Source organism: Oryza glaberrima, chromosome 9 (assembly GCF_000147395.1).
Source record: "Oryza glaberrima chromosome 9, OglaRS2, whole genome shotgun sequence".
NCBI classification, from domain to species: Eukaryota; Viridiplantae; Streptophyta; class Magnoliopsida; order Poales; family Poaceae; genus Oryza; species Oryza glaberrima.
The window spans coordinates 13380580-13451272 of record NC_068334.1 but is presented as its reverse complement, the minus strand read 5'-3'; the positions used below and the strand labels follow the sequence as shown (position 1 = coordinate 13451272).

The 70693-nt window shown below is 44.3% G+C and overlaps 8 protein-coding genes and 1 long non-coding RNA gene across 12 annotated transcripts in view; 7 read left to right on the top strand and 2 right to left on the bottom strand.

The window, feature by feature from the left end:
• The window catches only part of LOC127784555 (probable ubiquitin receptor RAD23), a 4107-nt gene extending 441 nt beyond the window's left edge, over window positions 1-3666 (bottom strand). The window contains exons 1-10 of the mRNA XM_052311883.1: window positions 3509-3666; window positions 3002-3163; window positions 2544-2597; window positions 1683-1747; window positions 1297-1365; window positions 992-1169; window positions 622-768; window positions 421-537; window positions 235-347; window positions 73-151 (exon numbers count right to left, since the gene is read on the bottom strand). Of these exons, the coding sequence (XP_052167843.1) occupies window positions 73-151; window positions 235-347; window positions 421-537; window positions 622-768; window positions 992-1169; window positions 1297-1365; window positions 1683-1747; window positions 2544-2597; window positions 3002-3163; window positions 3509-3574 (1050 nt within the window). The 5' untranslated portion in view covers window positions 3575-3666. The remainder of the gene's footprint in view (window positions 1-72; window positions 152-234; window positions 348-420; window positions 538-621; window positions 769-991; window positions 1170-1296; window positions 1366-1682; window positions 1748-2543; window positions 2598-3001; window positions 3164-3508) is intronic.
• A 17967-nt stretch (window positions 3667-21633) lies between these two features.
• Window positions 21634-24616, bottom strand: LOC127784154 (uncharacterized). The gene is made up of 4 exons (XR_008019450.1): window positions 24147-24616; window positions 23344-23405; window positions 23120-23160; window positions 21634-22003 (listed from the first exon to the last, which is right to left on the bottom strand). It is a non-coding gene; the product is annotated as an uncharacterized LOC127784154 (long non-coding RNA).
• Window positions 24617-46437: 21821 nt separating this feature from the next.
• On the top strand, window positions 46438-67147 carry LOC127784755 (uncharacterized protein OsI_030282). Of its 4 annotated transcripts, none has more exons than XM_052312113.1 (2): window positions 46438-46944; window positions 62510-62751. In XM_052312113.1, the coding sequence occupies exon 1, from the start codon at window positions 46516-46518 to the stop codon at window positions 46918-46920; it is 405 nt and encodes a 134-aa protein (XP_052168073.1). In that variant the 5' UTR covers window positions 46438-46515; the 3' UTR covers window positions 46921-46944; window positions 62510-62751. The 4 variants fall into 4 exon arrangements, with proteins under 4 accessions (XP_052168073.1, XP_052168072.1, XP_052168075.1 ...); XM_052312112.1 differs by lacking the exon at window positions 46438-46944 and adding an exon at window positions 48456-48962; XM_052312115.1 differs by lacking the exons at window positions 46438-46944; window positions 62510-62751 and adding exons at window positions 59989-60492; window positions 67070-67147.
• Window positions 50552-50956, top strand: LOC127783770 (uncharacterized protein OsI_030282). The gene has a single exon (XM_052310935.1). The coding sequence runs from the start codon at window positions 50552-50554 to the stop codon at window positions 50954-50956; it is 405 nt and encodes a 134-aa protein (XP_052166895.1).
• On the top strand, window positions 52570-52974 carry LOC127783769 (uncharacterized protein OsI_030282). Its single transcript, XM_052310934.1, has one exon. It carries the CDS (start codon window positions 52570-52572, stop codon window positions 52972-52974), a length of 405 nt encoding a protein of 134 aa, XP_052166894.1.
• On the top strand, window positions 54587-54991 carry LOC127783767 (uncharacterized protein OsI_030282-like). Its single transcript, XM_052310933.1, has one exon. The coding sequence runs from the start codon at window positions 54587-54589 to the stop codon at window positions 54989-54991; it is 405 nt and encodes a 134-aa protein (XP_052166893.1).
• Window positions 56079-56429, top strand: LOC127783766 (uncharacterized protein OsI_031781-like). Its single transcript, XM_052310932.1, has one exon. The coding sequence runs from the start codon at window positions 56079-56081 to the stop codon at window positions 56427-56429; it is 351 nt and encodes a 116-aa protein (XP_052166892.1).
• On the top strand, window positions 58046-58450 carry LOC127783765 (uncharacterized protein OsI_031781-like). The gene has a single exon (XM_052310931.1). It carries the CDS (start codon window positions 58046-58048, stop codon window positions 58448-58450), a length of 405 nt encoding a protein of 134 aa, XP_052166891.1.
• Window positions 62081-62485, top strand: LOC127783764 (uncharacterized protein OsI_030282-like). The gene has a single exon (XM_052310930.1). The coding sequence runs from the start codon at window positions 62081-62083 to the stop codon at window positions 62483-62485; it is 405 nt and encodes a 134-aa protein (XP_052166890.1).
• Window positions 67148-70693: the final 3546 nt, after the last annotated feature.

Here is a 70693-nt window from a genome sequence, read left to right as displayed (position 1 = left end):
GTAAAGCAAATATTCTAAAAGCAAGATGACAACTAAGCAGAGCATAGGGGAATTCGGGATTTTTCGACTCACACGAAGTATGGCTTCATTCTCCTCTGGAGTAACTGCTATGGTCTGTGGCATTGCCTCTGGAAACTGGTCTAGCAAATTCCTGGTTCAGAAAGGGAAAGATTGTTAATACAGCAAACGCATCAGAAGAAAAGAGTTATGATAAAAGCAAAGATTAAGACATACTCTTCATCATCACCCTCAGCTGGTTCATTGATTAAGTGGAGGAACTCAGCTTGGTTTTCCTGAATCAGCTGCAAAATCTGGGGATTTTGTTTCCCCAATTCTTGAAGCAATGGCTGCAAATGAATTGGCCAGTCAGTGAGGTTTTTTATTTTTTTTTATTTTTAAGGAAAACAGTATGAGAAAAACCTGTAAAATTTGAGGATTGGCTTGCACTAAAGAAAGCAAGGTTCGGAATTGTGCATTATTGCGCAAAGCATCAAGATTTCCTGGACCAGCAGCATCGGTGGAAGCATTTGGAAGGGCCTGAAAAGCTTAAAAAATAAAAAATCAGAGCAAAATTCAACTAACGTGCGAAAGAGAACAAAACACTCGTGCGGAAGAGAGTACTTGAGGAAAGAGGTCCAAGGGACTAGCGTTTGGTCCAGACGAAAGAATTGATGGAGCTGCTGGTTGAGTTGCCTGTGAAGCCTGGGTAGGATTGGCTGGCTGTATACTCGGAGGTGGAACTGGAATGTCCATCTGCTCAGGAACACCCTACATTAAAGCAGACAAGGATATTAGTGCTGCAGCCAAAAATATCTGCAATCTAAAGTTTGAGTCAACATGCATTTTCTGTAGAATACTACATACGATTCAAAAGACAGCACAAATTCAAAAGGATAAACGAACTACAGTTATACAGGCAAATTCGGGAACAGAGAAAATCATTGTCAAGCAAGACCTAGCAACTAAATAGGGAGGAAAAGAATGTTCTTACAGAGTACAGATATTCAACAGCCCTCTCCGGGTTGTTGAATGCAGCGGTTAGAGCACGCAGCACCATGTCTCTATCCCATATTCCACCACCCATTTCAAGAATTGATTGAATTGTTGCTTCTAGATTGCTGCCAGCAACAAGGTTTGAGGTGGCCTGACCGTAGTTATCAGCTTCAGAGCTGCTCAAATGGCAATAAGAAAAGATCAAGACAAAATGGGTTCAGTAAATTACAGCACACCCTCAAGCAGAAACTATCACATGAGAATAATCAAATTTATAGAATGGATGGAACATCAGGAACTCACGATACAGCAACAGCAGGAGCTGGGGAAGCTGTGGCAGTTGGGGTAGGAGCACTGACAGTGACAGGTACACTTCAATTAAACATAAGACAGATGAGTTAGCTGGCAGGTATTTAGCTGCAAAGTAGCAAAAATCAATTATAGGACACTGAGTAAAACACTAAACAAGTCCTGACTCATTTCTAGCACAAGTTAACAGACGATAAGATGAACATAATAAGCCTTCCAAACTAAGCTGTATTTGTGCACTACCATGTGAATTAAACTAACAAAGCAATAGCTACACTCCACAACTAAACTGACAAAGCAATACCTCTTCAAATAATAATTGCATCTGCTATGTTAAAGAGTTAAAAAGGAAGCAAAAATAAAAATCTGAGTTAACTCACGTAGTTGCTGGTGCAACTGGTGCTTGAGATGCAGGAGCTGCAGGCACTGTTTGAGTAGGGGGAGCCTGGCAAATAATAAATGGTTAGATATCTATAATCTCAGTAGAAAAACATACCATGAGAAAACACTATAAAATAAACACTCAAGAAAAAAAAGGATAGCATTTCACATGGTGGTAAAATGATACAGCATATAGAGCTCTTCCTCATTCAGTACTCCCTCCATTCCAAAATATAAGGCACAACCATCTTAACCCAAAGACCAAGAAATAGTTATTATCATTTTGTACTTTGGATCATCCTAATAAATGTAATGCATGCATCCAATAGAGTTAGAGAATGTGAGAGTAAAGGATTTTAAAAAGTAGTAATTTAATGGGGAATATGTCATAGTTAATGACATGCAAGCATGCATGCCTTATATTATGGAACATCTAAAAAAAGTGGTTGTGCCTTATATTATGGAATGGAGGGAGTAATACTCAAGAGGAAGTAATGATTCTACAAGACAATAACAGATGACAAAGATACATGGAGTTAAATCTAGTAGCTCTGAACTTGTAAAAGCTACCCTTCAAGCTCAGCCATAGTTGACTAAGAACAAATCTGTGTTAACTATAGATTGATAGAAGTGCTCATCATTTGCAGCTATATTAGGAGAGCCAGATGTTCAGGCTGAAATCCTAGATATTTTGCTAGTTATCACTTATGGCTATGTTTTGCCTGTTTGATAAAGTAATAACTGATAAACCAATAGTCAAGTACTGACCATAGCGTCATACAGCAGAGAAATTTAATGAACATGAAGGGCAATTGTCCTGAATAACCACTATCAATGCAATAATTCAAATTCCATCTCACCTGATTTGAGGGTGCCTTAGATGTAGCAGGAGCTGAACTTGATGAGCCCTTACCCTGTGAAAGTTCAAAAGTCGAAAAACGTGAAAACAACAAAGAACTTTCTTACAATAAGTATGATATAAACGATTGACAAAATAGCTGCAGTTTAGGTTTATGGATTGTCTTTGCAGCAGCCAGAAAGGAGTAACAGAAGTACTGACAAGTTGTTCTTTTGTTGCAGACTAGTAGTGATTAGCATAGAGTCAAGATGAAGCCCTACATCTTTTAAAGCAATTCCAATACATAACATAGCTCACTACATTCTGAGAGCTGCAGATACCCTGAACAAATGCTTAAAATGCATAGTGATCATGCAGTTGAATACCTTGACATTCCATGGATTATTGTACGATAAGTATGATATTCATGATTTTGCGCCAGGTAATAGCCATATAACATCAAACAGGTGCTGTACCTACCTGTCTAAGCATTATAACAAGGAAGCTGTTTTCAAGAACTTTGTTTTCATCCAATGGGGTGTCATCCTTGAGCACCTTCCCCTGATGAATGAGCATCTGTTGCTCAGCTGGGTAAATGTGCTGTCCTTGAGTAGTCTCGATTATCCTTTTCACATCAGCAACCTGCTTTAAGAAATTAGATCAGTTATAAATAGCACGTAGAATGAAACAACTATGACTCAATCTGGTTAACTTAATCTGTTCTACTACTACTACTACCTATAATAACCAATCCAGTTATCCAACCATCAAAGAAATCAATCACATATAGTAACACGAATCACACAATCAGATTGGATCCACAGCTATAGCCTTGCGTAGCCGTAGAAACAAACCTAATCCCAATCCGGTCACCACCTCCTAGATCGCCCCCCCCCCCCCCCCCTCCCCCCCACCACAAAAGAAAAAGAAAGAAACGAAATCGCCGCTCGCGACCGACAGATCGAGAGCGCGGAGACCAGAGCATACCTTCTGCGCGGAGTCCACCTCGATCTGGAAGGTGGATCCCTTGAGTGTCTTCACGGATATCTTCATCCCCAGCCCTTGTTGCCGCCGCCGTCGAGCTCTAGGGCGGAGAGGGGAGAGGGGAGGGAACGGGGGCGTGAGTTTTTCTCCGATTTTTATTTCGGGCACCGGTGCTGCCTTTTCCATATTTACCCCTATACAGTTAGATTTTAGATATATGAATATGAAAGCAACAAGCTTTCTCGAAAATTACTGCGCCACATCGTTAAGAAAACATCAGCCGTCCGATTCTTCGTTCAAATGATGGAAACCGTCGGATCGCTCAAAATGGCGAAATATCTTCTAGATCCTTCCTAAATATTCTTTTACACCGAGGTCCTTCCACATCCTTTAGTAAACCAAAAAAAAAAGAAAATCCGCGAGGGTCTTCTGGCAAGACGACGAGCTGCCTCTTCCTCCCCACGAGACAACGTGCAGCTCCATCTCCCGACCATCCCACGCCACTTTCGCCACCAGCGTCATCTTCCCTGGACATCGCCGCCTCACCAGTCATCACTCCGCGGTCTCTACCTTCGATTGTAAACTCATTAGGTAACATTCATTTGTTCATTGTTTATTCCCTCCATTTCAAATTAATTTATATATAGTTTTTTAGGTTATTTCTAAATGATCTACATATTTGTGTTCATTTATTAAGTATATTCGTTATTTGTGTATTGAAGTAAATGGACATTGATGCATGCATCCATGCATACAAGTATTTATAACCCACATGCAATATCTTGATTTGCTATTGGTTAGAAAATAGTGAGGATGGTGCATGCATCGATTTTGTTACTAGAGTAAATATATTTTGTTACTAGAATAAATATAGTATGAGAGAGTTCTTAGTTTTTTTTGTTTTGGTGTATCTATGAAATATGTATATCAATTTGAAATGGAGGGAGTACTATTCACCGTGTGGTGTTGAGTACTTAAACACATCCAAATAAGTTTTTTTTTATACCTGCAACTGCAAGTTTGATTTCGAGAGCACCACTCAAACGTGGGTAGCGATACTGTTATGGAGGAAAGAGTCGAAGCTAATATTTGCAAAGCAATTTTGGCTTACGTAAATTAGGCCATATAGTGAATAAAATTTTCCATTTGCTAGACTGATTTGATGATTAAAAGCCTGATTTTTTTAGGTACCGTTTGTTCATAACACGATGATCAAGGTAAATTAAGTTTATCTGTTCATAGATTTATAATGGCCATCTGATGGATAAAATAGAAAAAAAATCCTAAATGATTGCATAATATTGAATGTATAAGTGAAACAAAGTCACTGGAAACTTTTCAATTCTTAGAGACCATGTAATTTTGCTACTCAACCTCATAATTTTCAATGAAAAGCCATAGTGTTGGATGTCAACTTTGCTACGCATCTATGTAAGAGAGACCATGTAATTTTGCCTGTCCAATTTAAAAGTTGGTAATCTCTTTCAGTTAACAGCACATGGACCTTTTTAACTATATATTTCCTTCTAATTTGTTACGTACTTTCTTAATCATTTGTATAATCTTTGCTATTACTGTAATCCTGAAATTACCTATGGCTCCGCATTGCACTTCTTTACAATTCCCCTTGCTTGCCTCCCTTGACTCGCTCGCTCTCATACCGCCCAATCTCGATGGTGGTAGTCTCCTCCTACTTCGCTGACATCGCCATCTCCACCTCCAGCTCGTACCTTCGCCTCCCTCTCCCCGACTCCGCAACCACCCGTGTTGGCTCCCCGTCTTCACCTGGCCACCGCCACCGGGCATGGTGTGTGGGTGCAAGGCGCTGGTAGAGGCGCTTCACACCGGTGGCAGCCATATTGGCTCCCATATGAGAACTACGAAGGGTTTAGGGTTTAGAGTTTTCTCCACCAAGGTTGCTATCCTAATTGCATTTTGGTATTTTGTTTAGAGTTCTCTCTCCTCTCATCTATTTTTTTTGTTGGCTGTATTCCTGCTACAATGGTTGTGCGCTCATCTTGAGCCATATAAGCGATTTCCGATGTCTATTTGCTTGGGGGACTTAATGCATTACTTACCCTACCGTTGCCTGCAGAATAATGGCGCCTGAATTAAATAGTTGGTAAGCTGCTTTCAAAAAAAAAAATAGTTGGTAAGCTAGGCAGATTAAATCTACTTGGATGCTATCCCAAACTTCATGGACAACTCGGTCGCCTCGAGGCAATAATCCTCCTCGGTCCCTCTGTGCTGTACTGCTTTGCTCTGCTTCATGCTTGCAGTGATGTGGTCCATGTGGATGTGCTGCTGCTTTGCTCTGCTTCATGCTTGCTGTGATGTGGTCCATGTGGATGTGCTGCTGCTTTGCTCTGCTTCATGCTTGCTGTGATGTGGTCCATGTGGATGTGCTGCTGCTGACCAATGCTAGCTTATTACAGTTTTCTTTATTGTTGCTGCCGTTGAATTTTACCTCGGAATCTTACTATTTTATCTTTGCTTTCAGTTAATTGGAAAATTAACGATTTTTGACTAAATCTTCGTTTTGCTGGGTATGTGGATAACCCCTTGCACGTAACTCTATCCTTAGTATAATGTAATTATGATGTTCCTACTTCCTAGGGCACCGATGGTTTGAGCTGGCAGAGGTAAACAATCACCCGTTACTAAATCGTACCGTAGATCGGTACTAATTTGTATAGTGTAATATTTCCTCCTTTTTTTTTCGGACAGCATTTTTTTCACATTCCATCTGCTACTGGCAGCATGCTTAACAAATTTTTTCACATGCCTCTACATTATTCACCGAATTTTTTTTGTATAATAATTATTAACAAATGAATTAAATATCCAGTAAAATCATAGAGTAGAATTACAAGAATAGGATGGACGCTAAGTAAAAAAGAGCGTCTCAGACAAGGACGCTGTAAGGTACCACGTCCATCTGGTGCAGTTGCTCGCCTCTGATTGGTTGCTTCGATAATCAATACAGGGGAAAAAAAAGGAGAATAAAAAAAAGTAAAACGAGAAGAGGAATCAGTCGCGCGTGCCGCGTACGTGGGAGCCTCGTTCTCTAGTTGACGGGCGGCGCTGTGGCCTTCGTCCATGCCAAGAGGGCTTCGCTCGCCGCCCCTCATCGAATCGACGAGTAGGAGGAGGTGCGGACGATGACGGCGAGGAGATCCACCGTCCACGTGGTAGCAACACCAAACTGATGGCGATCACTCAGGTTGGATCGCACCAGACTGGACGTCATCTGCAAGAGCGTCCAGACCTAGACGTTTTTTTTTATCAAGACGTCCACACCCGGATGCTATCGTAGTCAGCGTCCAGACCATTTTTCTAATTCCAGACTATGTACCTAATTTATGTGTTAATAATTATTATATTAAAAAGATCGTTACTATTCACCTACTACCAATCGTTTCTGTAATATATATATATTTTTTTGCTGTGTGATACGAGAGAGATGTAGATGTATTTACAGAATTTTTATTCCAAATGAGACGCTCATTACAATACAACGCCCCACATACACACACACAAACTAATCACACACAAAAAAAAACACACGCACAAACAAACCACACACAAAAAAAAAGCACACGCGCAAACAAACCGCACACAAACAAATGTCCAAAAAAAAAAAAGCACACGCACAAACAAACCAAAAAAAAAAAGGCACACGCGCAAACAAACCACGCACAAACAAATGTAAAAAAAAAAGAAAAAAAAGCACACGCTCACTCTGAAGTCGGTACACACATGGCAGTGGTGACAATCACGTCACTTGTTCCCGAAGCACTGGTCGACGACAATGCGCTCGATGAAGCACTCGGCGAGGCCGAGGGGGTGCAGGAAGTACTCGCCGAAACACAGCTGCGCACCCTTCACAAGGCACCCTTGGCAGGTGTCGTCGCAGCCCAGCGGGTCTTGTGCCTGCAGCTCCTCGTGCAGATGCACCAGGGCTGCAGTCAGGTTGCCTGCGACTCCAGGCGGCGCCGCGGCAGTATGTGCATCGCAAGACAGGACGAGAAGTAGTACAAGGACACAGGTAGCGAGACGCGAACCCATGGATATGAGAACGAGATGCTTCCTCTACTACTTGTGTGGTCTTTCTCTTCTTTCTTTCTTTCTTTCTGTGCACTGTGCGCTTCCTCTACTACTTGTGTGGTCTTTCTCTTCTTTCTTTCTGTGCACTGTGCGCAGTAACTAGGCAGCCAGTGGGCACTATTTATATAGTGCAAGCAAAGCAAGCCGACAGCCCGACCGCTGGATGGGCAGGAACAACATATCTAACGCTGGTGAAAGTAGGCCCCACGCTAGGAATCGATATCTAGCAATTTCTTCTGCTTAATTTCATAGTTACATTCTCTCTCTATTTTTTTTTATTTTCCATTTTTCCCCAAGAGGCAGGCCGGCAGAGCTGGGCCCGATTAGGCCGGTGGGTAGATCCACAGCTAGCTAGTAGACTCCAGTAGCTTGACTCAGATCCATGGCCCTAGTACATCGGGTGTTTGACCGTAATTTGGAGTATTAAACTACTATTTACAAAACTAATTATATATATAGAGGCTAATTTGCGAGACGAATCTATTAACTCTAATTAATCCATGATTAGCACACATTTAGTGTAGCACTATAATATCAAATCATAGACTAATTAGGCTTAATAGATTCATCTTGCAAAATTAGCCTCCATCTGTGTAATTAGTTTTGTGATTATTATATGTTTAATACTACAAATTACAGTCCAAACATACATTCAAATGTGACAGGGACAAGTCAAATATTCACAAGCCGGCAGGTTTGCCAGCTTCTGATTGGGCCACTTGCACTTTTAACATTTGATGAGATAAATCAAGGATTTACCAGTGGTAAAAAAAAAAGATAAAAAACTTGCCAAGGACATGTGCGCTGCATCGGATTTTCTGAGAAATTATAAAGTACTTTTTCAAGTTTTCACCTAAGATCATCTACCTGTTAATTATAAGCCATAACAAAATTTAAATTTCAAAAGTTGATTTTGAAGTTTTTTTTTATTGTGATCATTTTCTATCATCGGTTTTAGAACCATAAACAATAGATATAAGACTTTTAAAAGATAATTTTTCACGCTTATTTTTTCATGCTTAATATGTCAAATTGACACGTTATAAAAAAAATATGGTTCAAAACTTCAAATCATGTCCATTGTTTTGTTTAAACACTAGATAAGGTTAAAAATATATGTTGTGTCCATTTCCTCATATGGACCTATAATCCCACATGTCGGTAGGGTGGTGGCAGAACCACCACCATCGCCATTACTATAGATGTGCTACATGGTATAGTTAAAAGAAACAATAATCATTTAAAAGTGCATATAAAAAACATTTTAATTTATGAATTCGCACTCTATGAAACATGTTTTAAAAAAAATGAAGCATATATTTTATCTTATTTGATTAATGTAATTACCTTTTTTTAACAAGCGTATATTATATCATATTTTATCATATATTATAAATGTACGTCTTTTATAGGATTTTTTAAGGGAATTGAACTTATTCTTTATAAGAGATATACGCAGTAATTTCTTTTGATCCAAATATACTTTATGTAGTATGCACCAGGTAAAAATAGCGAGCGCGCCTTCTAGTTTTGTTTAGTCCGTGAATAATAAATATCCCACCCTAAATATCTACTCCTATATTCCTAGAGAGGTACTCCAGCCTGAGCTGTAAGACTGCCACGCAGCTGCTAGTACTTCTAATGTTGCACTGTTCAGAGTTTTAGTACAAAGTAGTACTACTCCTACATGCTTTTACTCAACCATCGGCTTTGCCCTCTCCACAGATGCAGACTCTTCGACTCTTGCATAACTCCATACTCCATAAAAGGGGTCCACCATCGGTTGGACCAATCATTAGTGATACAAGCGGACCAATCATTAGCGATAAGAGGCAAACTGTTGGTTTGTAGCTTGGGCCATTTGTCAGTGAGATATAAAATACTGCAATGCATGTTACTGGGTGTTTGCATTTTGTAAAAGAGCCATTCTCTTCCTTTTAAGTAGTGTAATAATATGTTGGTCTTATAAACATTGAGATTTGTTTACCTGTAAATTAGGGGATCTGCCAATGAGGTATTTGGGCTTTCCAATTGATAAAGAAATACTTCTGAACAAAGATTGGAAGAAGGCTGAGGAAACAATTGAAAAAAAAAGTTGGTTGCTGGCAAGGAAATCTTCAGTCAATTGGAGGGAGGGTGAGTTTAATTAATGCTTGTCTTAGTAATACTCCTTTGTACATGTTATCCTTCTTTAGGGTGCCTATTGGGGTCAGAGAGAACGGATTTTTATAGGAGGTTCTTATGGCAGGATGATCAGGGTACTAGGAAGTATCATTTGGTTAATTGGAATACGGTTTGTTCTCCCAGGGAGACAGGGCGTTTGGGCATTTTGGACTTAGAAATCATGAACATTGCTTTGCTGGGGAAATGGCTCAGGAACCTTGAAAATTCTGAAGGTTTATGGCAGCAGATGTATCAGACAAAAGTATTTATCCAAAAACATTTTGGCTGCTGCAAAAACAAAATCTGGGGCCTCCCATTTTTGGCAAGGGGTGATGGAGGTTAGAAAAAGTTTCTTCAATTTTTGTTCCAAGAGACCAGGAAATGGAGATAACATCCTTTTTTGGGAAGATAACTGGTTAGGAGGAAAACCTTTGGCAGAACAATTTCCTTTTTTTTGTATAGAGTAACTCAGAACCAATTCATTACTTTGGCAAAAGTTAAAAAAAAAGGGTGGGGTTGCATGACTTTCAGAAGAAATGTGATTGGAGATGCACTTGCTGACTGGAACAAAATTAAGTCTTCTTGTGATGAGATAACTCTGAACAATCAAAGAGATGTGACAGTTGGACTCTGGCAAAGAAATGGAATGTTTAGTGTTAAATCCTTTTATAGAGCTCTAAAGTTGCAGGGGACTGTTTCCATGATTGGGAGTTCTCACAAAAATTTTTTTGGAAAATTAAAGTCCCCTTGAAGTGAGGATTTTTCTGTGGTTGCTGCTTAAAGAGAATGTTTTAACAAAAGATAATTTGATAAAAAGGGGTTGGAGGAAGGGTAATGATCTGTGTCAGTTTTGTGAACAGAAATCCTCTGGTGAGATTCACCTGGACTGTTGTGATTTGTGCTTTTGGTATGAACCAGATTAAAGACATGAGACATATGTTAAGTTCCTGGATTCAACCTTGTGACAAATTACAAAACAACTAATGCTAGTTGGTGTGGCAGCTGTACTTTGGGCCACTTGGAAAGCAAGAAATAAGGCTTGTTTTGATCAAAGGCCTGTGCACTGAGGTCTAGCTGGCTTTCGTTTGTCTTTGTTTCTTTTGTGAGCACCTAGGGGTTCTATCCTTCTGGTTCTAAGACTCTGTTTTTGTAAGAACTTCTGCGTTTCTTTAATGAAAACTGGAGGGTTCTGCCCTTTGCTCAAAAAAAAAATAAAACATTGAGATTTGAAACGATTGCATCTCACGCGTATAACGTGTAGAGCTTGCAATCTGTGTATTCTATTATGTTTTCAACTGTTAGAGGAACAAACGAGTCTAAAACTGAACATATTTGAACAATTTATCATATAACAAACTTGTATCCTGTTTGGAATATAATAACATCATATTTAAAATAATAACATTGGAACACAAATATTTGAGTTTGTACATGGGTCGCATGACATATTATGTCTGTTATGTGTCACAAATATTTGAGAGTTTGCACATGGGACCCATATGCCAGTTTCACACACAAAATAATAAAAAATAGTGGGACCCACGTGGGCCCCACATGTCATCCTTACATGTCTCCTCTCTATCCCCCCTCTCTCTCCCCACTGCACTGCAGTCTGCAAGGAGAAGGCTGAAGCAGCGGTGCGTGAAGCCAGCGCCGAAGCGGCAGAATCTACCGCCGGCACCGATCTCCACAGCGGAGGTGCGCATCCTCCTCAAACCCGTCACCATCAGCGGCGGCGGGGAAGGGGGGGAGCAAGTGGGGAACCAGGAGCTCGCCCTCCGCCACCCATGGCGAGGACGCCGTCGAGGTCAGAGGGTGGCGCGGAGGACAGTGGAACCGGGGGCAGGGGCCGCGGTGGTGAGGTGCGCGCCCTCCTCCTCGAACCCGTCGCCGTCGCCGTCGTCTTCGATGACGGTGACGACGGCGGGAGAGGAAGCAAAGGGAGCCGGGCGGAAAGGACACGCGAACGGCGGCCAGCCGGAGAGCAACAGGCGATTGTGGTGGCGCTTATCCCACGCTTGTCCCATAGGCCTCGCTCGTTGCACGAGTTCCTCTCGCAGATGCGGCACACGGCAAGGACAAGGAGATCGACGACGCACGTCAGAGTCTGTTAGATCGGATTCGCACAGGGCCATTGATCCATCCTTTGCTTTGCTCCCTATGCGTTGCTTAGCAGTAACACAGGGCAAGAGGAAAACGTAGTACTACTATCCCAAGGTGGCTCGCAAGGCTTCAGAGACTGAGGAAGAGCTGGGCGACGGCCGAGCGCGACCTCTCCGCCGCCGCCCCGCCGGCTTCGCACGCCATCGCTCCGGCCGCCATTGCCCTACCGGCTTCGTGCGCCACCGCTCCGGCCTTCTCCCTGCAGACTACAGTGCAGGGGGCAGAGAGAGGGATAGAGAGAAGAGAGAGGAGTAAGGATGACATGTGGAGCCCACATGGGTCCGACCATTTTTTTTTATTATTTTGTGTGTGAAACTAACATCTGGGTTCCACGGGTTTTATTTTTTTAATCAAATTTCCACGTCCATGCCCCGTGGGACAAAGACCTAGTCAAAGGAGCGCGCCACGTCAGCCAAAACCGGGCACAATACTGCCGAGGGATCTCGTTTGCACGGTTTTATAAGTTGAAGGATGTGTTATACCCGGTTTTGCACTCAGGGACAAATTTCGGACTCGGCGACAAATTGAGAGACCTAAGATGAACTTATTCCCTCTCACTTCTGTCTCTTTTTCTCTACGTGTGGCTGGACCGCCGAAGGCACGGCGAGGCGGAGGGTGCGCGACCGCTCACCGCTAGGGTTTGGGGCATGTTGGGCGATAGGGATGAGGAAGGAGGAAGGGATGAGGGAGTGATTCTCAGGTTGCTTGTTTCTTCACCGATTCTCAGGTATGGGTCGTTTGTGGGATTGGATCCCTTGCTGGTATGATGAGATAATTGAAATGTTTCAGTTTGTGGAGAGTTTGTGGTAGTTGTATGTCCTCAATTAGTCTTAGATGTAGAAAAGAAAAAAATTCTAATTTCTAGATTGTGCAAGTTTAAGCAATATCTCGTGCAACTTCACTGATTTAGTTGTAAGTTTTTTGGGACTAAAAATTTGATGTTCTTTGTCACGCTATCAGCATGAAAGGCGGTAGCCCGGCCAACTTAGATATAAGGTTTTGGTCTTATCTTTGCATTGTCGCTGTTGATTAATGTTTTATGTAAAAACTCCAATCCATGTCTTGTGGGGAGTGTGGGCTAATTGAAACCATAGGAACATGCCTTTTCTTCCTTTTTATTTTGGACTTTTAACTCTGTGGGAATTAGTCTGTTCTCTGTGAAGTTGTGCACAGTTTTGAAACCTATCAGTCTGAACTTTAAGCGCTCTGTATCTCTAACACAGTCCAGTGCTTTTGGAATCTCTGTGTGCGTGCACTTTTTTGTTATGCTATGAGATGAATACAAAGTTGTTTTGACGGGGACAAAGTTGTGTTTGGTAGACTGTACATATACTAGCAATTTTTACTGGGAATGAACACCTTTTTGTACATAAAAGTTGGACACTATTTTTGTGATTCTAGAAGAGTTGAACACTATTTATCTCGATTTTCTTCTGTAGATGCAGCTTTTATCCAATATGCAATGGTACGAACCAACTAATACTGGGAATCGAGTTGGTGATATATTGCAAGTGCTAGTAGGTTTTATTATGCTTGCCTAAAGAAGTTAGTACTGGACATATTAATAAACAAACGGATGGCCCGGATATATGAGGAGACGCCACTAAGCAGATGGACGGGAACGAACGTAATTATTTACTGTTGCCCTGTAGCAGCAAGGAAGAAGCCACGTCTTGACAGGAGAAAGAATAGGTTTACTATGATAAGTATGTGATCTCACCCATCTAAACTAATACAGCATTTGTATTTGAATTTGCATTTGTAGGATGATGGATCTGTTGGTTCTGAACTTCTCTTTGCGGATTCAGAACAATGGTAATTTTCCTTTCCAATTCTTCATATCAGGAAGTCCATAAAAAGGAAGAAGGGACAACAAACATGTGTACAAAAAGATAATAAAGGTTTTGTTGAATGTCTCCTTTTTTTTTTTACTGTTAGCCACCTGCACTTGCATCATATGGAAAGTGCAACTTATTGTTGCTTTGTTTTTTATTTAACTCAATCAATCTAGATGTATTTCTATGCTTATATAGACCATGCTTTTACGAATTTGGAAGAGTAGGACACTATTATTTTTTTTATCACTTTGCCTCTCTTGCTGTTGCTTCCATCCGATTTGCAATGGCATGAAATGGCTTGTACTGGAAAATTATGATACGTGAGTATGTAGCAAGTGCTAATAGGCCGTGTGCCTGAAAAAAAATGCTAGGACTAGACAAATTGATAAGGAAAGTCCATGTGTATCTGTGATTCTGTGTATGCGATCTAACCCTCAGTATGCGTTGAATTCTGAGCGGTTCAGAGAACATGTTTTTCTTTTTGATTAAGTGCATTTATATGTTAGTTGCAGTTAGTATTGGCTCAGTACGGGATTGCTTGTGATGTAAACATTGAAAATCTAGAGCTAGCATAATAAAAACACACATCTTTGTTTTTCTATTTGTGTAGTGGTGATCGGGTTTTTCTTAGTTTTTCACATTACCTAATCCATTCCAACAAATGGGATTCTTTCTTGTGCGTTTCAGCTATTTGCACCCTGCAGCCCAAAAGCAATCCTTATTATGTTGTGATTTTTAAAGTATGGGACTAATAGTTGCCTCATATATAGCAAAGTTGCATTCCCTAATTGTTGTAGTTGCCATTTTAAAATCATGTGCAACTTCAATTATAAATTTGTGCAATGCAACTTGAGTTATAACTTTTTTTTGTACAGTACAACTATTGATTTCCTAATATAAGTTTTTGTTGTTGTGTCTGGCAAACCAGGCTGAAACATATGTTACAGTTCCTACCTAGTACTAGGTGGTATGCCCCAACCCCCCACCCCCCAACAAAATACTAGATTGAACTTCCCAAAATTTTCCCCAATCTATTCAGCTCAGAAAAAAGGAGATTGGGATAAACAAGATTGAAATTCCAAAAATCCACACCTCAGAAACCCTAATTCGAATAAATTCCCAAATTGAAGAACCCTAATTCGGCTGGAGAACCCTAATAAGCCCCAAAACCCTAATCAAGAAATTTGAGCTTCGGGTTTCTGAAACTTACCAGACTTGAAGCTCTCCGGCGTCCTCGGGGTCGCGCCGGTTCACCACCGCTCGCGCCGTCTTGGAGCTTCCCCACCGTCGCCGCCTCACCGGAGACGGGAAGCATCGGCTTGGGCTGCCACTTTTGGCACCTCCCCCCCTCCCCCGTCAGCTCGGTGCTTTGCCGGACCGCCGATGGCTTGGCGCCGTCTTCGGGTGCGCCCCCCAGCCAGTGAAGCTGGAGCCGCTCGGCGCTTGCCGCCAGCCACTCACTCGCGTCGCCGGGAGAGGGGTCGGGGAGAGAAGGGGATTAGGGTGTTCCCCCTCAGCAGCCGCGCCGCCGTGCGAGATTCCCTTCGCCGGATCGCCACACACCGCCGCCTACGACCCCGCCGCCGCTCTCGCCCCTCTGGCTCGCCGGAGAAGAGGAGGATTAGGTTTACCCCTTCCCCGTCGGCGACTTTTACCAGCACAGGAACAATCCGAGCCGTCCATCATTCGGACGACTCGGATTCTCTCCGCGTCGGGCCGACTCCACTGACGGGCCACGCGGCTTCTGGGCCGCGGAAGCCACCTGGGCCCTGCTCAGCCAGCACGTGCACCCTCTCCACTAACAAGAAGATTAATGGAGGTAAGATTTCGCACGCTGCCTCTCCATCTATCTTCTATCTACCTATACCCTATAGTAAAATAAGTTGTTTCACTCATTCTTTCATTCCTCATGGAACGGTCTAGATCATCTCTGTGTAAATCTAACGCTCAGGATCGTCCCTCTCAACCGCGCCCTCCTCTCCACCCCCTTTCTCTCGCTCTCACGCGCCGCTGCCCCTCCCCAACTGCGCGCCCCTTCCCAACCCTAATCACTTCCTTTCACACGCTGCTGCCTCTGTTTAAGATTTCGCACGCTGCCTCTCCTTAAGAAGTTTAATAGTAAAGTCCACTACTAGCTCCAAATCATCTATAGCCAATGTAATAGCCAATTCATACAATAATTGCTTGCTATACTAATAATACTTGGTCTCACATGTCATACACACATTACGTCTTGGAGTCCGTGCTGCAGTTGGTTACAGATCTGTAGCCCGCTGCTCCTCTCTCTCTCTCTTCCTTTATCTCTTTAAAACTAGCCACCTTTGTCGCGCGTTGCGCGACTCTGTATACCTATATAAAAGCCTCTCTATACAACCTGTAATTTATGATATGAGATTCTATGTGGTAGGATCAACAGGCTTTCCATATTTCATATCATCGAAAGATATTGGTGGGTTGGATGATGAGGACATCACTTCGTCGGATACGCTCATAACTTCACACACTCCAATGATAATTCCAAGTCCAAGTCTAGTTCGGCCTCCGGAGACAGCACTGACTTCAAACGGACCTAGCGCCTTCATGCCAACTCCGATTTGGGTGATCTTGGACTTCGTGGAAAGCTTATCTCGCTACCTTTCAAACGCATCTGGTCTCATGTCCAAATTCATCTCGAGTCAACGGGAATCACCAAAAACAAGACAGTGCTGTTGCTGAAACCGAACTTGGGCCTTGGGCCTTGTAATAGACTAGGCCCATCTCGGAAGTGTCACCCTCCACCTCCACGAATTAGCACTGAACCCTAGCTTTATTTTCCTCTATAAATAGCTTTGTACATCCTCAAAAACATTTGGGTTTTGTTTAGTTGAATTTTGCCAAGTGCCATTCACCTTGTCTCTAGTCCTCGCTCGATTAGTCGGCGACTATAGATTCAGAGCCCCCAATAGTTGGTGTGTTGATTTGCCGGGTCGATTAGATCTACCACTTCAATCGCAACTATTCCTTCGTGCTTAATTCCCTATTCGCAATATTTAGATTGCATCTTATTTTGTTCTTGCAGTGTTCTCTCGTTTGCATTGCAGGGATCATCAACCGCGCGTCACGGTTGGTACGACATCGTTTGTAGTGTAGCGATTGCACGGCGTCCTGGACTTGTTCTGGTTGGTAGCCACGTCGCAAACGTCGCACTCGATCAAAGCGAGAGTTATCCCCCTCACCAGAAGATCGGGCCACGAGAGATAGTGTCATCAGTTGGTATCAGAGCTTCGGTTGCCTGGTGAGGATTTTAGTTTTAAAGATTTATTTTTCCTACCTATCAATCTACAAACTTGCCGCACCACTTTTCCCTGTACCAAACCATAGGTTTGTGCTTTGCAAATTTCTTTTAGCTTTGTGTCGTTGAATTCTAGTCCGTGGTCGGGTCTAGTGCTGGCTTCGTTTAGTTCTTAGTTCTGGTTTGAGTTTTGCTTTCGATTGATCGTGCCGTCGTCCTTGTTCCTGGTCCTGTGCGCATGAGCCGAAAAAAAAAAGGCTAGACTAATTCAGTTTTTTTTTGGCTTTGTTGTCGTCGTCATATCTTCAGGATTAGCGTGTCCTGTTATTTCCTTTTGTGCAGTCGTTTTGTTTAGGAAATCACGAGATTGTAGCATAACAGTTTCCTTGTGGCTGAGATTTTCACGTACTGTTTCTTTTACTGGACCAATCCACGCATGCAACAGATCCTTGTTTTCCTCTCCAGTTTTTGCATGCATATCCACTGCCGACATGCATGCACGAGACTTCTATGAATTGATTCCATGCGCATGCTGATCTCCACCCCTAAACACCGGCCGGCCACTTTAATTTCCGTGAAGTTTCCAAGTTTCCTGTGCATGCATGCAGCCTAGCAGGATCGGTTGAGTTAGTTGGTCTATAACAGTTTTCTTTTTTTACCCAGCTATTGTGTTTGTTAATTAGCTGCGTTTGTTAAAAGAAAGAAAAAGAAGAAAGAAAAGGCAGCAAGGTGCCAAAAAAAAAGAAAAAAAAAGCCGCACCAAAAAAAAGAAAAAAAAAGGGAAAAAAAAGAAAAAAAAAGGGAAAAAATCAGAAAAAAAAAGAAAGTGTGGAAATTTGTTTTGTTGGAATCTTGCAGAGACTTACTTGCTATGTGATAAAGTCAAGTTGTTTCTAGTCCGAGTTTTGATCATTTGCTTGCTCGAGCTAGGATTGAGTCTAGGCTAGGTCAGCAACTTTGACTAGTACTTTGGACTATTATTCAATTTCGCATATCTGTTTGAATTTTGCTATTCCACGTGATATAGTTAAGCCTACCAAGATCCACATACTACTAACCTTTACAGGTCCGGCTTTGCAATCGCTCCACTCATCAAGCGTGTCATTGTGCCACGAACCAGCCACGGTGATTGACCTGATTTGCATTCTTTGAGAACATTATAAGAATTTGGTATATGCTTGAGTGTTGAGTGCCTTCAAAAGCTCCACATATATATAGATTGTTAGGAACTGACACTTTCTTGTGAGTTTCTTTTGCTTGCTAACGATGTCAGGTACAAGTTCCGACGAACCAACACTGGAGAATCTAGCGCATAAACTGAAGGGCATGGAAAATTGGTATGAAGAGTTGATGCGTAATAGTAAATCATACAAGGAAAGCACAGATAAACATTTAAAAACTTTAAGTGAAAGCCTGGTGAAAGTAGTGGATCAAATTGAGCAAATGAATCGATCACATAAACAATTAACTGAAAACATTCAGAATATAAATATTGGACATGAAAATATTGTGCGACGCATTGGTTTACTTGAGGCTGCAGGTGAAGAAGGTGCAGATGCCACTGCTCATCGACACCAAAGATATGACGATGAAGACGAAGAGCAATCTGTTGCTGATGATGAGGAGGAAGACGAGAGTGTTGGAAATAGAAGACGACGTCGAATTAGGGACAAAGATGATCCTTTATCTAAGGTAAAATTTACTATGCCTTCTTTTGATGGTAAGTTTGAACCTTCTGTTTATCTAGACTGGGAGCTAGCTGTTGAGCAAAAATTCTCTTGCTATGATTTTCCTGATAATAAGAAAGTTAAAGCTGCCAGTAGTGAATTTACCTCCTTTGCATCTCTATGGTGGAATGATATATGTGGTAGAGGACTTAGACCTAGAACCTGGGATGATATGAAACGTACAATGAGGTCTAGATTTGTTCCTTCTTACTATGCTCGTGACATGTTAAATAAACTGCAACTTTTAAGACAAGGTTCCAATTCTGTAGAAACATACTATCAAGAGATGATGATTGCTTTGTCACGATGTAATTTGCAAGAAACTGAGGATGCTAGAATTTCTAGGTTCTATGGAGGTCTTAATAGAGAGATTCGGGATATTCTTGAATATAAAGAATACAATACCATGAATAGATTATTCCATTTTGCTTGCAAAGCTGAAAGAGAAGTGCAGGGACGCAACAAGCATAGGAGTTCTCCTGCAGGTGCTACTTCCACACGACAGTCAACACCACGTCAATCTACTACTGCTGTTCGTCCACCTACCTCCACGCCATCCCATGCTCAAGAAACAAGCAAAAACGCTTCAGTTCAGACTCCAGCCAAGAGTGCAACTTCAGTAGATTCCACTGGACGTACACGTGATATTACATGTCATAGGTGCCATGGCATTGGACACATTGCCCGCGACTGTCCAAATCGGCGAGCTCTATTTGTGAATGCTGATGGTGAGTATACTTCTGCTAGTGATTGTGATGATGAATATGCTTTAGCTGCCACTGACCACGCAGGAGGACAAGATAATGATGACATCGAGGAAGTCCATTTGCATCCAGAGTCGCTAGATCAGTATCCTAGCCTAATTGTCAAGCTAGCACTTAGTGCTAAAGAGAAGTGTGAAGAGCAAAACCAACGTCACAATTTGTTCCAAAGCAAAGTTCTTGTGAAAGGCCATACCGTCAAAATGATTATTGATAGCGGGAGTTGCAACAATTTAGCAAGTGAAGAGATGGTCAAGAAGCTTGACTTGACTACCCATCCACATCCACATCCGTATCATATTCAGTGGTTTAATACATGTGGTAAGATGAAGGTAACCCGCTTGGTTAAAATACCTTTTTCTATAGGCTCCTACCATGATCAAATTGAATGTGATGTTGTGCATATGCAAGCTTGTTCTGTTATTTTGGGGCGACCATGGCAATATGATAGAGAAGTTGTTTTTGATGGTAGGACTAATACATATAAATTTATGTTCGATGGTAAAAGAGTTGTTTTGCATTCTATGACTCCAGCCGCTGCTTTGAAAGATAATCTTGCAAGACTTCAATGTGAAAAGAAAGCGAAAAGTGAAAATCAAATTATTGCTAAACATCCTGCTTCAACTAATAAAATAGAACCAAGTACCACAAAGAATGAAATTAAGTTGAAGGGTGCTTTGTTGGCTTCTAAATATAATATTTGTGCACTAGATGAGCCAGATTCTTGTTTCTATGCTCTATTTTGCAAAGATCCTATACTCACATTGGCTACTGCTCCTAGTACTTTATATTCTTTGCCACCCGCTATTACTAACCTTTTGCAAGAATATGAGGATGTTTTTCACGATGAGATACCTCCAAGGATGGCCAATGGACGAGAGAGTGCACACAATCAAGAAGATGGGATTGAGTCGAGGATGACTCCAATTCAAGAAGGGGAGGATGATGAGGACATCACTTCGTCAGATACGCTCATAACTTCAGACACTCCAATGATAATTCCAAGTCCAAGTCCAGTTCGGCCTCCGGAGACAGCACTGACTTCAAACGGACCTAGCGCCTTCATGCCAACTCCGATTTGGGTGATCTTGGACTTCGTGGAAAGCTTATCTCGCTACCTTTCAAACGCATCTGGTCTCATGTCCAAATTCATCTCGAGTCAACGGGAATCACCAAAAACAAGACAGTGCTGTTGCTGAAACCGAACTTGGGCCTTGGGCCTTGTAATAGACTAGGCCCATCTCGGAAGTGTCATCCTCCACCTCCACGAATTAGCACTGAACCCTAGCTTTATTTTCCTCTATAAATAGCTTTGTACATCCTCAAAAACATTTGGGTTTTGTTTAGTTGAATTTTGCCAAGTGCCATTCACCTTGTCTCTAGTCCTCGCTCGATTAGTCGGCGACTATAGATTCAGAGCCCCCAATAGTTGGTGTGTTGATTTGCCGGGTTGATTAGATCTACCACTTCAATCGCAACTATTCCTTTGTGCTTAATTCCCTATTCGCAATATTTAGATTGCATCTTATCTTGTTCTTGCAGTGTTCTCTCGTTTGCATTGCAGGGATCATCAACCGCGCGTCACGGTTGGTACGACATCGTTTGTGGTGTAGCGATTGCACGGCGTCCTGGACTTGTTCTAGTTGGTAGCCACGTCGCAAACGTCGCACTCGATCAAAGCGAGAGTTATCCCCCTCACCAGAAGATCGGGCCACGAGAGAGAGTGTCATCATTGGACGTGGTAGACAATTGTCACTTTGTCAGCACTGTGTAATTGGCGGCGGCGTTGTAGTTGTCATTGGTGTCAGTGAATTGGCGCGGGACACTCATAATCGAGGAGCAGATACTGCCATTGAATGTGAAGTCTCAAATTACAGCATGAGAAGAGAATGAAGAAGTGTAAACAAAGACATGGCATCAACTTGTGCAGATCGGGCCCCTTTGAATCAAAGAAATTACATAGGATTGAAATTCCATAGAAAATTTTTCTATGTAGCCCTTTGATTCAAAGGATTGAAGTTTTCCAAATCCCACAAAATTCCTATGGAATGGCTTGTTGCATATAGGTTTTGGAGGAAACTTAGCAAGAGATCCAACCTTTTGGTAAAAATCCTTTGAGTCTATCTCTCTTATCCGATTCCTGTGTTTTTCCTGTGGTCCAATCAAACGATTATTCCTGTGTTTTGCAATCTTATGTTTTACACTTACATTCCTATCAGAATACTATGCTTTTCCTATTCCTCCGTTTTTTCATTCCTACGATTCAAAGGGGCCCTAAACATGTCTTTGCTCACAACATATAGTTCCGTTTATCAGCTGGGTATCTATTGGCAACAAAGTTTTCTTAAAAGTAGAGGACGACGATATGAATTCTCTTCTGATTACTTTGAATAGCTTGATCAAATTGTCTTGGTCCATGTAATAAGCAATAACCTTGCCGGCCATCATGTGCACTTCGCATGACTTCGCTGCATGAAACATAAGAAGCACACTATGTCACTCTGAAGAAGTGGTGAATCCAGCAGAAAAAAGGACCTAGGGATGTCAAATTAAATCTATTTGTCTAGGAGGAAAGCCCGTTTGAGTTAATATAGTTGTTTAGCCAGGTAGCAGTATTACTGTACAAATTGTACTTCAGTACTATAGTTTAGATTTTGGAGTCTAATACTGTTTTGAATGCTCGAAGTATGATCACCGATCATACTTAGTTATACAAAATTATTTTGTCAGGAGGATAAATTGCATAAGAAAAAAAAAAGAAAAACCATAGTGTTTTGAACCTTTATCTATTATCTTGTCAACGGAATCTTTGTGAGTGCAAGAGCATCCCTTTGTCAATGTCAAAGTTATTGCTTTTAATTAATGAAGAACTGATGTTCTTTCCATATAATTTTTTTACAGGACAAACTAATGGATGGTTTATGATTTGCACTCGAGCATATTAGAATATGAGCAGTCAAATGTTTTTTTCTGTTGCCAAGCTAATGTTGCATTATCTTTGTGAGTATCGACGCCACTGTAAACACTACTAATTGATAGTTAACAAATACTCGTAGTAATAATTCGAGAGACTTATAGAATCATCAGTTAGGCAAAAACCACTTAAGCCACTTAAGCCAGTGGCAAAGCTATGTTAGATTCACCTACCTATACGTATTATAACTTTGGATTCTACTTTAATTTTGATTTCTCTTGCAAAATTACATAACTTGATAAACATATAGCTAGAATTATATATCGAGACGAACCTCTGTTCCGAACTAAAGGTTTAAATATTATGGTCAAGATCAACCTCTTGCTTTCGGTTTCCAATACTTGGGACTTCGCCATATTTTCATAGTTCAAAGAATGTTCTCACATTAACATATAAATTAGTCAATGAATCAAAAGGTTTATGGCTCAATGATTAGAGAAACTAAAATTCTAAATTAAATTATGTTACAAAAAAATATGTTATCAAATTACATAACGTCAGACAAAAGATAACACCAGGATAGAAAGCTTGATCAGTGGCCACTCGTTTTTATAGAATCATCAGTCAGGCAAAAACCACTCATGGTTATTCAATAACAAGAGAAACTTACATTATGCAAAAAAGGCATCTAACTTTGAGTGCCTTCAAACACTGTAAAGGGAAATGCCAAGGCATTATTGATAAAATCAATCATAGCAAATCAGTAATGTTAACCACACACAGGTTCAGATTCATAGCAATGCTGGAGTATACACAAACAATTAGAACTTAGAGCAGGCATCACACTTGATATTTTGGATGTTAATTAATTGAGATTGGCAAGAAATTTCTAACCTTCAGAAATTTATTAGTGGTCAGCAGAACTGAGCCATTACATATGCACATCTGATTTCAACCTGTTATGTACAAAATGTTATAATCACAAATCAGGTTTTAGGAAATTCTATTTTGTAGTCTGCTAGCAAAAGCTATGGTTAGATGGGAATTATAGAAAAATATGTACAGGTCAAGTATCCCAGTGTAATTTAATCTAGAGTCTAAAAGAATCTGTCTTTGAACAATTAGGCCCATAAAAAACTTGCTGAGTTAGCGCGCATAGAAAAAACTACAAAAAATTGAGGAATCAATAGTGAATTCTACTTTCCCATAAGAACAAAACCTCCTATTCATAAGTGAATAGAGATTAAGTAATGGCATTGCTCTTAGTTTTAGAAAATTAACAGTATTCTTTAACGGGCTGATGAGCGATGGAATTCCACTATACTGAGTAATAACCAAAGCATTTGTTGGATCTGCATATATGAAAACAAAACAATATGTTTCCAGGTTACAGATTTCACCAAGGCCAAACTGAATAAGTCTTCTGTTAGGTTTTGCCCATTGAAAGCCAGAAGGTTTTACAACATAACAGTGGATGATTCTGGATATTAAACTCAAACAACTAAGTAACTAACCATTATGGTTCCATAATTCAAATCAACACTGCCAGTTGTATTTGAGCAGAACAGAGTTCAACGTATTTGGGAGAACGGACATGTGAAGCAACAACAACTCATCAATCTCATAGCAGGAGCAGAGCTATACATTCAGCCCAAATACTGGAGTAGCAAGCAGGAGGAAAGATCGGGTGAACTCACATGGAGTCGGCCTCGAGCACCTTGATGAAAGTTTTACCACGGTCGGCTCGGACGGCTGGGTGTCCTCACCTGCATCCATGCTGCCATTGCTCTGGGATGTGCCATAGAGCTTTGAAGCTGGCTTTCTGAAGGGAGACGAGGAGAGGAGTAGGAGGAGGAAGCGGCGGCAGCGTGGGGCTAGGGGTGGAGGAAAGGGACGAGGAGGTGCAGGCGGCGCGACGGTACCGGTGGGGACTAGGAGGAAGAGGCGGTGGCGGGGGGCTGGAGGTGGAGGGCAGGGGCGAGGAGGAGGAAGCGGCGCCAGTGGCGGGGTCTAGGAAGAGGTGATAGTGGAGAGCAGGCGATGGCACGGCGGGGGAAGAGGTGGCAGTGGGCAGGCGGCGGCGGGCGGCGGCGGCGGTGACAACGAGGAGATGAGGCGCGAGGGCGATTCGGCTTTGGGAGCGGATGCGGCGCGAGCGTGACAACTGACAAGGAGAAGACGAGACAAAGGGGAATCGCGATTTCATCGTAGGGACCTGGAAGGACCTATTTGCAAAAGGAAGTTTCTCGGAGTATCACGAGGAGGTTACACCAAGTGAAGGATCGAACGGCTCATGTTGTCTTGAGGGAAATCGGACGGTCCATATATTTTAGATGACGTGGCCCAACCAAATTGCAAGAAACTTTAGTTCTTTCAATACTTTAGATATGTTTATAGCTGGCTTATAGCCTGCTATTGTACCTGCTCTAACATCTTCTCCTGCTGCTCCTCTCTCTCTTCCTTTATCTCTTTAAAATATGTTTATAGCTGGCTTATAGCCTGCTATTGTACCTGCTCTAACATCTTCTCATCTTCGATCTGTTCCGGTGTGGATCGTGTCTAAACAAAACAATTTTATTTGACCTACACAGGTCCGTCCATTGACATATTAACTCCGCCGTCACTCTCCCAGCCTAGGAGGCAAGGTAGAAAATACGATGAGGTGGAAGTCACTGATATATAGGTCCCACTTGCTAGCTCTAAGGAAGAAGATGCTGGCTCCATGAGTCAAACCGAACCGAAAGAGTTGACTTGCACCGGTTTTCTAAAATTTATTTTAGACTTTTAAATTAGGAACAGCTTAGCTCTCAAATAATCAAATCTGGAATTCGCTTCTATGGAGACTTCAACCACTAGGCTACATGTCCTTTCACAACTGAATTTTTAAAATGGTGGTGTTATACCGGTTTTGCGATGAGAGAGACTATTCAATTAGCCTCAAGAGATGAGGGAGGAGAAATAGACTTATCCCCACGCGTAAATACGGGCCGACCCGGTTCTCGGCCGCCTTGGTAGGCTTGGGCCGGCCGAAATGAGAAATTCTTAACACCCGGTGATTTAATAATTCCTTTAATCATTTACATAATTTTACTTGCTAATTTCTTTTGAACCATTAAAATTGCTGGAAAAATTGCTGGAAAAATTATGATCAATTATTTGATCACTCATAAAATTATTTCTAGTTAAATGGAACTAATGAGAAGTTTAGCTAGAAAGAAATTAATGATATGATATTAGATTTTACCAACGTTAATATGATTTCATATCAAGATTAATAAGATCATTATTTCCTTGAGTTATTTAATTTATTTCTAGTTGAATTGAACCTTGTAACTATCATTAGTTGAATATCCCTTGTAACTACCATTAGTTGAATATAGTGGCTTATCCGTAGTTTTGCTCTATAGGTGTGGAGAGATCTGGTGTGGAGGGTGGTTTGCCGGGTTGCCGTCGAGTTTAAAAGGCAAGTGCATGACGAACTAATTGTGTTATTCATGGATGGTTTGCTTTATATATTTATTACCGATATATTTCTATATGATAAGTGATTGCTTATGTTCAAATTATTGTTCACGTTATTTAGGTTTCGAGTTCATCTTATGTTTACGATGTTATTCTTATTTTAATATTCCATGCTTGATATGGATGTGCAATATGATTTTCAATTTGATTCTTTGTTTTCGGTTTTAATTATTCATGTTCCATGTGAGTCATGGATGTGCTATATGATTTTCTATTTATGTCCCTGTGGGTAAGCGCCGATCACGTTTACTCGGCTTTGCCAAAATGTATTCACTATTGTCTGGAATGAAAACTAATATTTCAATTCATGCCTACCCAAGATGGGAACTACTATGTTTCTTACCATGCGCCCAGCCTCCATCCCCCACCTGTGAGTGAAAAGAAACAGAGACACAGCAAAGGAAAAAAAGGAATAAAAAGAAGTGAGACAGACAGAGCAGAGAAGGATCGAGAGTAACAGAAAGAAAATAGAAATAAAGGAAAAGGAAAAGAAAAATAGGACTATTCCTACGGTAGGTATCCTACCTGTGCGCCATCTTCCCTCTAAAAAGTCTATTCGATCTCCTCTACTTCCATGTTCAAGCCCAGACATTAATCCTTCTATAGAAGTCTAGCTGACCTCTATTTCTTTCTAGGCCAGAGAAATTAATTTCTCGGTAAAAGTCTATCGAAGTTCCCTATGTTTTCTGACCAGGCCCAAGACTTCAATCCTCTGTACAAGTCCATTTAGGATCCTTCATCTTTGGGCAGAGCCCATTATCATCCTCCATGTTTAGACAAAGTTCATATCAGGTCCCTCTATGTACCCCTTAGGGAAAAGTCTGTACTTACCCCAACAATTTTCTCAGCCCAACCCGAAGGACCATTTCCCATGAGTCCGCACACGCCAACCATTAGTAAAGGTCTACTGCTACATCGCCGACATTGGTAGACGACCGGACACGTACCGAGTATCAACGGTTATTTATGTAATAAATGTTGTCATGCCCTAAAAATCGCCTAAGTTAATAATGCATATTTAAAATCATTTTTAGAAATTATTTTAAAAGCCTACAAGTTAAACTCTAATAATTTAGGGAAAATTTCAACATAAAATTGAGCTAGATAAAATTTTATTAAATACTTTGCTTGTTCCTCTATTTTCTAGATTTTTTTAGGAATTATTTGAGCAAGGAAAGTATTTTTAATAAATGAAACATCATTTCACAAATTATTTTAATTGAAAAAGTCTTAAAAATCCTTCCCTAAGTCGTTGGGCCGATTCCGGCCCAACTCTTCTCTCCCCGCGCAAGGCCAAGCCGGCCCAAGCGGCCCAAGCAGCCGCCGGCCCCCCCTCCTCCTCACAGCCGCCGACATGTGGGGCCCACATGTCGGGGTTGTCTTCAACCTCCGGCCGACTGCCATGCCGAGTTCGAGTCGCCGCCTTCCTCCGCCGTTTCCGCCCTATCCGGTCTCCCCCGTGTCCGATTGATTGAGGGGTTTTGATCCCCTCGTTGTCCTCTATTTTTACCCCAAAAATTCGGAGCTAATCGCTTCGTATCTTACCCGAATCAAACTCGATTTCGAGTTTATCCACAAAACCAACCCTAGCTTTTCCCGGTCCGATTACTAACGGTTGGAGTACGATCTCTCCAATCTAATAAGGCTATAAATAGGACCCCCTAGTCGCCCTCTTTCGTTTGCCCCATCTCCCGAGCTCTCTAGTGCCCCGTAGCGCCGCCGCCGCGCCATCCAAGCCGCCGTCGCCGCCGGCCGACGCCTAGCCGCGCCGCACCGTCGAGTCCGCCGTCGCCGCCGTTAGGTGCGCACGGAGGTGGGGAACCTCGGCCGCACCCTCCCCGCCGTCGCCGGTCGCCGGAGACCCGTCGCCGCCATCGACCGAGCCGCCGCCGCCGCCCAAGCTCGTCGCCGGTCGCCATCCGTCGTCGTCCTTCGCATTGGTTAGTACTGATGGGTTCGCGACGTTGCCCTCTACGCGTAGGTGCCCTCTAATCGCCCGGCCAAGGTCCCTAGCGCCGGTGGTTGTGCCGCCCGAGCCATGGCCGCCGATGATGACGTCAGCATGACGTCATAAATCCCTTTTGAGTTTTTTTAATAGATGCAAATAGATTAAAACTTTGGAAAATCATAACTAATTCTTCGTAACTTCGATTCGAGTGGTTCAAGTTGCTAAATTTTTCTAAAATTGAGATCTACATGTTAAAAATATCCACATGTACTGTTTATGCTTGTTTTTGTACTGTTTTGTTGATTTTGTCTTTTTGCTTTAGTTTCCGACGTTCCCGAGGAGAGCGTTTCAGTTGAGGAAGGTTCAGAGGTTTTTGTGGAAGCTCAAGGCAAGTCACACAGATTCCAAATAATCCTTTGAGCATGTTGAACCCGTTTAAAGCTATTGTTTTATTTCAACTTATGCATTATTTTCGAATGACATCGGGTGGTGAACCTTTCCCAATTAATTAATGGCCGAAGATGACTTTATTTTCCAATGGGATATAATTTGATTAGCTTGGACCTTATATATTGGATTGGTTCAGCAAAATGCTATATGTATATTTGCTTAGCCATGCTTAGAAACACTAGCTAATTAATGGGATAAATCATAAATCATATTACGTTATTAATTATGGTTATATTTAATGATAGCTCAGGATGGTTAATCGTGTTATGTTAATTAATTGATAATTAAAACCTGGTTAAAGGTGGGTTGTGAGCATATGGTTTTGATGGTTGTGCTCATGACAATTAAGGACCGGTTCGCGAGCTACTGTTGTGAAACTTTTACCGTGCCAACCACAAGCCAGCGTGGGCAACGGCTTTATCTTTTGTATAGCATGATTCATTATAGTGTGCTAGACTGTGAAGCGGTGAGAAGTCCGTGGGGTCGCTGGGGAGTCCATTGCCTCTGGTTTTGAGGGGGAGATTATGATCCAGGAACGGTGCATTGTGGTGAGTTGTGTTGTGCAAGGGGTATTGTCATAATTCCTTTCTGAGGTACCATGGTGGTGCTGAGGCGCGTGGTGACATGTTGTGGGATTGTGTCTTGTGGGTACAGTGGTACACCTCTGATCAGAGTAAAACTATTCGAATAGCCGTGCCCACGGTTATGGGTGAGTTGAGCAATGTTTTTCGTGATTAGTCCCACACTACTTATTATTGGTAATTGTGTTACTTAATTTGATTCCTGGTTTGGAATGGTATATTCCTGGTGTGGAGGTTTGATTTGTACAACCGGGGTTGGTTGTTCAGATGAGGTTGGGCCTATGCAACACGGGAGTGTTGTATGGTGTTTATTTAATACTAATTAATTATTCAACTGTTTTACTATCCTCTTAAATATTTATTAAATGCTGTTTACGCAAATGAGCTTTATTATGCCATCCTTTGTTATCCTGTGCACTTGCATATTTGCTGTGTGGCTTGTTGAGTATGTCATATGCTCATTCTTGCAATATTCATTCATCAGAGGAGGAGTACTTCAGTGAGGGTGATGATCCTGGAGGACTAGGCTTGATCCGGGTTAAGTTGCTTGTGGAGTGGAGTCGCCATAGCTGTTCCGTAGTTTGTTTTTTTTCCGCTGCGTAGAATGTTATTCTTTGAGAGGAACTATCCACCTCTATAACAATTTATTATCTGCGAATATTAAATAGCTGTTTTTTTTACTCTATTATCAATTTGTTATTGTGTGCCTCGGCTGATTCCTGAACGAGGGTTTAACACACATGTAAGCGTTTGGAATTTTGGATAGAAATTCCGGGCGTGACAAGTTGGTATCAGAGCCACCTTGACCTTAGGACAAGCCAAATGGTAAACCTTAGGTAGCCTTCAAAATATTTTTGAAAATTAGGACTGCTCTTCTCTATTCTCTTATAAACTAAGTAAGTTGGCAGCACATGCAAGGTTATGCACAAAATTTATTTAATTCTATTTCTTTTCTTTTAAAGCAAAAAGCTGTTCTTTTCCAAATCCTTCTTTTTCTTTACTACTTAGGGTATTAAATAGTTTTCTGAACTCCATTGATTAGTCGGCATTGTACATCTATTATGGTATCGATTCAATCAGGATAGCACTAGTACTACTCATCCCTCTTAATGGTGACACTGTACCGTGCTTATAGTAGATCTTAAGTATTTTAGTTTTATTTTATTCTTTTGTCTAAAATTATTTGTCTCTGTTCAAAGTTGATTTAATCAAACAGAAAAAAATTATATCTTTGTTTAAGTTTTGTATGTTTCTTTTCTTTTATTTTTTTCCTTTTTGGGTCAAATCAATTAAGTCTAGTTTGTGCAGCTAACTTAAAAATATGCATTAATTCCTCCTTTCCATGTTTCTTTAGATGCCGCCCCATCCACCGAAAAACTTGATCAAGGTGCTAGGATTTGTCAGGGAGCTGAGGTTGATGGCATTTGAAGTAGGCTATGAGGTTGCTCCTGAGTATCGTCAGATTCCCCATGACCCCAACAAGGAGAAGTGTCGTGTTCGTGTGACGTTGGCTAGTGATCGTGAAGACCTTCCGTCAATAAAGTTCGATGCTGGAGGAAGAAAGTACAGCCATGCTTGTCAAGAAGCAGCATTGGTGGCCATTGGAGAGCTACGTCATCGCTTTGTAGAGGAGTTAGAGTCATCAGCTTTCCAGTACCATCCACACAAGCCTCATGGTCAAGACTATGGAACTTACAACTGTCCTGATGGTGAAGATAGTGCCACTCTAACGCATGCTGTGCATATGCTTAGTGCTATGGATGCAGTAGGTGTGGAGCGAGAAAAAGCAGCTCATGACAGGGAAAACTGGAATCGAGGCAAGATTTGCAAGTTGGAGAGTAAGGTATACCATCTACAGAAGGAATTAGCTGAGCTTAAAGGAGAAGCACTGCCGCCAGCACCCAAGCTTCGCCTCACTGCAAGGAAGAGAACCTGTCCACCACCTCGTCTCCAGTTAGCTTCGAAGACTCGTGTGGTGGGAGATGCTGTGCCTGATCGTGCTGAACCTGTCATCCACGTCTTAAGTGATGAGGAAGAAGAGGAAGACCCAGAAGAAAGAGAGCCAGCTACTCCAGAGGAAGAAGATCCATCGCTTCGTTTCGACGCAAGGCGGGAATAGTCGCTTAGTTAGATCGTTGCCGTAGTTCGCTGTGTTAGATTGCTTGCTTAAGTTTGCTTGTGAGTGTGTGGGTTTTAGTATGTTGCTTACATCATTGGTGGGATGTAACTGCATGAGTCTAGTCCTTTTGCTTGTCAGAGAGTAAGCTAGTTGGTGAGATAGTGTTAATGCAATTTAAAAGTAATTCTACAAAGTTAAGAGCAATATAGAATTTAAATTAATTAAAGAACTCCGTTCTAAGGGTATCTCTCTGTCGTTCTTTCCTTTTATCTGTGCTTTTCTTCAGATGGTGAACACTCGCACCGGAAGTGGAAGTGGAAGCGGAGGTGGTAACAATGAAGGAGATCCCACGCTTGCCTAAATTTTGGCCCAGCAAACTCAGTTGATTAATCTGTTAGTGCAGCAAGCGCAAAATCAGCAGGCAAACAACCAAAATCAACCCCCACCTCCACAGAACAAGTTGGCAGATTTTCTACGTGTGAGACCACCTACCTTCTCAAGCACTACTAACCCAGTAGAGGCAGGAGATTGGCTGCATGCTGTTGAGAAGAAGTTGGACTTGATTCAGTGCACTGAGCAGGAAAAGGTTTCTTTTGCTTCGCATCAATTGCATGGTCCTGCTGCTGAATGGTGGGATCATTTTCGCCAAAACAGGGCTGAGGGAGAGCCTATCACCTGGCGGGAGTTCACTGTTGCTTTCAAGAAGACACACATACCATCGGGTGTTGTGGCCTTGAAGAAGAGAGAGTTCAGAGCACTCAACCAGGGATCCCGTTCTGTCATAGAGTACCTCCATGATTTTAATCGCTTAGCTCGCTATGCCCCAGAAGATGTTCGCACTGATGAAGAACGTCAGGAAAAGTTTTTAGAAGGACTGAATGATGAGTTGTCTTATGCATTGATGTCTACGGATTACCGGGATTTCCAGCAGCTGGTGGACAAGGCGATTCGCCAGGAAGACAAGTACAACAGGATGGAACAGAAGAAGCGTAGGGCTGCCCAATTCAAGGCTCAACAGGGTAGTAACCAGAGGCCGCGTATTGTTATGGGACCTCAAGCTGCATCATACCCACAGGGAGGATCCTCGTCAGTTGTTCGCCCTCAACGCCAGTTCTACAACAACAACACTGGTAATCGCAGCAATGACAATCGTAATGTGGTCGTTCGTCCTGTAGCGGCCCCAACTCAGAATCAACCTGTCTGGAAGGAACAGGGAAGCAAGCCAGGGGTGTGCTTCAATTGTGGTGATCCAGGACATTATGCTGATAAGTGTCCAAAGCCACGACGTGTGAAGAATGCTCCAGCCCAGAACAACTCCAATGCTCCAGCACCGAAGGCTCGTGTTAATCATGTTGCAGCTGCAAAAGCCCAGAATGCACCTGATGTGGTTTTGGGTACGTTTCCTGTTAACTCTATACCCGCATCTGTGCTTTTTGATTCAGGTGCTACACATTCCTTTTTATCTAAAAGTTTCCGCCACTTGCCGCACCTTCTCCTCGTTGGAAACGAGCTCGCGCCGTCGCCCTCTCTCTCCTCCGTCGCCGACGACCTCCGGCCGGCCCTCTCCGCTCGCCGGAACCGTTTCCCGCCTCGGCGTCGCCTTCTCTGGCTTCACCGCACCGCCGCCGACCCCGTCCACCACCTCGCCGAGCTCGCCGACTGCCGGAGCGCCGTCGTCCCCGTCCACCCGAGCCGCGCCACCGCCTTCCTCCGCTCCGGCCGCCTCCTTTGTCGTCACCGTCGACCCGGGGTGAGCCGTGGACCGCCGCCTCTTTTCCCCTTCCCTCCCCCTCTCTTGGCCGCCGCTCCGCCGTGCCTATGGCCGCCGCCGGCGACCATAGGGGCGCGGGCGCCGCCTCCCGCCGGCCGCGCCGACGTGGCCGCCTCTGGGCGCGCCGTGTGGCCGCCGCGTGGGGCTCAGCCATCAGCCGCCCGCGCCTTCGGGTGCGGCTGATGCGTGGGGCCCACGACGCCGGCCGGTGTGAGCCCGGGTGCGCCCGGTCCACCGTGGACCGTGAGGTTGCCGCGTGGGCCCACTCCCGTGGACCCGGTCCGCGCGCCCCCTCCCCTCGGCTGACGCAATAAATCCTTTTTAAATTAAAATTTAAATGAAGAAATTCGCAAATATTCACTTAAAGAGCATATAAACTTCAAATTGCCATAACTTGGCCATTTGAACTCGGAATTGGACCGTTCAAGTCTCTAATTTTTCCTTAAGAAGTCAAGAACCCATTTTTGTGCTTTGTTCCTGCTTGTTATATAGAGTTTATTAGAGTAAAAGCCTTTTTCCTTTCCATTGGTCGTGTAGACGCTGCCGCTTCGGAAGATCCGCTCTACGTGGAGGTTGAAGCCAACGTTTGGGAAAGCGAGCAAGACAAGTCACATCATCTTTGAACATATTGGATCCCAGTTTGTGAAATTATTTTGATTTAAATTAATGCATTATCGCTTTATTTAAATTCCCGCGTTATCACTGTTTTATTTAGCCATGCCTATTTACCTTTGTTATGTCCTTATTATTATTGTTATTGTTATTATTACCTTGTTCACCCTAGAATAAACAAAACCCCAACTAGTGGGTACTCTATTCATGGTTCCACTAGTATGAATTTAGGTAGATGCTTCGCTGATTAATTAGGCAACATTAGGTGGTTTTATAACTCTAGACTTTGGGAATATTCATATCACTTGGACATTATGGAATGGTTGGATTATTGTGGAATTGGACACACACACCTCCCCCTCTATTCAAAACCCTCAAAATGGTTTTAGGCTGGGCTCGGGGTGCATGGTTTTGATAGTAGCACCTCGGCCACATAAGGACCGGTCTTCGGGCCTCTGTTGCAAAGCACTACCGTACTTCCACATGTCTAGTGGGTAAGGCTTAGTTTGTGGCTCAGTCTGGTTATAAACAAAAGTACACGGATGAAGATGGACGAAGTCGGGGGTCGATGGACATCTCTAGGACAAATGAAGGCTACACGAGCTGCGGCCTGGTAGTCGAGATGTCATGGCACAGGGCTGGTGTCCTGCTGCTAGGGGCTCAGTCCTGCCTACCTGTCCCGGAGGTTCCGGCCGTAGGTGGGGTTGGGTCGGTACTTTTGTCTATGGCTAGGATGGGTTGGAAACTTTGTCATGTCTTCCGTCCATATGCCGTGGTGGTATGTGGCACGTGGTTGCACGTGAGAAAGATGTGTCTTGTGGGTAAAGATGTACACCTCTGATCAGAATATAACCTATTCGAATAGCCGCGCCATCGGTTATGGGCAAGCCTAGCAATGTACCCAAGTTAGTGTTTTAAATTCTTAAAACTTGGTTAACAACTAAAATGTGGAATGGTTGGCCTGGGTTGGCTTGGGACGAGCTGGGACCCAGGGTCGGGTTGCCAGTTCGGTCCGAATCATCGTAGGCCTTGGGTTAAGGCAGGTTCGTGTGGGTTCACGGCCTTGTTTAAAAATATTGTATAGATCTAGGATCGTGTTTTCTAAAAGTAGCTTTGAGCAACTAAGTGTCTTCTAATGGTGTTTACTGCAAACCCTAACCCCCTCTATATTATTACTCCGTTGTACTCCTTTGCATTTATTCTGCACTTGTGGGTGTGTCTTGTTGAGTACGGTAGTTGTACTCAATCTTGCTCAATTTTTCCCAAACCCAGAAGAGGAGCTCCTGGATGATGAAGGCTTTGGTGTCTAGCTCGTGCCTACCGTCAAGCGCCTGTGGTCGTCACCCTAGTCTTCCGCTGTTTTTCGTTGTCTCCTTGTGTGCTGGGCCTTCGTCGCCCATGTAATAATTAACTATTTACGCTTCCGCTTGTTAAACTCTGAATTGTATCAACTTTTGGTGTACCTTGCCTCCTGGGACAAGGAATAATACACGCATGTAAGGAACGCCCGTTGGGTTATTTCCGGTCGTGACAAGTTGGTATCAGAGCCTCCTTGACCCTAGGACGAGCCTTAGATCCCAAGCCTTAGCAATATTTTCGAAATAAAAATCCTTTTTTACTCGTGAAAATCCTCTAGTCTCTCTCTGTCCTGCTGCTTCATTTATCGTCAAAAGCTGATCTTTAAAATGTTTTTCTCTTTTGCCTTCGCTTGTAGATGGCCGGCAGCATCAACCGTCGTGGCCTGGACCTGACTGGCTTTGTTTTGGAGCTGCGGGGCATGTGCGTTGTCTTCGGGTATCCGCATGGAGTGGACTACCAGGGCAGGAAGCTTCCGGAGCAGGATGGTGACGATGCAGAGCCCCGCGCCGCTTGGGAGGTCACTGCGGTGATCCTTACTGGCTCTCCCGAGAGGACTTCGTTGGCGGTCACCGCGGGTGGAGATTCTTTCCCCGCCGCTTGCCAGAACGCTGCGCTCCTCGCCATCGGCACTCTTCACCAGCGCTATCCGGACGAGTTGCAGCACCCGCCCAACCGCTACCACCCTCGTCGAGGAGGAGCCCGCGACTACGCCACCTTTAGGGATGCTAGTTCGGAGGATGACGCTACCATCATGCACCTGGCGCGCATGGTGGAGGCGTACGACGCGGCCCGTATCGACTTCCATCATATGATGCGCCGTGGGTTGGTCGAGAACAACATGAAGATCCTAGAGCTGCGTCAAGAGAAATTGCAGCTGAAGAAGGACTTAGACGCGGTGGAGGCGCAGCTGTGTCAGCTCAAGAATCCGCCGCAACACAATGCTCCACCCCCACCACCACCCCCGCAGCACTCTAAGCTTGTCGAGTTCCTCCGCATCCGCCCGCCTACCTTCTCTAGCTCCAATAACCCCGTTGATGCCTTGGATTGGTTGCATGCTGTGGGGAAAAAGTTGGACACCGTCCAGTGCAATGATGAGGAGAAAGTCATCTTCGCCACCCACCAACTGCAGGGGCCCGCATCTCTATGGTGGGACCACTTCTAGGCTACGTAGCCAGAGGGACAGCCTATCACCTGGGCCCGCTTCACCGCCGCTTTCCGGAGGACCCATGTGCCCGCCGGAGTCATGGCCCTTAAGAAGAGGGAATTTCGGGAGTTGAAGCAAGGCAACCGCTCTGTGATGGAGTATTTGCACGAGTTCAATAACTTGGCCCGGTACGCCCCAGAGGATGTTCGTGAAGATGAGGAGAAGCAGGAGAAGTTCCTGGCAGGAACGGACCCTGAGCTGTCTGTGCGTCTGGTCTCCGGGGATTATCCTGATTTCCAGCGCCTGGTGGACAAGAGCATCCGCCTAGAAGCCAAGCATAAGGAACTGGAGTCGCACAAGCGTCGCTTGGCGAATTTCCGCAATCAACAGGGGGCTAACCAAAGGGTCCGCTACACCAATCCCTATCCCGGGGGATCCTCCTCGCAGCAGCAGCAGCAGCAGCAACCTCGCTCCGCGCCCCGACCTCAATTCGTGCTGCGCGTCCCACAGCCGCAACAGCAGCAGAATCAACAAGGGACCCGTGCGCCCCGCCCTCCTGCACCAGCAGTGCAGCCTGGTCAAGGCCGCAGGGATGCTCAAGGTCAACAGCGTCTGTGCTTCAACTGCTTCGAGCCCGGACACTTTGCGGATAAATGTCCGAAGCCGAGGCGCCAGCAAGGCCAAGCGCCTCCCCGCCCCAACAACGGCGATAAGGATGTCACTCGGGGTCGTGTGAACCACGTGACTGCCTAGGATGTGTTGACAACTCCAGACGTCATCGTTGGTACGTTCCTTATTCATTCCATCCCTGCTACCATTTTGTTCGACTCTGGAGCTTCCCACTCATTTATATCTGTGCCATTCATGGGGAGAAATCAGCTGGGGGTAGAAAGGCTTAGGAACCCTCTGCTCATCACCACCCCTGGAGGGGTTATGACAACGAAGTATTATAGCCCGACCGTTCCTATAGAAATCCAGAGAATTCCTTTTCCCTCGGATCTGATTCTTCTGGACACCAAGAACTTGGATGTGATCCTCGGGATGAATTGGTTGGCTCAATTCCAAGGAGTAGTGGATTGCGCAAGGCGCACTGTCACTCTGTACCGGGGGCCGGATCAACCGGTTGTTTTCTTTGCACCCCCAACTTCCGTCGGCAGTTCAGTACTTCATCAGCTAGGACTGCCAGAAATACCCATCGTCAGTGAATTCGGTGACGTGTTTCTGGAAGAACTACCTGGTATGCCGCCCAAGCGGAAGATTGAGTTCCGGATAGATCTTGCTCCAGGAACCACTCCTCTATACAAGCGACCCTACCGTATGGCAGCAAATGAATTGGCCAAAGTCAAGAAGCAGTTGGAAGAGTTTAAAGAGAAGGGGTATATACGGCCGAGCACTTCCCCCTGGGGTGCTCCCGTGATTTTTGTGGAGAAGAAAGACAAGACAAAGAGGATGTGCGTTGACTACAGAGCCCTCAATGAAGTTACTATAAAAAACAAGTACCCTCTTCCCCGGATCGATGATCTGTTCGATCAGCTTAAAGGTGCCACTGTATTCTCCAAGATTGATCTTCGTTCCGGATATCACCAGTTGCGCATCCGTGAAGAAGATATCCCGAAGACCGCATTCACCACGCGATACAGACTGTATGAATTCACGGTGATGTCGTTCGGTCTGACCAATGCTCCTGCCTTCTTCATGAACTTAATAAACAAAGTGTTCATGGAATACCTGGATAAGTTTGTTGTGGTCTTTATTGACGACATACTGGTGTACTCACGGTCAAAAGAAGACCATCAGCAGCACCTTCGTTTAGTGTTGGGAAAGCTCCGGCAGCACCAATTGTATGCCAAGCTTAGCAAGTGTGAGTTCTGGTTGTCCGAAGTCAAGTTCTTAGGGCACGTGATATATGCTAAAGGAGTTGCTGTGGATCCCGAAATGGTGACCGCCGTCACTGATTGGAAGCAACCCAAGACAGTCACTCAGGTCCGCAGCTTTTTGGGTTTGGCCGGATACTACCGGAGATTCATCGAGAATTTCTCCAAAATTGCCAGGCCCATGACGCAGTTGTTGAAGAAAGAATAAAAATTTGTGTGGAGCCCGCAATGCGAGAAAGCATTCCAAACTCTCAAAGAAAAGCTGGTTTCCTTGCCAGTGTTAATCTTACCGGATACTCGCAAGGACTTCCTGGTGTACTATGACGCTTCGCGCCAAGGATTGGGGTGCGTATTAATGCAGGAAGGTCATGTGGTAGCCTATGCCTCACGCCAGCTACGGCCCCATGAAGGCAACTACCCTACCCATGATTTGGAGTTGGCCGCTGTGGTTCATGCTCTAAAGATCTGGCGGCATTATCTCATTGGAAATCGCTGCGAAATATATACCGATCATAAGAGTTTGAAATACATCTTCACCCAGTCGGATCTGAATCTTCGTCAGAGAAGATGGTTAGAGCTCATCAAGGATTATGATGTGGGAATCCACTATCACCCTAGTAAGGCCAACGTGGTCGCCGACGCGCTATGTCGAAAAAGCCATTGCAGCACTCTTGGCGTCCGTGGCATTCCACCGGAACTTAATCAACAGTTGGAAGCCCTGAACCTAAGCATCGTTAGCCATGGATTCTTGGCTACGCTGGAAGCCAAGCGTACCTTGCTCGATCAAATCCGCGAGGCTCAGAAGAATGATCCAGATATGCATGGGATCCACAAGAATATGAAACAGGGTAAAGCCGCTGGTTTCACAGAGGATGAACACGGAACCCTATGGAACGGAAATCGTGTATGTGTTCCGGACGACAAGGAACTTAAACAGTTGATACTTCAGGAAGCTCACGAAAGTCCTTATTCCATCCACCCTGGCAGCACAAAGATGTACTTGGGCTTGAAAGAGAAATACTGGTGGGTTAGTATGAAGCGGGAAATTGCAGAGTTCGTGGCCCTTTGTGATGTGTGCCAGCGTGTCAAAGCAGAGCACCAACGACCGGCCGGACTTCTCCAACCCCTACAAGTACCAGAATGGAAATGGGATGAAATTGGGATGGATTTTATCACCGGACTTCCAAAAACCTAAGGTGGATATGATTCTATATGGGTAGTCGTGGATCGACTAACCAAGGTAGCTCGGTTCATTCCCGTAAAGACCACCTATGGAGGGAACAAATTAGCTGAGCTCTACTTCGCTAGGATCGTGAGTCTCCATGGCGTTCCTAAGAAAATTGTATCTGATAGGGGAAGCCAATTCACCTCTCACTTCTGGAAGAAGCTCCAAGAAGAGTTGGGTACCCGATTAAATTTCAGCACCGCGTATCACCCGCAGACAGATGGACAGACCGAGCGTCTGAATCATATCCTCGAAGATATGCTCCGCGCATGTGTTCTAGATTTTGGGAAGACCTGGGATAAGAGTCTCCCCTACGCCGAGTTCTCCTACAATAACAGCTACCAAGCCAGCATACAGATGGCACCCTATGAAGCGTTGTATGGCCGCAAATGCCGGACACCACTATTGTGGGACCAAGTTGGGGAAAGCCAAGTGTTCGGGACTGATATCTTGAGAGAAGCTGAAGCTAAGGTCAGAACCATCCGGAATAATCTAAAGGTGGCACAGTCTCGGCAGAAGAGTTATGCAGACAACCGACGCCGTACCCTGGAATTCGCAGTGGATGACTTTGTGTATCTCCGGGTCACGCCGTTGCGGGGCGTACACAGGTTTCAGACGAAAGGGAAGCTCGCACCTAGGTTTGTGGGGCCTTTTCGCATCATTGCTCGACGCGGAGAAGTTGCTTACCAGTTGGAGCTGCCCGCATCCTTGGGCAATGTGCACGCTGTGTTCCATGTGTCGCAACTCAAGAAATGTCTTCGAGTGCCGTCCGAGCAAGCCGATTCAGAGCATATTGAAGTTCGCGAAGACTTGACCTACGTGGAGAGGCCAGTGAAGATTCTGGACAGCATGGAGCGCAGGACCAGGAATCGGGTAATCCGTTTTTGCAAGGTCCAATGGAGCAACCACGCCGAGGAAGAAGCTACTTGGGAACATGAAGACGAGCTGAAGTCAGCCCATCCAGATCTCTTCGCCAGTTCTTCCGAATCTCGGGGTCAAGATTCCGTTTAAGGGGGGTAGGTTTGTCACGTCCCAAAACGACCCTAAAATATATCCTTTAAATTATGCCTAGAATAATTAAAATCCTTGTGAAAGCCTCCAAAAATTAAAATGTGCAAAGTTAAAAGTCAAATAAGGCTTGGAGGATTTTTATATATTTCCTAAAAGCCTAAAATGTGTAAATAAATTTTAGTGGAATTTTCAGAGCACAAATAATAATTATTAAGAAATAAACAAAGTTGAAAAGGTTTTATAAAAAGAAAAACCCTAAAAACCCCTCTCCCCTCTAATGGGCCGGCTCGGCCCATCTCCCTTCCCCTCTCTCTCCTCTTCCCGCGGCCCATTCGGCCTTCTCCCCGCGCGCGCCGCTGACCGGCGGGCTCACCCGCCACCCTCGCTGACGGGTGGGGCCCACCCGTCATCCCCGTCCTCCCGCCGCTTCCGCCGCCCTGCCCGCGCCAAGCGCCGCCGCCGCTGCCGAATCCGCCGCATCCCGCCGTCCCCGCGTGCAATTAAGTGGAGGGAATTATTCCCCGTGATCCCCTCCCCTTTCCCCCCCATTTTCCCCTCTCTCTCTCGCATTCAAACGGCCGGATTTGCTCCCGCAAATCTCGCCGGCGCCATTGATGGCGGCCGGACCTCCCGCGCCGGTTTCCTTCCCCGCCGGCCGCCCTCTCTCCCTCCCAACCCTATTTAAACCCTCCCCGCACCTCCCTCGCCCGTTTCCGCCACTTGCCGCACCTTCTCCTCGCCGGAAACGAGCTCGCACCGTCGCCCTCTCTCTCCTCCGTCGCCGACGATATCCGGCCGGCCCTCTCCGCTCGCCGGGACCGTCTCCCGCCTCGGCGTCGCCTTCTCCGGCTTCGCCGCACCGCCGCCGACCCCGTCCACCACCTCGCCGAGCTCGCCAACCGCCGGAGCACCGTCGTCCCCGTCCACCCGAGCTGCGCCGCCGCCTTCCTCCGCTTCGGCCGCCTTCTTTGTCATCGCCGTCGACCCGGGGTGAGCTGTGGACCGCCGCCTCTTTTCCTCCTTCCCTCCCCTTCTCTCGGCCGCCGCTCCACCGTGCCTATGGTCGCCGCTGGCGACCATAGGGGCGCGGGCGCCGCCTCCCGCCGGCCACGCTGACGTGGCCGCCTCTGGGCGCGCCATGTGGCCGCCGCGTGGGGCCCAGCCGTCAGCCGCCCACGCCCTCGGGTGCGGCTGACGCGTGGGGCCCACGGCGCTGGCCGGTGTGAGCCCGGGTGCGCCCGGTCCACCGTGGACCGTGAGGCTGCCGCGTGGGCCCACTCCCGTGGACCCGGTCCGCGCGCCCCCTCCCCGCGGCTGACGCAATAAATCCTTTTTAAATTAAAATTTAAATGAAGAAATTTGCAAATATTCACTTAAAGAGCATATAAACTTCAAATGGGCATAACTTGGCCATTTGAACTCGGAATTGGACCATTCAAGTCTCTAATTTTTCCTTAAGAAGTCAAGAACCCATTTTTGTGCTTTGTTCCTGCTTGTTATATGGAGTTTATTAGAGTAAAAGCCTTTTTCCTTTCCGTTGGTCGTGTAGACGCTGCCGCTTCGGAAGATCCGCTCTACGTGAAGGTTGAAGCCAACGTTTGGGAAAGTGAGCAAGGCAAGTCACATCATCTTTGAACATATTGGATCCCAGTTTGTGAAATTATTTTGATTTAAATTAATGCATTATCGCTTTATTTAAATTCTCGAGTTATCACTGTTTTATTTAGCCATACCTATTTACCTCTGTTATGACCTTATTATTATTGTTATTGTTATTATTACCTTGTTCACCCTAGAATAAACAAAACCCCAACTAGTGGGTACTCTATTCATGGTTCCAATAGTATGAATTTAGGTAGATGCTTCGCTGATTAATTAGGCAACATTAGGTGGTTTTATAACTCTAGACTTTGGGAATATTCATATCACTTGGACATTATGGAATGGTTGGATTATTGTGGAATTGGACACACACAACTCCCCCTCTATTCAAAACCCTCAAAATGGTTTTAGGCTGGGCTCGGGGTGCATGGTTTTGATAGTAGCACCTCGGCCACATAAGGACCGGTCTTCGGGCCTCTGTTGCAAAGCACTACCGTACTTCCACATGTCTAGTGGGTAAGGCTTAGTTTGTGGCTCAGTCTGGTTATAAACAAAAGTACACGGATGGAGATGGACGAAGTCGGGGGTCGATGGACATCTCTAGGACAAATGAAGGCTACACGAGCTGCGGCCCGGTAGTCGAGATGTCATGGCACAGGGCTGGTGTCCTGCTGCTAGGGGCTCAGTCCTGCCTAGTTGTCCCGGAGGTTCCGGCCATAGGTGGGGTTGGGTCGGTACTCTTGTCTATGGCTAGGATGGGTTGGGACGGTACTCCTCGCCATCGGCACTCTTCACCAACGCTATCTGGACGAGTTGCAGCACTCGCCCTACCGCTACCACCCTCGTCGAGGAGGAGCCCGCGACTACGCCACCTTTAGGGATGCTAGCTCGGAGGATGACGCTACCATCATGCACCTGGCGCGCATGGTGGAGGCGTACGACGCGGCCCGTATCGACTTCCATCATATGGTGCGCCGTGGGTTGGTCGAGAACAACATGAAGATCCTAGAGCTGCGTCAAGAGAATTTGCAGCTGAAGAAGGACTTAGACGCAGTGGAGGCGCAGCTGTGTCAGCTCAAGATTGCTCAGGTAGAAGTCTGCCACCCCAAGCGCCGCCGCGTTTGCCGCAGCCTGAAGATCACCGCCCGCAAGAGTACCTCCAGGCCTGAGCTTGTTCGTCAGTCCTTGGCGTGGACCTGCTTCGTGGAGACCCCTTGCACCGAGCCCGCGCCCGTGGTTCCTCAGGAGGAGGGAGCCTCTGGCATTGGTAGCACGGAGGATGTGCTGTTGCTCACCTTCCGCCCTGGCCCATCGCAGAAGTAGACGAGCAGCTAGTAGGCTCGCGCGTGTGTTCTTCTCGTTTGTTTTCCTACTTGAGTCGTGTGGGGCATGGTTATACCGGTGTGTGGTATAACTGTGTTAGAGCCTGTGGTCGTCGCCCTAGTCTTCCGCTGTTTTTCGTTGTCTCCTTGTGTGCTGGGCCTTCGTCACCCATGTAATAATTAACTATTTACGCTTCCGCTTGTTAAACTCTGAATTGTGTCAACTTTTGGTGTACCTTGCCTCCTGGGACAAGGAATAATACACGCACGTAAGGAACGCCCGTTGGGTTATTTCCGGTCGTGACATGACGTCAGCATGACGTCATAAATCCCTTTTGAGTTTTTTTTATTAGATGCAAATAGATTAAAACTTCAGAAAATCATAACTAATTCTTCGTAACTCCAATTCGAGTGGTTCAAGTTTCTAAATTTTTCTAAAATTGAGATCTACATGTTAAAAATATCCACATGTACTGTTTATGCTTGTTTTTGTACTATTTTGTTGATTTTGTCTTTTTGCTTTAGTTTCCGACGTTCCCGAGGAGAGTGTTTCAGTTGAGGAAGGTTCAGAGGTTTTTGTGGAAGCTCAAGGCAAGACACACAGATTCCAAATAACCCTTTGAGCATGTTGAACCCGTTTAAAGCTATTGTTTTATTTCAACTTATGCATTATTTTCGAATGACATCGGGTGGTGAACCTTTGCCAATTAATTAATGGCCGAAGATGACTTTATTTTTCTATCGGATATAATTTGATTAGCTTGGACCTTATATATTGGATTGGTTCAGCTAAATGCTATATGTATATTTGCTTAGCCATGCTTAGAAACACTAGCTAATTAATGGGATAAATCATAAATCATATTACGTTATTAATTATGATTATATTTAATGATAGCTCACGATGGTTAATCGTGTTATGTTAATTAATTGATAATTAAAACCTGGTTAAAGGTGGGTTGTGAGCATATGGTTTTGATGGTTGTGCTCATGACAATTAAGGACTGGTTCGCGAGCTACTGTTGTGAAACTTTTACCGTGCCAACCACAAGCCAGCGTGGGCAACAGCTTTATCTTTTGTATAGCATGATTCATTATAGTGTGCCAGACTATGAAGCGGCGAGAAGTCCGTGGGGGTCGCTGGGGAGTCCATTGCCTCTGGTTTTGAGGGGGAGATTATGATCCAGGAACGGTGCATTGTGGTGAGTTGTGTTGTGCGAGGGGTATTGTCACAATTCCTTTCCGAGGTATCGTGGTGGTGCTGAGGCACGTGGTGACATGTTGTGGGGTTGTGTCTTGTGGGTACAGTGGTACACCTCTGATCAGAGTAAAACTATTCGAATAGCCGTGCCCGCGGTTATGGGTGAGTTGAGCAATGTTTTTCGTGATTAGTCCCACACTACTTATTATTGGTAATTGTGTTACTTAATTTGACTCCTGGTTTGGAATGGTATATTCCTGGTGTGGAGGTTTGATTTGTACAACCGGGGTTGGTTGTTCAGATGAGGTTGGGCCTATGCAACACGGGAGTGTTGTATGGTGTTTATTTAATACTGATTAATTATTTAACTGTTTTACTATCCTCTTAAATATTTATTAAATGCTGTTTACGCAAATGAGTTTTATTATGCCATCCTTTGTTATCCTGTGCACTTGCATATTTGCTGTGTGGCTTGTTGAGTATGTCATATGCTCATTCTTGCAATATTCATTCATCAGAGGAGCAGTACTTCAGTGAGGGTGATGATCTGGAGGACAAGGCTTGATCCAGGTTAAGTTGCTTGCGGAGTGGAGTCGCCATAGCTGTTCCGTAGTTTGTTTTATTTTCGCTGCGTAGAATGTTATTCTTTGAGAGGAACTATCCACCTCTGTAACAATTTATTATTCGTGAATATTAAATAGCTGTTTATTTGTACTCTATTATCAATTTGTTATTGTGTGCCTCGGCTGATTCCTGGACGAGGGTTTAACACACATGTAAGTGTTTGGAATTTTGGATAGAAATTCCGGGCGTGACAAGTGCAATCAATTCCACTCATTCCATTCTCTCCATTTGTAAGAGCACTAGGGGAAAAAAATAATCCGGTGCCATCTAATAAAATTTCTAGTTCAAAATATCGATCCTTGGCACCTGGCGGAACTTTTTTTCCATGAAATCATTTGAATGATTCTTTAAACAAAAGTATGGAGTAAAAATATCTTATGTAAGAAATAACATAAACCGGACCAGCTTGCGTGCATCAACGCTTCGATATATGCACACATATAAGACTGTTGTTGGGCGACTGTTATTTGCCGAGATTCCATGTAAAATAACCATAGGACTTGTGACGAGATCTTTCGGTTTGCCCAAAACCTCCATGTTAAATATCCCGCTTCCTTGGCATCTTGCGTTTAGATAGGTTGCACACCGCCTTGAATCAATAGCACAACTGCGCTAGCCTCCTCGTTTCAGCCGTTGGACCTATTCAAAGAGTTAGCCAAAGAAATATTTATGTACGTAGCTTCCTATTCGGCGTGCCCTTCAGTAAAACAGGCATGATTTTTTCATCCGAAGTCTTTTTAGGACTTACGACAACCCGCCATATCTTTTTTTCCGCCATAACTACCATATGAGCGGCTCAAACTAGAACAAGAGCATCATACCCGGCGCCGTCCAAGTGCAAAGCACTTCCTATCTCAAATACGACTGCTTCGTCGTAACCCTTAGCGAGTAACGTGGCATATTCACCATCGATGTCCTCGACATTTACTTCTCCTTTGCTCTATACGCTCTAAGGCTGCCTTTTTGGCATCCGGAGAAAAAAAATCCCTCGTTCGCCGCGCGCACGCTTCTCGAACTGCTAAACGGTGTGTTTTTCGCAAGACAATTCGATGCAAAAGTTGGTTAAAAAATATTACTAATCCATTTTTAAGGTATAAAATAATTAACACTCAACTAATCATACGCTGATGACACACCCTTTTTTGCGTATGTTCTCTTTTCCCCTCCTCACAAACACACCCTAAGTAACATTGGCGAAGTTTGATGCCTAGGAACCTGAATGATATGTTTATAGCTTCACATGCTATTGGAACTTTAGTGACCGTTGCTTAGACTCGTATAAGAATCGCTGATGACCTTGTCGAATTTGTTGCCAAAGTGGTTCTTACCTTTGTTTTGCTTTTACAACACCCCTCGACACGTCGTTCATGCTCATTCGCGTACCTATTGCCAACCGGACAATGGGTTATATGCCATTAACATCTTGCGTACATATAAATTTCATATCGGGGTTGTGGAAGTCCAGATTTGGATCCTGCAGGCTCAGTCAAGACAAGGGATAGCATGCACTACGGACCGAACACTTGGCACACATGCATGCAACCAATCAATTTTGGACCATAAAGCTCTCTTGGCCTTAGGTTATCATGGTACATGTTTCCCTATTTAAAGCCCCGATGATCCCTACAAACTCACACAGCAAATCCACGCGCAGTAGCAACATCTTCCAACATTGAAAGATCCCTCTCCAGTTCATTAGCAATGGCCAAAGCCGTCGCCCTACTCCTTGCAGCCATCGCGGCATCGGCAGTGTTAGTGCAAGTGGAATGCGACGCCCCCGTCGAGAAGAGCTTCAACAAGGCCCTCCTCGCCCCTGTCGATAAGCGCTTGGATGAGGCAGCTCAGGCCATCAACGAGGCCGCCGACTCTGTTGTGGCTGCTGCCCCACCAGCAAAAAAGGATGAAGTTGAAGCTGCCACCTGGAAGCGGAGAATGTTCGCCATAACTGCTCTCGGGATGGCCCAAGGAGATGAGAAGAAAGTTGCTGCAACTTCACTTGCCTACAAGAAAGCAGCTAAAGCTGTCCTCGATGCTGCCCCAGCTGACAAGTTTAAGTTGATGGATGAATCCTTCAAAGTGGCTGTTATGCAGGTAATCGCATCATGAGCCACATGCCAACCATCTATAAAGGTCTACTGCTACATCGCGGACATTGGTAGACGACCGGACACGTACCGAGTACCGACGGTTATTTATGTAATAAATGTTGTGCAATCAATTCTACTCATTCCATTCTCTCCATTTGTAAGAGCACCAGGGGGAAAAAAAATAATCCGGTGCCATCTAACATTTCTAGTTCAAAATGTCGATCCTTGGCACTTGGCGGAACTTTTTTTTCCATGAAATCATTTGAATGATTCTTTAAACAAAAGTATGGAGTAAAAATATCTTATGTAAGAAATAACATAAACCGGACCAGCTTGCGTGCATCAACGCTTCGATCTATGCACACATATAAGACTGTTGTTGGGCGACTGTTATTTGCCGAGATTCCATGTAAAACAACCATAAGACTTGTGACAAGACCCTTCGGTTTGCCCAAAACCTCCACGTTAAATATCCCGCTTCCTTGGCCTCTTGCATTTAGATAGGTTGCAAACCGCCTTGAATCAATAGCACAACTGCGCTAGCCTCCTTGTTTCAGCCGCTGGACCTATTCAAAGAGTTAGCCAAAGAAATATTTAATTATGTACGTAGCTCCCTATTCGGCGTGCCCTTCAGTAAAACGGGCATGATTTTTTCATCCGAATTCTTTTTAGGACTTACGACAACCCGCCATGTCTTTTTTCCCGCCATAAGTACCATATGAGCGGCTAAAACTAGAACAAGAGCATCATACCCGGCGCCGTCCAAGTGCAAAGCACTTCCTATCTCAAATACGACTGCTTCGTCGTAACCCTTAGCGAGTAACGTGGCATATTCACCATAGATGTCCTCGACATTTACTTCTCCTTTGCTCTATACGCTCTAAGGCTGCCTTTTTGGCGTCCGGAGAAAAAAATCCCTCGTTCGCCGCGCGCACGCTTCTCGAACTGCTAAACGGTGTGTTTTTCGCAAGACAAGTTGATACAAAAGTTGGTTAAAAAAATCCTACTAATCCATTTTTAAGGTATAAAATAATTAACACTCAACTAATCATACGTTGATGACACACCCTTTTTTGCGTATGTTCTCTTTTCCCCTCCTCACAAACACACCCTAAGTAACATTGGCGAAGTTTGATGCATAGGAACCTGAATGATATGTTTATAGCTTCACACGCTATTGGAACTTTAGTGACCGTTGCGTAGACTCGTATAAGAATCGCTGATGACCTTGTCGAATTTGTTGCCAAAGTGGTTCTTACCTTTGTTTTGCTTTTACAACACCCCTCGACACGTCGTTCATGCTCATTCGCGTACCTATTGCCAACCGGACAATGGGTTATATGCTATTAACATGTTGCGTACATATAAATTTCATATCGGGGTTGTGGAAGTCCAGATTTGGATCCTGCAGGCTCAGTCAAGACAAGGGATAGCATGCACTACGGACCGAACACTTGGCACACATGCATGCAACCAATCAATTTTTGACCATAAAGCTCTCTTGGCCTTAGGTTATCATCGTACATGTTTCCCTATTTAAAGCCCCGATGATCCCTACAAACTCACACAGAAAATCCACGCGCAGTAGCAACATCTTCCAACATTGAAAGATCCCTCTCCAGTTCATTAGCAATGGCCAAAGCCGTCGCCCTACTCCTTGCAGCCATCGCGGCATCGGCAGTGTTAGTGCAAGTGGAATGCGACGCCCCCGTCGAGAAGAGCTTCAACAAGGCCCTCCTCGCCCCTGTCGATAAGCGCTTGGATGAGGCAGCTCAGGCCATCAACGAGGCCGCCGACTCTGTTGTGGCTGCTGCCCCACCAGCAAAAAAGGATGAAGTTGAAGCTGCCACCTGGAAGCGGAGAATGTTCGCCATAACTGCTCTCGGGATGGCCCAAGGAGATGAGAAGAAAGTTGCTGCAACTTCACTTGCCTACAAGAAAGCAGCTAAAGCTGTCCTCGATGCTGCCCCAGCTGACAAGTTTAAGTTGATGGATGAATCCTTCAAAGTGGCTGTTATGCAGGTAATCGCATCATGAGCCACATGCCAACCATCTATAAAGGTCTACTGCTACATCGCGGACATTGGTAGACGACCGGACACGTACCGAGTACCGACGGTTATTTATGTAATAAATGTTGTGCAATCAATTCTACTCATTCCATTCTCTCCATTTGTAAGAGCACCAGGGGGAAAAAAAATAATCCGGTGCCATCTAACATTTCTAGTTCAAAATGTCGATCCTTGGCACTTGGCGGAACTTTTTTTTCCATGAAATCATTTGAATGATTCTTTAAACAAAAGTATGGAGTAAAAATATCTTATGTAAGAAATAACATAAACCGGACCAGCTTGCGTGCATCAACGCTTCGATCTATGCACACATATAAGACTGTTGTTGGGCGACTGTTATTTGCCGAGATTCCATGTAAAACAACCATAAGACTTGTGACAAGACCCTTCGGTTTGCCCAAAACCTCCACGTTAAATATCCCGCTTCCTTGGCCTCTTGCATTTAGATAGGTTGCAAACCGCCTTGAATCAATAGCACAACTGCCCTAGCCTCCTTGTTTCAGCCGCTGGACCTATTCAAAGAGTTAGCCAAAGAAATATTTAATTATGTACGTAGCTCCCTATTCGGCGTGCCCTTCAGTAAGACGGGCATGATTTTTTCATCCGAATTCTTTTTAGGACTTACGACAACCCGCCATGTCTTTTTTCCCGCCATAAGTACCATATGAGCGGCTAAAACTAGAACAAGAGCATCATACCCGGCGCCGTCCAAGTGCAAAGCACTTCCTATCTCAAATACGACTGCTTCGTCGTAACCCTTAGCGAGTAACGTGGCATATTCACCATAGATGTCCTCGACATTTACTTCTCCTTTGCTCTATACGCTCTAAGGCTGCCTTTTTGGCGTCCGGAGAAAAAAATCCCTCGTTCGCCGCGCGCACGCTTCTCGAACTGCTAAACGGTGTGTTTTTCGCAAGACAAGTTGATACAAAAGTTGGTTAAAAAAATCCTACTAATCCATTTTTAAGGTATAAAATAATTAACACTCAACTAATCATACGTTGATGACACACCCTTTTTTGCGTATGTTCTCTTTTCCCCTCCTCACAAACACACCCTAAGTAACATTGGCGAAGTTTGATGCATAGGAACCTGAATGATATGTTTATAGCTTCACACGCTATTGGAACTTTAGTGACCGTTGCGTAGACTCGTATAAGAATCGCTGATGACCTTGTCGAATTTGTTGCCAAAGTGGTTCTTACCTTTGTTTTGCTTTTACAACACCCCTCGACACGTCGTTCATGCTCATTCGCGTACCTATTGCCAACCGGACAATGGGTTATATGCTATTAACATGTTGCGTACATATAAATTTCATATCGGGGTTGTGGAAGTCCAGATTTGGATCCTGCAGGCTCAGTCAAGACAAGGGATAGCATGCACTACGGACCGAACACTTGGCACACATGCATGCAACCAATCAATTTTTGACCATAAAGCTCTCTTGGCCTTAGGTTATCATCGTACATGTTTCCCTATTTAAAGCCCCGATGATCCCTACAAACTGACACAGAAAATCCACGCGCAGTAGCAACATCTTCCAACATTGAAAGATCCCTCTCCAGTTCATTAGCAATGGCCAAAGCCGTCGCCCTACTCCTTGCAGCCATCGCGGCATCGGCAGTGTTAGTGCAAGTGGAATGCGACGCCCCCGTCGAGAAGAGCTTCAACAAGGCCCTCCTCGCCCCTGTCGATAAGCGCTTGGATGAGGCAGCTCAGGCCATCAACGAGGCTGCCGACTCTGTTGTGGCTGCTGCCCCACCAGCAAAAAAGGATGAAGTTGAAGCTGCCACGTGGAAGCGGAGAATGTTCGCCATAACTGCTCTCGGGATGGCCCAAGGAGATGAGAAGAAAGTTGCTGCAACTTCACTTGCCTACAAGAAAGCAGCTAAAGCTGTCCTCGATGCTGCCCCAGCTGACAAGTTTAAGTTGATGGATGAATCCTTCAAAGTGGCTGTTATGCAGGTAATCGCATCATGAGCCACATGCCAACCATCTATAAAGGTCTACTGCTACATCGCCGACATTGGTAGACGACCGGACACGTACCGAGTACCGACGGTTATTTATGTAATAAATGTTGTGCAATCAATTCTACTCATTCCATTCTCTCCATTTGTAAGAGCACCAGGGGGAAAAAAAATAATCCGGTGCCATCTAACATTTCTAGTTCAAAATGTCGATCCTTGGCACTTGGCGGAACTTTTTTTTCCATGAAATCATTTGAATGATTCTTTAAACAAAAGTATGGAGTAAAAATATCTTATGTAAGAAATAACATAAACCGGACCAGCTTGCGTGCATCAACGCTTCGATCTATGCACACATATAAGACTGTTGTTGGGCGACTGTTATTTGCCGAGATTCCATGTAAAACAACCATAAGACTTGTGACAAGACCCTTCGGTTTGCCCAAAACCTCCACGTTAAATATCCCGCTTCCTTGGCCTCTTGCATTTAGATAGGTTGCAAACCGCCTTGAATCAATAGCACAACTGCGCTAGCCTCCTTGTTTCAGCCGCTGGACCTATTCAAAGAGTTAGCCAAAGAAATATTTAATTATGTACGTAGCTCCCTATTCGGCGTGCCCTTCAGTAAAACGGGCATGATTTTTTCATCCGAATTCTTTTTAGGACTTACGACAACCCGCCATGTCTTTTTTCCCGCCATAAGTACCATATGAGCGGCTAAAACTAGAACAAGAGCATCATACCCGGCCCCGTCCAAGTGCAAAGGACTTCCTATCTCAAATACGACTGCTTCGTCGTAACCCTTAGCGAGTAACGTGGCATATTCACCATAGATGTCCTCGACATTTACTTCTCCTTTGCTCTATACGCTCTAAGGCTGCCTTTTTGGCGTCCGGAGAAAAAAATCCCTCGTTCGCCGCGCGCACGCTTCTCGAACTGCTAAACGGTGTGTTTTTCGCAAGACAAGTTGATACAAAAGTTGGTTAAAAAAATCCTACTAATCCATTTTTAAGGTATAAAATAATTAACACTCAACTAATCATACGTTGATGACACACCCTTTTTTGCGTATGTTCTCTTTTCCCCTCCTCACAAACACACCCTAAGTAACATTGGCGAAGTTTGATGCATAGGAACCTGAATGATATGTTTATAGCTTCACACGCTATTGGAACTTTAGTGACCGTTGCGTAGACTCGTATAAGAATCGCTGATGACCTTGTCGAATTTGTTGCCAAAGTGGTTCTTACCTTTGTTTTGCTTTTACAACACCCCTCGACACGTCGTTCATGCTCATTCGCGTACCTATTGCCAACCGGACAATGGGTTATATGCTATTAACATGTTGCGTACATATAAATTTCATATCGGGGTTGTGGAAGTCCAGATTTGGATCCTGCAGGCTCAGTCAAGACAAGGGATAGCATGCACTACGGACCGAACACTTGGCACACATGCATGCAACCAATCAATTTTTGACCATAAAGCTCTCTTGGCCTTAGGTTATCATCGTACATGTTTCCCTATTTAAAGCCCTGATGATCCCTACAAACTCACACAGAAAATCCACGCGCAGTAGCAACATCTTCCAACATTGAAAGATCCCTCTCCAGTTCATTAGCAATGGCCAAAGCCGTCGCCCTACTCCTTGCAGCCATCGCGGCATCGGCAGTGTTAGTGCAAGTGGAATGCGACGCCCCCGTCGAGAAGAGCTTCAACAAGGCCCTCCTCGCCCCTGTCGATAAGCGCTTGGATGAGGCAGCTCAGGCCATCAACGAGGCCGCCGACTCTGTTGTGGCTGCTGCCCCACCAGCAAAAAAGGATGAAGTTGAAGCTGCCACCTGGAAGCGGAGAATGTTCGCCATAACTGCTCTCGGGATGGCCCAAGGAGATGAGAAGAAAGTTGCTGCAACTTCACTTGCCTACAAGAAAGCAGCTAAAGCTGTCCTCGATGCTGCCCCAGCTGACAAGTTTAAGTTGATGGATGAATCCTTCAAAGTGGCTGTTATGCAGGTAATCGCATCATGAGCCACATGCCAACCATCTATAAAGGTCTACTGCTACATCGCCGACATTGGTAGACGACCGGACACGTACCGAGTATCGACGGTTATTTATGTAATAAATGTTGTGCAATCATTTCTATTCATTCCATTCTCTCCATTTGTAAGAGCACCAGGGGGAAAAAAAATAATCCGGTGCCATCTAACATTTCTAGTTCAAAATGTCGATCCTTGGCACTTGGCGGAACTTTTTTTTCCATGAAATCATTTGAATGATTCTTTAAACAAAAGTATGGAGTAAAAATATCTTATGTAAGAAATAACATAAACCGGACCAGCTTGCGTGCATCAACGCTTCGATCTATGCACACATATAAGACTGTTGTTGGGCGACTGTTATTTGCCGAGATTCCATGTAAAACAACCATAAGACTTGTGACAAGACCCTTCAGTTTGCCCAAAACCTCCACGTTAAATATCCCGCTTCCTTGGCCTCTTGCATTTAGATAGGTTGCAAACCGCATTGAATCAATAGCACAACTGCGCTAGCCTCCTTGTTTCAGCCCTGGACCTATTCAAAGAGTTAGCCAAAGAAATATTTAATTATGTACGTAGCTCCCTATTCGGCGTGCCCTTCAGTAAAACGGGCATGATTTTTTCATCCGAATTCTTTTTAGGACTTACGACAACCCGCCATGTCTTTTTTCCCGCCATAAGTACCATATGAGCGGCTAAAACTAGAACAAGAGCATCATACCCGGCGCCGTCCAAGTGCAAAGCACTTCCTATCTCAAATACGACTGCTTCGTCGTAACCCTTAGCAAGTAACGTGGCATATTCACCATAGATGTCCTCGACATTTACTTCTCCTTTGCTCTATACGCTCTAAGGCTGCCTTTTTGGCATCCGGAGAAAAAAATCCCTCGTTCGCCGCGCGCACGCTTCTCGAACTGCTAAACGGTGTGTTTTTCGCAAGACAAGTTGATACAAAAGTTGGTTAAAAAAATCCTACTAATCCATTTTTAAGGTATAAAATAATTAACACTCAATTAATCATACGTTGATGACACACCCTTTTTTGCGTATGTTCTCTTTTCCCCTCCTCACAAACACACCCTAAGTAACATTGGCGAAGTTTGATGCATAGGAACCTGAATGATATGTTTATAGCTTCACACGCTATTGGAACTTTAGTGACCGTTGCGTAGACTCGTATAAGAATCGCTGATGACCTTGTCGAATTTGTTGCCAAAGTGGTTCTTACCTTTGTTTTGCTTTTACAACACCCCTCGACACGTCGTTCATGCTCATTCGCGTACCTATTGCCAACCGGACAATGGGTTATATGCTATTAACATGTTGCGTACATATAAATTTCATATCGGGGTTGTGGAAGTCCAGATTTGGATCCTGCAGGCTCAGTCAAGACAAGGGATAGCATGCACTACGGACCGAACACTTGGCACACATGCATGCAACCAATCAATTTTTGACCATAAAGCTCTCTTGGCCTTAGGTTATCATCGTACATGTTTCCCTATTTAAAGCCCCGATGATCCCTACAAACTCACACAGAAAATCCACGTGCAGTAGCAACATCTTCCAACATTGAAAGATCCCTCTCCAGTTCATTAGCAATGGCCAAAGCCGTCGCCCTACTCCTTGCAGCCATCGCGGCATCGGCAGTGTTAGTGCAAGTGGAATGCGACGCCCCCGTCGAGAAGAGCTTCAACAAGGGCCTCCTCGCCCCTGTCGATAAGCGCTTGGATGAGGCAGCTCAGGCCATCAACGAGGCCGCCGACTCTGTTGTGGCTGCTGCCCCACCAGCAAAAAAGGATGAAGTTGAAGCTGCCACCTGGAAGCGGAGAATGTTCGCCATAACTGCTCTCGGGATGGCCCAAGGAGATGAGAAGAAAGTTGCTGCAACTTCACTTGCCTACAAGAAAGCAGCTAAAGCTGTCCTCGATGCTGCCCCAGCTGACAAGTTTAAGTTGATGGATGAATCCTTCAAAGTGGCTGTTATGCAGGTAATCGCATCATGAGCCACATGCCAACCATCTATAAAGGTCTACTGCTACATCGCCGACATTGGTAGACGACCGGACACGTACCGAGTACCGACGGTTATTTATGTAATAAATGTTGTGCAATCAATTCTACTCATTCCATTCTCTCCATTTGTAAGAGCACCAGGGGGAAAAAAAATAATCCGGTGCCATCTAACATTTCTAGTTCAAAATGTCGATCCTTGGCACTTGGCGGAACTTTTTTTTTCCATGAAATCATTTGAATGATTCTTTAAACAAAAGTATGGAGTAAAAATATCTTATGTAAGAAATAACATAAACCGGACCAGCTTGCGTGCATCAACGCTTCGATCTATGCACACATATAAGACTGTTGTTGGGCGACTGTTATTTGCCGAGATTCCATGTAAAACAACCATAAGACTTGTGACAAGACCCTTCGGTTTGCCCAAAACCTCCACGTTAAATATCCCGCTTCCTTGGCCTCTTGCATTTAGATAGGTTGCAAACCGCCTTGAATCAATAGCACAACTGCGCTAGCCTCCTTGTTTCAGCCGCTGGACCTATTCAAAGAGTTAGCCAAAGAAATATTTAATTATGTATGTAGCTCCCTATTCGGCGTGCCCTTCAGTAAAACGGGCATGATTTTTTCATCCGAATTCTTTTTAGGACTTACGACAACCCGCCATGTCTTTTTTCCCGCCATAAGTACCATATGAGCGGCTAAAACTAGAACAAGAGCATCATACCCGGCGCCGTCCAAGTGCAAAGCACTTCCTATCTCAAATACGACTGCTTCGTCGTAACCCTTAGCAAGTAACGTGGCATATTCACTATAGATGTCCTCGACATTTACTTCTCCTTTGCTCTATACGCTCTAAGGCTGCCTTTTTGGCATCCGGAGAAAAAAATCCCTCGTTCGCCGCGCGCATGCTTCTCGAACTACTAAACGGTGTGTTTTTCGCAAGACAAGTTGATACAAAAGTTGGTTAAAAAATCCTACTAGTCCATTTTTAAGGTATAAAATAATTAACACTCAACTAATCATACGTTGATGACACACCCTTTTTTGTGTATGTTCTCTTTTCCCCTCCTCACGTTGATGCAAGTGGAATACTACGCCCCCGTCGAGAAGAGCTTCAACAAGGCCCTCCTCGCCCCTGTTGATAAGCGCTTGGATGAGGCAACTCAGGCCATCAACGAGGCCGCCGACTCTGTTGTGGCTGCTGCCCCACCAGCAAAAAAGGATGAAGTTGAAGCTGCCACGTGGAAGCGGAGAATGTTCGCCTTTGCTGCTCTCGGGATGGCCCAAGGAGATGAGAAGAAAGTTGCTGCAACTTCACTCGCCTACAAGAAAGCAGCTAAAGCTGTCCTCGATGCCGCCCCAGCTGACATGTTTAAGTTGATGGATGAATCCTTCAAAGTGGCTGCTATGGAGGTAATCGCATCATGAGCCACACGCCAACCATCAATAAAGGTCTACTGCTACATCGCTGACATTGGTAGACGACCAGACACGTACCGAGTATCAACGGTTATTTATGTAATAAATGTTGCGCAATCAATTCTACTCATTCCATTCTCTCCATTTGTAAGAGCACCAGGGGAAAAAAAATAATCCGGTGCCATCTAATAACATTTCTTGTACAAAATATCGATCCTTGGCACTTGGCGGAACTTTTTTTCCATGAAATCACTTGAATGATTCTTTAAACAAAAGTATGGAGTAAAAATATCTTATGTAAGAAATAACATAAACCGGACCAGCTTGCGTGCATCAACGCTTCGATCTATGTACACATATAAGACTGTTGTTGGGGCGACTGTTATTTGCCGAGATTCCATGTAAAACAACCATACGACTTGTGACGAGACCTTTCGGTTTGCCCAAAACCTCTGTGTTAAATATCCTGCTTCCTTGGCCTCTTGCATTTTGATAGGTTGCAAACCGCCTTGAATCAATAGCACAACTGCGCTAGCCTCCTTGTTTCAGCCGCTGGACCTATTCAAAGAGTTAGCCAAAGAAATATTTAATTATGTACGTCGCTCCCTATTCGGCGTGCCCTTTAGTGAAACGAGCATGATTTTTTCATCCGAATTCTTTTTAGGACTTACGACAACCCGCCATGTCTTTTTTCCCGCCATAAGTACCATCTGAGCGGCTAAAACTAGAACAAGAGCATCATACCCGGCGCCGTCCAAGTGCAAAGCACTTCCTATCTCAAATACGACTGCTTCGTCGTAACCCTTAGCGAGTAACGTGGCATATTCACCATAGATGTCTTCGACGTTTACTTCTCCTTTGCTCTATACGCTCTAAGGCTGCCTTTTTGGCATCTGGAGAAAAAAAATCCCTCGTTCACCGCGCGCACGCTTCTCGAACTGCTAAACGGTGTGTTTTTCGCAGGACAATTCGAAACAAAAGTTGGTTAAAAAATCCTACTAATCCATTTTTAAGGTATAAAATAATTAACACTCAACTTATCATACGCTGATGACTCACCCTTTTTTTGCGTATATTCTCTTTTCCCCTCCTCACAAACACACGCTAAGTAACATTGGCGAAGTTTGATGCCTAGGAACCTGAATGATATGTTTATAGCTTCATATGCTATTGGAACTTTAGTGACCGTTGCATAGACTCGTATAAGAATCGCTGATGACCTTGTCGAATTTGTTGCCAAAGTGGTTCTTACCTTTGTTTTGCTTTTACAACACCCCTCGACACGTCGTTCATGCTCATTCGCGTACCTCTTGCCAACCGGACAATGGGTTATATGCTATTAACATCTTGCGTACATATAAATTTCATATCGGGGTTGTGGAAGTCCAGATTTGGATCCCGCAGGCTCAGTCAAGACAAGGGATAGCATGCACTACGGACCGAACACTTGGCACACATGCATGCAACCAATCAATTTTGGACCATAAAGCTCTCTTGGCCTTAGGTTATCATGGTACATGTTTCCCTATTTAAAGCCCCGATGATCCCTACAAACTCACACAGCAAATCCACGCACAGTAGCAACTTCTTACAACATTGAAAGATCCCTCTCCAGTTCATTAGCAATGGCCAAAGCCGTCGCCCTACTCCTTGCAGCCATCGCGGCATCGGCCGTGTTAGTGCAAGTGGAATGCTACACCCCCGTCGAGAAGAGCTTCAACAAGGCCCTCCTCGCCCCTGTTGATAAGCGCTTGGATGAGGCAACTCAGGCCATCAACGAGGCCGCCGACTCTGTTGTGGCTGCTGCCCCACCAGCAAAAAAGGATGAAGTTGAAGCTGCCACGTGGAAGCGGAGAATGTTCGCCTTTGCTGCTCTCGGGATGGCCCAAGGAGATGAGAAGAAAGTTGGTGCAACTTCACTTGCCTACAAGAAAGCAGCTAAAGCTGTCCTCGATGCCGCCCCAGCTGACAAGTTTAAGTTGATGGATGAATCCTTCAAAGTGGCTGCTATGGAGGTAATCGCATCATGAGCCACACGCCAACCATCAATAAAGGTCTACTGCTACATCGCCGTCATTGGTAGACGACCAGACACGTACCGAGTATCAACGGTTATTTATGTAATAAATGTTGCGCAATCAATTCTACTCATTCCATTCTCTCCATTTGTAAGAGCACCAGGGGAAAAAAATAATCCGGTGCTATCTAATAACATTTCTAGTACAAAATATCGATCCTTGGCACTTGGCGGAACTTTTTTTCCATGAAATCACTTGAATGATTCTTTAAACAAAAGTATGGAGTAAAAATATCTTATGTAAGAAATAACATAAACCGGACCAGCTTGCGTGCATCAACGCTTCGATCTATGCACACATGTAAGACTGTTGTTGGGGCGACTGTTATTTGCCGAGATTCCATGTAAAACAACCATACGACTTGTGACGAGACCTTTCGGTTTGCCCAAAACCTCCGTGTTAAATATCCCGCTTCCTTGGCCTCTTGCATTTTGATAGGTTGCAAACCGCCTTGAATCAATAGCACAACTGCGCTAGCCTCCTTGTTTCAGCCGCTGGACCTATTCAAAGAGTTAGCCAAAGAAATATTTAATTATGTACGTAGCTCCCTATTCGGCGTGCCCTTCAGTAAAACGGGCATGATTTTTTCATCCGAATTCTTTTTAGGACTTACGACAACCCGCCATGTCTTTTTTCCCGCCATAAGTACCATATGAGCGGCTAAAACTAGAACAAGAGCATCATACCCGGCGCCGTCCAAGTGCAAAGCACTTCCTATCTCAAATACGACTGCTTCGTCGTAACCCTTAGCGAGTAACGTGGCATATTCACCATAGATGTCCTCGACATTTACTTCTCCTTTGCTCTATACGCTCTAAGGCTGCCTTTTTGGCATCCGGAGAAAAAAATCCCTCGTTCGCCGCGCGCACGCTTCTCGAACTGCTAAACGGTGTGTTTTTCGCAAGACAATTTGATACAAAAGTTGGTTAAAAAATCCTATTAATCCATTTTTAAGGTACAAAATAATTAACACTCAACTAATCATACGTTGATGACACACCCTTTTTTGCGTATGTTCTCTTTTCCCCTCCTCACAAACACACCCTAAGTAACATTGGTGAAGTTTGATGCATAGGAACCTGAATGATATGTTTATAGCTTCACATGCTATTGGAACTTTAGTGACCGTTGCGTAGACTCGTATAAGAATCGCTGATGACCTTGTCGAATTTGTTGCCAAAGTGGTTCTTACCTTTGTTTTGCTTTTACAACACCCCTCGACACGTCGTTCATGCTCATTCGCGTACCTATTGCCAATCGGACAATGGGTTATATGCTATTAACATGTTGCGTACATATAAATTTCATATCGGGGTTGTGGAAGTCCAGATTTGGATCCCGCAGGCTCAGTCAAGACAAGGGATAGCATGCACTACGGACCGAACACTTGGCACACATGCATGCAACCAATCAATTTTGGACCATAAAGCTCTCTTGGCCTTAGGTTATCATCGTACATGTTTCCCTATTTAAAGCCCCGATGATCCCTACAAACTCACACAGCAAATCCACGCACAGTAGCAACTTCTTACAACATTGAAAGATCCCTCTCCAGTTCATTAGCAATGGCCAAAGCCGTCGCCCTACTCCTTGCAGCCATCGCGGCATCGGCCGTGTTAGTGCAAGTGGAATGCTACACCCCCGTCGAGAAGAGCTTCAACAAGGCCCTCCTCGCCCCTGTTGATAAGCGCTTGGATGAGGCAACTCAGGCCATCAACGAGGCCGTCGACTCTGTTGTGGCTGCTGCCCCACCAGCAAAAAAGGATGAAGTTGAAGCTGCCACGTGGAAGCGGAGAATGTTCGCCTTTGCTGCTCTCGGGATGGCCCAAGGAGATGAGAAGAAAGTTGGTGCAACTTCACTTGCCTACAAGAAAGCAGCTAAAGCTGTCCTCGATGCCGCCCCAGCTGACAAGTTTAAGTTGATGGATGAATCCTTCAAAGTGGCTGCTATGGAGGTAATCGCATCATGAGCCACACGCCAACCATCAATAAAGGTCTACTGCTACATCGCCGTCATTGGTAGACGACCAGACACGTACCGAGTATCAACGGTTATTTATGTAATAAATGTTGCGCAATCAATTCTACTCATTCCATTCTCTCCATTTGTAAGAGCACCAGGGGAAAAAAATAATCCGGTGCTATCTAATAACATTTCTAGTACAAAATATCGATCCTTGGCACTTGGCGGAACTTTTTTTCCATGAAATCACTTGAATGATTCTTTAAACAAAAGTATGGAGTAAAAATATCTTATGTAAGAAATAACATAAACCGGACCAGCTTGCGTGCATCAACGCTTCGATCTATGCACACATGTAAGACTGTTGTTGGGCGACTGTTATTTGCCGAGATTCCATGTAAAACAACCATACGACTTGTGACGAGACCTTTCGGTTTGCCCAAAACCTCCGTGTTAAATATCCCGCTTCCTTGGCCTCTTGCATTTTGATAGGTTGCAAACCGCCTTGAATCAATAGCACAACTGCGCTAGCCTCCTTGTTTCAGCCGCTGGACCTATTCAAAGAGTTAGCCAAAGAAATATTTAATTATGTACGTAGCTCCCTATTCGGCGTGCCCTTCAGTAAAACGGGCATGATTTTTTCATCCGAATTCTTTTTAGGACTTACGACAACCCGCCATGTCTTTTTTCCCGCCATAAGTACCATATGAGCGGCTAAAACTAGAACAAGAGCATCATACCCGGCGCCGTCCAAGTGCAAAGCACTTCCTATCTCAAATACGACTGCTTCGTCGTAACCCTTAGCGAGTAACGTGGCATATTCACCATAGATGTCCTCGACATTTACTTCTCCTTTGCTCTATACGCTCTAAGGCTGCCTTTTTGGCATCCGGAGAAAAAAATCCCTCGTTCGCCGCGCGCACGCTTCTCGAACTGCTAAACGGTGTGTTTTTCGCAAGACAATTTGATACAAAAGTTGGTTAAAAAATCCTATTAATCCATTTTTAAGGTATAAAATAATTAACACTCAACTAATCATACGTTGATGACACACCCTTTTTTGCGTATGTTCTCTTTTCCCCTCCTCACAAACACACCCTAAGTAACATTGGTGAAGTTTGATGCATAGGAACCTGAATGATATGTTTATAGCTTCACATGCTATTGGAACTTTAGTGACCGTTGCGTAGACTCGTATAAGAATCGCTGATGACCTTGTCGAATTTGTTGCCAAAGTGGTTCTTACCTTTGTTTTGCTTTTACAACACCCCTCGACACGTCGTTCATGCTCATTCGCGTACCTATTGCCAACCGGACAATGGGTTATATGCTATTAACATGTTGCGTACATATAAATTTCATATCGGGGTTGTGGAAGTCCAGATTTGGATCCTGCAGGCTCAGTCAAGACAAGGGATAGCATGCACTACGGACCGAACACTTGGCACACATGCATGCAACCAATCAATTTTGGACCATAAAGCTCTCTTGGCCTTAGGTTATCATCGTACATGTTTCCCTATTTAAAGCCCCGATGATCCCTACAAACTCACACAGAAAATCCACGCGTAGTAGCAACATCTTCCAACATTGAAAGATCCCTCTCCAGTTCATTAGCAATGGCCAAAGCCGTCGCCCTACTCCTTGCAGCCATCACGGCATCGGCCGTGTTAGTGCAAGTGGAATGCGACGCCCCCGTCGAGAAGAGCTTCAACAAGGCCCTCCTCGCCCCTGTCGATAAGCGCTTGGATGAGGCAGCTCAGGCCATCAACGAGGCCGCCGACTCTGTTGTGGCTGCTGCCCCACCAGCAAAAAAGGATGAAGTTGAAGCTGCCACATGGAAGCGGAGAATATTCGCCATAACTGCTCTCGGGATGGCCCAAGGAGATGAGAAGAAAGTTGCTGCAACTTCACTTGCCTACAAGAAAGCAGCTAAAGCTTTCCTCGATGCGGCCCCAGCTGACAAGTTTAAGTCGATGGATGAATCCTTCAAAGTGGCTGTTATGCAGGTAATCGCATCATGAGCCACATGCCAACCATCAATAAAGGTCTACTGCTACATCGCCGACATTGGTAGACGACCGGACACGTACCGAGTATCGACGGTTATTTATGTAATAAATGTTGTGCAATCAATTCTACTCATTCCATTCTCTCCATTTGTAGGAGCACCAGGGGGAAAAAAAATAATCCGGTGCCATCTAACATTTCTAGTTCAAAATGTCGATCCTTGGCACTTGGCAGAACTTTTTTTTTCCATGAAATCATTTGAATGATTCTTTAAACAAAAGTATGGAGTAAAAATATCTTATGTAAGAAATAACATAAACCGAACCAGCTTGCGTGCATCAACGCTTCGATCTATGCACACATATAAGACTGTTGTTGGGCGACTGTTATTTGCCGAGATTCCATGTAAAACAACCATAAGACTTGTGACAAGACCCTTCGGTTTGCCCAAAACCTCCACGTTAAATATCCCGCTTCCTTGGCCTCTAGATAGGTTGCAAACCGCCTTGAATCAATAGCACAACTGCGCTAGCCTCCTTGTTTCAGCCGCTGGATCTATTCAAAGAGTTAGCCAAAGAAATATTTATGTACGTAGCTCCCTATTCGGCGTGCCCTTCAGTAAAACGGGCATGATTTTTTCATCCGAATTCTTTTTAGGACTTACGACAACCCGCCATGTCTTTTTTTCCGCCATAAGTACCATATGAGTGGAAACTAGAACAAGAGCATCATACCCAGCGGTGTCCAAGTGTAAAGCACTTTCTATCTCAAATACGACTGCTTCGTCGTAACCCTCGGCGAGTGACATGGCATATTCACATGCATGCAACAAATCAATTTTGGACCGTCCTTGCCAAGGTCCTAGTAGGACACCCATTGAAAGAATCGAGCTGAGGTGTCGTTATCAAGGAGATCGAGCCCTTCTTCTTCAACTCCGGCCGCCGGCCAACATCATCGATTCCTCGCTCCCGCGTGAGCTTCGGCGCAATTCCTTGCATGTGTAGCATCCTCAGATGGTCTTTGAATCGTTTCCCTCCTCCCTTTGGCAGCCCGAAGGCGAGAAGAGGTTGTCGCCGTCGCTTTGCCGTTTTCCGTCGTCACCTAGAGCATTCCTCGGACCGCCGTCGTTGTCCATCCATCGCCGATTCTCGGACGACATTTTGTAAGTCTCCAGGAGTCCTGTAGCCACTCATGCATGCACTCACTCACATAGAATTGAGCCGGAACTCGGTATGCACTAGCATGCCGAGGGTCGCCGCCACTCAAGCCGCCATCGCCAATGACTCCGGCCATCTCATCCCGCAAGATCACCACCGATGGCTTCGCCGTCGTTCCCTCTTACTTTTCTCTTTTGGCTGCGAAGCCTAGTTCGCCGCCGTTCACCGCTGGCAACGGCGACAAGTTCACCGGCCGCCCTGCCTCTGCTCCCTCCAGTACCTCCTCACTGACATGCGGGACCTACATGATTAGGCACTAAGAACTCACATTAGTAAATGTTTAAAACTTGTGAGGTTGTATTGTTAAATACCTAGAGAATGACATGTGGACCCAAGGACATGCATGTAAATAGATTAAAGCTCAAGAACTCTTAATAAAGATACTTTTAACATGTGCTAAGGACTTCGGATTATATTTCTTAGAACTCTAGGGACTTTTCTACAAAAGATCTCTCACTGACCAGTGGGCCCTATGTGTTTAAAATCTGGAAAAATATAAGGAAAATGACTAGAGTAGATATTTTACAATTGAAAACTTGCCCAAACTAGTAAAATACATATAAAATCCATTTTAGCTCATTTTTAGATGAATCAAATTTCTGTGAACTCATCAAATTATGAACTTTAATTTAGAAACATAAAACTTGGCACTTACAGTAGAAGAAATAGCTCTAAAAATTCATATAAGAAACAATGAACATAGAGCACCCTCCAACTTATAAAATTTATAGAAAATTCACCTTAACTCTTTTTAAATGAATTAAGTTCCAGAATGTTCACAAAATCATACTCTCATTTGTCATGAACTAAAACTTAGCACTCTCTGTAATAAAAATGTCACCAAATGTTTATTTAATAAAATCCATAAGTAATTCATTTTAACTCCAAATGTGCAAAACTAAAATTTATTAGTTTTATAGAGGCATGTACATTAGTTCTGTAAACAAGTCTTAGAAGAAAACATATCTAGAAACATCACTAAAATTTGAATAATGAGTTAATATTAAAGAACGGTTTAGAAATTTCTGAAATTCGTATCAAAATGAATACAACTCCAAATGAGGTGATTCAGTTCTGTTAGATTGGCAAAATCATGTACTTAGTTTTTATAAAATAAAATATGGCACTTACGGTACCCAAAACATATCTAAAATTTGAAATAACTAATAACTACTATAGTATATCACTTAGCTTGAAAAATTTATAATAAAATCATTTAAACTCTAAAAGTTATGAAACCAATTTTGTTGTACACCTAAGAACATTACCTTCACTGCAGCAAGCCAACAATTCATAAATCATGGACCTAAAATGCACCTAAAGGATAATAGAGCTTAATTAATCTAGTGCTAGTATTAAACTTTGAAAATTAATAACTCTCAAATGCAAAATGATAAAATAAAAATTCTTTCACCTAAATTAATCTTAGACCATCACTAACCACACTAGTAAACTCATACATTTTAGAGCATTTTAGGCTTTTGCATGTTTTGGCATTTATCGTTACTGTTATTTCTTTTAGATGGCAAAATCGTTATCGGTGAGGGGTCCGCATGAACTTTATCTGAACAAGGAGGATGATAATGGACTCTGCCCAAAGATGAAGGACCCTAGATGGACTTGTACAGAGGGTTGAAGTATTGGGCCTGGTCAGAAAATAGGGGAACTTCGATAGACTTTTACTGAGAAATTAATTTCTCTGGCCTAGAAAGAAAAGGTAGGTAAGCTAGACTTCTATAGAAGGATTAATGTCTGGGCTTGAACAGGGAAGTAGAGGGGGTCGAATATACTTTTTAGAGGGAAGATGGTGCACAGGTAGGAATAGTCCTATTTTTATTTTGGAAAAAGTACACCGAAAGTCTCTCAACTTGTCATCGAGTTACAAAATGGTCTCTCAACCGCAAAACCAGATATATGACATCTCTCAACTTACAAAACCGTTTACTTTAGATCCTTAGGTGGTTTTGACCCCGATTTTATTCAACGTGACGGCTGAGTCAGCGTGGGACCCACGTAGGCCCCACATGTCAGGATGTCCACGTCACCCCCTCTTCTCTCCCTTCCTCCTCTCTCGCCTCTCTGCACAGGCTGGTCGGCGGGTGGGGAGGAGGGCGTCGGCGCCGGCGACGACATCGTTCGCGGCCGGCCGCGGCGGCGCCGCCGCCTGCTCCAGGACGGGGCGTAGGAGGTCGATGAAGACGACCCGAGGAGGCGGGTGAGCACGCAGCGACCGACCAAGGGGAGCGGAGCGGCAGCCGCGGGCGAGCGAGCGGGCGGCGGAGCGAAGCGGCGGCAAGCGAGCGGCCTGTGGAGTGTAGCGGAGAGGCGGCGGCATCCGCAGCTCGGCGAAGTACCATGGCGGCGTCAAGAACACGAGGCAGCACGGCGCGATGTGAGAGCGAGGTGATGGGGTTTAAAAGGCAAGTGCATGACGAACTAATTGTGTTATTCATGGATGGTTTGCTTTATATATTTATTACCGATATATTTCTATATGATAAGTGATTGCTTATGTTCAAATTATTGTTCACGTTATTTAGGTTTCGAGTTCATCTTATGTTTACGATGTTATTCTTATTTTAATATTCCATGCTTGATATGGATGTGCAATATGATTTTCAATTTGATTCTTTGTTTTCGGTTTTAATTATTCATGTTCCATGTGAGTCATGGATGTGCTATATGATTTTCTATTTATGTCCCTGTGGGTAAGCGCCGATCACGTTTACTCGGCTTTGCCAAAATGTATTCACTATTGTCTGGAATGAAAACTAATATTTCAATTCATGCCTACCCAAGATGGGAACTACTATGTTTCTTACCATGCGCCCAGCCTCCATCCCCCACCTGTGAGTGAAAAGAAACAGAGACACAGCAAAGGAAAAAAAGGAATAAAAAGAAGTGAGACAGACAGAGCAGAGAAGGATCGAGAGTAACAGAAAGAAAATAGAAATAAAGGAAAAGGAAAAGAAAAATAGGACTATTCCTACGGTAGGTATCCTACCTGTGCGCCATCTTCCCTCTAAAAAGTCTATTCGATCTCCTCTACTTCCATGTTCAAGCCCAGACATTAATCCTTCTATAGAAGTCTAGCTGACCTCTATTTCTTTCTAGGCCAGAGAAATTAATTTCTCGGTAAAAGTCTATCGAAGTTCCCTATGTTTTCTGACCAGGCCCAAGACTTCAATCCTCTGTACAAGTCCATTTAGGATCCTTCATCTTTGGGCAGAGCCCATTATCATCCTCCATGTTTAGACAAAGTTCATATCAGGTCCCTCTATGTACCCCTTAGGGAAAAGTCTGTACTTACCCCAACAATTTTCTCAGCCCAACCCGAAGGACCATTTCCCATGAGTCCGCACACGCCAACCATTAGTAAAGGTCTACTGCTACATCGCCGACATTGGTAGACGACCGGACACGTACCGAGTATCAACGGTTATTTATGTAATAAATGTTGTCATGCCCTAAAAATCGCCTAAGTTAATAATGCATATTTAAAATCATTTTTAGAAATTATTTTAAAAGCCTACAAGTTAAACTCTAATAATTTAGGGAAAATTTCAACATAAAATTGAGCTAGATAAAATTTTATTAAATACTTTGCTTGTTCCTCTATTTTCTAGATTTTTTTAGGAATTATTTGAGCAAGGAAAGTATTTTTAATAAATGAAACATCATTTCACAAATTATTTTAATTGAAAAAGTCTTAAAAATCCTTCCCTAAGTCGTTGGGCCGATTCCGGCCCAACTCTTCTCTCCCCGCGCAAGGCCAAGCCGGCCCAAGCGGCCTAAGCAGCCGCCGGCCCCCCCTCCTCCTCACAGCCGCCGACATGTGGGGCCCACATGTCGGGGTTGTCTTCAACCTCCGGCCGACTGCCATGCCGAGTTCGAGTCGCCGCCTTCCTCCGCCGTTTCCGCCCTATCCGGTCTCCCCCGTGTCCGATTGATTGAGGGGTTTTGATCCCCTCGTTGTCCTCTATTTTTACCCCAAAAATTCGGAGCTAATCGCTTCGTATCTTACCCGAATCAAACTCGATTTCGAGTTTATCCACAAAACCAACCCTAGCTTTTCCCGGTCCGATTACTAACGGTTGGAGTACGATCTCTCCAATCTAAGGCTATAAATAGGACCCCCTAGTCGCCCTCTTTCGTTTGCCCCATCTCCCGAGCTCTCTAGTGCCCCGTAGCGCCGCCGCCGCGCCATCCAAGCCGCCGTCGCCGCCGGCCGACGCCTAGCCGCGCCGCACCGTCGAGTCCGCCGTCGCCGCCGTTAGGTGCGCACGGAGGTGGGGAACCTCGGCCGCACCCTCCCCGCCGTCGCCGGTCGCCGGAGACCCGTCGCCGCCATCGACCGAGCCGCCGCCGCCGCCCAAGCTCGTCGCCGGTCGCCATCCGTCGTCGTCCTTCGCATTGGTTAGTACTGATGGGTTCGCGACGTTGCCCTCTACGCGTAGGTGCCCTCTAATCGCCCGGCCAAGGTCCCTAGCGCCGGTGGTTGTGCCGCCCGAGCCATGGCCGCCGATGATGACGTCAGCATGACGTCATAAATCCCTTTTGAGTTTTTTTAATAGATGCAAATAGATTAAAACTTTGGAAAATCATAACTAATTCTTCGTAACTTCGATTCGAGTGGTTCAAGTTGCTAAATTTTTCTAAAATTGAGATCTACATGTTAAAAATATCCACATGTACTGTTTATGCTTGTTTTTGTACTGTTTTGTTGATTTTGTCTTTTTGCTTTAGTTTCCGACGTTCCCGAGGAGAGCGTTTCAGTTGAGGAAGGTTCAGAGGTTTTTGTGGAAGCTCAAGGCAAGTCACACAGATTCCAAATAATCCTTTGAGCATGTTGAACCCGTTTAAAGCTATTGTTTTATTTCAACTTATGCATTATTTTCGAATGACATCGGGTGGTGAACCTTTCCCAATTAATTAATGGCCGAAGATGACTTTATTTTCCAATGGGATATAATTTGATTAGCTTGGACCTTATATATTGGATTGGTTCAGCAAAATGCTATATGTATATTTGCTTAGCCATGCTTAGAAACACTAGCTAATTAATGGGATAAATCATAAATCATATTACGTTATTAATTATGGTTATATTTAATGATAGCTCAGGATGGTTAATCGTGTTATGTTAATTAATTGATAATTAAAACCTGGTTAAAGGTGGGTTGTGAGCATATGGTTTTGATGGTTGTGCTCATGACAATTAAGGACCGGTTCGCGAGCTACTGTTGTGAAACTTTTACCGTGCCAACCACAAGCCAGCGTGGGCAACGGCTTTATCTTTTGTATAGCATGATTCATTATAGTGTGCTAGACTGTGAAGCGGTGAGAAGTCCGTGGGGTCGCTGGGGAGTCCATTGCCTCTGGTTTTGAGGGGGAGATTATGATCCAGGAACGGTGCATTGTGGTGAGTTGTGTTGTGCAAGGGGTATTGTCATAATTCCTTTCTGAGGTACCATGGTGGTGCTGAGGCGCGTGGTGACATGTTGTGGGATTGTGTCTTGTGGGTACAGTGGTACACCTCTGATCAGAGTAAAACTATTCGAATAGCCGTGCCCACGGTTATGGGTGAGTTGAGCAATGTTTTTCGTGATTAGTCCCACACTACTTATTATTGGTAATTGTGTTACTTAATTTGATTCCTGGTTTGGAATGGTATATTCCTGGTGTGGAGGTTTGATTTGTACAACCGGGGTTGGTTGTTCAGATGAGGTTGGGCCTATGCAACACGGGAGTGTTGTATGGTGTTTATTTAATACTAATTAATTATTCAACTGTTTTACTATCCTCTTAAATATTTATTAAATGCTGTTTACGCAAATGAGCTTTATTATGCCATCCTTTGTTATCCTGTGCACTTGCATATTTGCTGTGTGGCTTGTTGAGTATGTCATATGCTCATTCTTGCAATATTCATTCATCAGAGGAGGAGTACTTCAGTGAGGGTGATGATCCTGGAGGACTAGGCTTGATCCGGGTTAAGTTGCTTGTGGAGTGGAGTCGCCATAGCTGTTCCGTAGTTTGTTTTTTTTCCGCTGCGTAGAATGTTATTCTTTGAGAGGAACTATCCACCTCTATAACAATTTATTATCTGCGAATATTAAATAGCTGTTTTTTTTACTCTATTATCAATTTGTTATTGTGTGCCTCGGCTGATTCCTGAACGAGGGTTTAACACACATGTAAGCGTTTGGAATTTTGGATAGAAATTCCGGGCGTGACAAGTTGGTATCAGAGCCACCTTGACCTTAGGACAAGCCAAATGGTAAACCTTAGGTAGCCTTCAAAATATTTTTGAAAATTAGGACTGCTCTTCTCTATTCTCTTATAAACTAAGTAAGTTGGCAGCACATGCAAGGTTATGCACAAAATTTATTTAATTCTATTTCTTTTCTTTTAAAGCAAAAAGCTGTTCTTTTCCAAATCCTTCTTTTTCTTTACTACTTAGGGTATTAAATAGTTTTCTGAACTCCATTGATTAGTCGGCATTGTACATCTATTATGGTATCGATTCAATCAGGATAGCACTAGTACTACTCATCCCTCTTAATGGTGACACTGTACCGTGCTTATAGTAGATCTTAAGTATTTTAGTTTTATTTTATTCTTTTGTCTAAAATTATTTGTCTCTGTTCAAAGTTGATTTAATCAAACAGAAAAAAATTATATCTTTGTTTAAGTTTTGTATGTTTCTTTTCTTTTATTTTTTTCCTTTTTGGGTCAAATCAATTAAGTCTAGTTTGTGCAGCTAACTTAAAAATATGCATTAATTCCTCCTTTCCATGTTTCTTTAGATGCCGCCCCATCCACCGAAAAACTTGATCAAGGTGCTAGGATTTGTCAGGGAGCTGAGGTTGATGGCATTTGAAGTAGGCTATGAGGTTGCTCCTGAGTATCGTCAGATTCCCCATGACCCCAACAAGGAGAAGTGTCGTGTTCGTGTGACGTTGGCTAGTGATCGTGAAGACCTTCCGTCAATAAAGTTCGATG

Bases quoted from the DNA above. Each gene is read 5' to 3' on its own strand.
- LOC127783770 (XM_052310935.1), top strand. From the start codon at position 50,552: ATGGCCAAAGCCGTCGCCCTACTCCTTGCAGCCATCGCGGCATCGGCA.
- LOC127783769 (XM_052310934.1), top strand. From the start codon at position 52,570: ATGGCCAAAGCCGTCGCCCTACTCCTTGCAGCCATCGCGGCATCGGCA.
- LOC127783767 (XM_052310933.1), top strand. From the start codon at position 54,587: ATGGCCAAAGCCGTCGCCCTACTCCTTGCAGCCATCGCGGCATCGGCA.
- LOC127783766 (XM_052310932.1), top strand. From the start codon at position 56,079: ATGCAAGTGGAATACTACGCCCCCGTCGAGAAGAGCTTCAACAAGGCC.
- LOC127783765 (XM_052310931.1), top strand. From the start codon at position 58,046: ATGGCCAAAGCCGTCGCCCTACTCCTTGCAGCCATCGCGGCATCGGCC.
- LOC127784755 (XM_052312115.1), top strand. From the start codon at position 60,064: ATGGCCAAAGCCGTCGCCCTACTCCTTGCAGCCATCGCGGCATCGGCC.
- LOC127783764 (XM_052310930.1), top strand. From the start codon at position 62,081: ATGGCCAAAGCCGTCGCCCTACTCCTTGCAGCCATCACGGCATCGGCC.